Raw genomic sequence first — 72,089 nt, forward strand, 5'->3', positions numbered from 1 at the left:
GCATGCATTAACTGTTGCGTCTCATGGAAAACTAAGGAAGTGATACTCCCACTGTACTCTGTGTTGCTGAGACCACAGCTAGAGTACTGCATCCAGTTCTGGGTGCTACACTTCAACAAGGACGTGAAAAAACTTGAGGGGATCCAGAGACCCCCAGTTGTCTCTTCCTGCCTAGTGCAGGGGGACTGGACCCTGTGATCTACAAGGTCCCTTCCAGCCCCTAACAATCTATGAATCTCTCTCACAAAGCAGAATCCATGATCCTGTGCTAGGCTTCCTATCATGGATTTGGACTAGGATTTACAACATAAATTAGCCAATCCTGAGGAAAAGGATGCATCTTGCATCCAACTCTTCTCCAGGACTTAGATCTTAGTACTATGAAGCAGGCCTAGTTCTCTGTTTGGGATTCACTGTCCTGGGCTTTGTTTTGAAGACAAGTACCAAAGCTCGTCTTTTAAAAAATCATGCATAAGGCACTCACTGGAGAAGAGTATAACCACCCCCAACAGGTTATATCATTCAGATTCAATTCATTCCTTCTGCCTGAGGTGTTTCTACCTCCCATCTCATAGTTCATCAAGACCATGCCAAAAGGGTACAAGTTATTTTGTGGGAACAGAGGGTCACTGTAAAACAATTAGGTGTCTATACATGTGCTCTAGTGTGGGGAGGGAGTCAATTCTTTAATTAGAGTGGCTCCCAGAACTGCTCTAATTAAAGTGCTCACAGCATTGCATGTATTCAGCGTCCCATGCTTCAAAATGGTGATGGGAGCACTTGAACTAAAGCTTGTTCAAAGAGTTTTAGTTCAAGCACCCTGCTGCCATTTAGAAGTGTGGGAACACTAAATAGACATGACACAGAGGCTGCTGGAGTGCATTAATTAGCATGCTCCAGCAGACTTGATTAATCAAATCTGCTCCATGTGCTAATTAGCATGTGCTGGAGCAGACTTCCAGCATGTGTATAGGTGCCCATTGTTTTTTGTTTAAAATAAACCTGAAACTTGGTCCAGAAAAAGTGAGATCATCTATCTTTGGGATTAGAATGCTCAGCTGGGAAGAGGGAGACAGACCATGGGTAATAGACCCTGTTCCCAGGGCATCCTGTATCCTGGTTTAATGTTCTAGCCATGAGCTACTGTATTAAAAGAACATAATAGCACTTCTTCTTCTGCCTGTGGTTTAAAGGAAAGCATTTTGTGCCCTATAGTATTTTGTAGTTTGGGTGGAGCCTTCTCTAGTAGCTGTTGTCTGAACAAACCTACTGGATTAAGCTCCTCAGCAATACAAATGGAGGAAGGCCTAGTTGCAGATCCCAGTTCAGTTTAGGTGTGAACTAAATGCTGAGCTGCTCAGAGACATTTCTGAATATATCCTAAAGCAGAAACCCAAAGGACTTGAATATTGAAGTGAAAGTCTGCATATTTTAGACTCTTCAAAGGCAGAAGCTGAACAAGGATTTTGATGACTAAAACTTTGGATGCTTAAGTCCTAAATACTAAATCTCTTTGGGTACATGCAGATGTTACACATAGATCAACCTAAGTATGTAAAAACTGGCTAGCTTGATCAAACCTAATTCACCTGTGGAGGTATACTAAGCTAGATCAGGCACATTAGTCCAATCTACTGAACATCTGTACCTTTTTGGAGTTCAGCCCCAGGGCTGGAACAATCCAATCTCTTGTCCCATCCCCAGAGATGCACTTTTCCTACCTATCCCCCACCCTGATGAGGCAATTTTTAGCCTCCCAATCTCCCCACCCTTGGATGGATAGCCCTCTCCATGGACCAACCAACCCCCACTTGGAGACCTGCCAGCACCACCCTCCAATCTCACTAACCTTCCCCAGACCTGCTAACCCCCCTCATGGACCCATTAGTCCCTCCACCCCATCCGCCACTCCTCCCCACCCTGACTTAGATTGCATTCCCAGAGCAGTTCCCAGGACTGACAAACATTTATATAAGCAGGACCCAATCTACAATCATGTGCTTTAAAGTCAACTGTGTGGCCACATCCAGAGAAGCGGACATTTGGTTCCCCAAGGGACAAGTAGCAGTGGTGTACCTTGCACCACAGTTACTTGTCCCCAGGGAATGCCTGTGCCACCCATGCTTTGGCATGCAGCAAGTTACCCTGGGGGCAGTAGGAAAGGCTTACCTGGGGTCCCGGGGGCTGCAGTGGTGATCCTGCCAGGTAGAGCCTGGATGGCAGCTGCAGTGTGGCTCCAGGAGACCCAGCTCCAGTTTTCAGTGGTGCACCCTGTCCATGCATGTGCTGTTCCAGGTTTTTGGGGGGTTATTGTTTTTAGCCCTGGAGAACACCTGACTGTACAGTGTGTGGCACTGCAAACATGTTTGCAATGCCACATACCACACAGCTGTGCTCATTTGGATGGGCCCTGTTATAGTAGATACAGTATAAGGAATGTCTACATGAAACAGGGACTTGGACTCCTTAGCTGTTTTTAGGGGGAAAATAAAAACCCTCTGATTTTTAGTGTCTAAAGTAAAATTATTTAAGGAAACTGTAGCACTGGTCTGAAAAGCATTTTCAAAATTCTTTGCCAATTTACAACTTAAATAATACATAAAATATATATTATTTTCTATGATTCCATAGCCTTGAGGTTAAGGACACATGAATGAGAGTTAGTACTCCACAGGCTTGGAGCAAATAGCACCATGACAGCTGTACACAAATGAGCAGGCTGTGCCTCTGAAGTGGGAAAGTGGTGCATTGAAGTTAGTCATTTTACAGCCTGACAAAGTTAGCCCCAACTCATCCAAGCTTAACTATGTCACTGTTATGGCAGGGCTACACAGCCTGTAGAGGTTACGTTTTATATTCAGAACATTTTTAAACTGAGACTGCTTGACTTGCCACATTTAACGTGTTCATATGTCAGTGTCTTTTGTGTTCCAAGGATTAGGTCTGAAAACAACCAATACCTGAACAACAAACTCAGAACTAATAGGGTCAGTTCTGTCCTTTCTCTGTCCATATAGACAAATGAAGTGTACTTCATTAATTCTTCTAGAAATGGCTTTTAAAACTGAATCCTGCTTTCTCTTTATGGGTATTGCATTTCCCATAGTACTCTCAAAAATGGGATGGGTTTGATTCAAAATAGTTGGCCAAATATTTTCCCTGGAACTCATTTACAGTGCTTCTCCATAGAGTTGTCTGTCTCTCTGAAAAGTAATTAAAATTCAATATTTTGTGAAGGAATATATAAGAGCAAATTTTAAGGTGTTTATTTAGGGAAAATTTCCCTTATGAATTCAGAATTTGGCTCATAATTCATGATACCCGTTATGATAAAAAGCACTAATATAATATATTAGCAATTTTATTATTCTATTACAGACCTGAATCATTAAAGATGTTATAATTAACCTTTAGCTTTTCAAGTTCTAGAAGAAAGATAAGAAATACTTTAAAAATAATTCTAATTTTGACTTTTAGAGTGATATATCAGACCTGGGTTGTACCCTTACTCATGTATGTAGTCTAGTTCAAATGAATCACTAAAGACTACTCCTATGTGTAATGTTGCAAATGAAGACTCATGTTCAGGCATATTAGGAGGTCCATGGAAATTTAAATCCACATCCACTTAATTTGTACAATCAAAACAAAAAATACACACACACACACATATATATATACACACATACATATACACAGACAGAGAGCGAGAGATAAAGTCTTTCAAAGTGTTTTGTTCAATTTTGATTCTAAAAATGGGTATCAGTTTAGAGTCAGAGGACACAGGAAGAGCCGTTTCTCCCCAGACAGATTCACCTATTCTTGAATACATTCCCTAAAAGTAGAGCATAAAATAATTAAGACATGATACACTTGAATACTATATTATTTCTTGGACAATTTAGAGCTGATCCAGAAATGTTGAATTCCAGTGTAAGAAGTTGTTCTGGCCCCTTAAGAAAAGGCAGCCAACCCTGTTAAGGACAGTCACCTGTGGGGCCTTCTGCTAATGAGGGGGTGTCCCACTGGAAATTTGAAACCCCAGAAGAGAGTGTTGAAAGGAGGCAAATTGAGGGAAAAATTGCAAAGAGAAAGGAAGCTGCCTATGTGCTGACCAACTAGCTGCTGTGCTAGGGCTAGAACCGAATGGCTCCCTCCTATTGCCCAAGAGGGGACAGAAGTTTTGGGGTTTGTTTGTTTGTTTGCTTGCTTGCTTGGTACCTAAAGACTGCGCTTCATTTGGAAGGACTGTCTGAGGAGCTCCCCAGGGAGCCACAGCAGCCAGCAGGTGAGGCAACCCCCTTATACTTACACCCACACATTTCTAATTCCACTAATTTCAAGGAGATTTCAGTTAAATTAATTTAGCATAACACAGTGATTTCATGTCTCTTGTTTGCTTTAGTAAAAATTTAGACAATCAGGGCTGTGGTTTGAATTTGTAAATATGGATTCAATACATTTCCATCATGTAAATGTATTGGAATTAATGAGAATTTGCCTACAAGAGAATCACCCAACTCTGTAAAATCAATATGTTCATTTACATTTTTGACAGATAAATGAGGCTGGGGAAATTATACATTTATTTTTTCTTCATTAGTATTTTCTGCCTTTGAATAGACCAAATGACACTCTTTTAATTACCCACTGGAAAGCTGTAGTATCTCCATTAGAGTCTATAGGTTTGGTTCTTAAGCACTTTCCACGTTGTGCCCAATGGATGTAAATCACCACCATTTTGCTTTTACTTTGATCAGTGTAAAGGTAAGGGACAAAATAAAATATTTTTAACAGTATGTTCCCATATTATAAACATGCAAATTTGGAGTGTTTAAAAAATGAAGTAATTTATTGTGCAATTTGTGTGTTATTCATGTAAGTTACTATGATTATAATATATAACTGTAGTCCATAGCTTGCATACTTTTGTGACTTCTAATATACAAAAAAATCTCAGGCTATTAATAGGAACCTGCTTAATTAATGGTATCTATGATCACCAGGAAATATTCTACTAGCCACAATTTCCTGTAAAATCAACGCCCCCCACAAAAGCATATTACTCATATAATACAGTTTCAGAATCTCCCAATCCTTACTGCCATATTTAGACAATACAGCAATCCCTGCAGCCACTTTCACATACTTGAGACTTACTGGGTGCGTCTACAGTGTGCCCAACTGCACTGTTGTTACTGCACAGTCATTTGGTACTTGCTGTACCAAACTGCAGTTACTGTGTTGTCCCAGTAACATGAGTCATTTCTGATCCTCCTGTGCAGTAGCAACGAGCTACTATATAGCTCGTTGCTACTGTGCAGTAGTGTTGGCATCATGGTTCATGCCTGCCAATGCTACATTACCATAGCTTGTGACTATGATGATGTAACATCTTGTGTAGGCACACCCATTAACAATCTGCAGTGATGGTGGGGGCAGCAAGGGGTGGGGCTCCTGGGAAATAGTCCCCGGGAGGGAGAAGCACTTTCCATTAGTGGAGGAAGACAGGCCAGGCCTCACCAAGGTGGGAAAGATCAAGATAACCATCACAAAGAAGAAGTGATGGGTGGTGGTGTTTGGAGATTTCCTTCTGCAGGGAATGGAGGGAGCAACCTGCTGACCTGACCTGTTATCCCGAGAGGTGTGCTGCTTGCCTGGAGCCTGGCTATGAGATGGGACTACCGAGGGCTCATCTGGCCAATGGGACCACAGAGGGACTACCGAGGCTCATCTGGCCTTCTGACTACTATCCCATGCTGTTTATCCATGCAGGCACCCATGATACTGCCAGGGGAGACCCTGAGCATATCAAGAGTGATTATAGGGCTCTGGATGCAGGAGTGAGGGGATCTGGGGTTCAGGTTGTGTTTTTGCTGATCCTTCTGGTCAAGGAAAAGGGCCAGGGTAGGAGCAGGGTCATCCTGAAGATCAACACCTGGCTGCGCAGGTAGTGTTACCAGCAGGGTTTGGCTTCTTCAACCATAGGGTGTTGTTCCAAGAAGGATTGCTGGGAAAAGATGGGATCCACCTGATGAAGAGAGAGAAGAGTGTCTTTACAAACAGGCTCACTAACCTAGTGAGGAAGGCTATAAACTAGATTTTCCGGGGCTGGAAGCTTTGAGGTAAGTAGGGAAGTGGGAGATCTGGCGGAAGAGCAAGCAGGAAGTGGAAATAGCGGAGGTGCTCTCATACTTCCTGAGAAATCAGGGCAATCAATTAGTTACCTCAGGTGCCTGTATACAAATGCACAGAGCCTGGGAGACTACCAGTCATAGAACTGCGATGTGATTGGAATAACAGAGACGTGGTGGGAGCTCGCATGACTGGAGCACTGTCATGGATGGGTACAAACTGGTTAGGAAGCATAGGCAGGGGAGACGAGGAGGTGGAGTTGCACTTTACATAAAAGATCCATATGATCACTCAGAACTCTAGTATGAACCTGGAGATAGGCTTGTTGACAGTCTCTGGGTTAAGGTCAGAAGGGAGAGCAACAAGGGTGGGGATGTCATGGTGAGGATCTACTATAGACCATCAGACCAGAAGGAAGTGGTGGATGAGGCTTTCTTCAAACAGCTAGTGGAAGTTTCCCAATCACAAGCCCTGGTTTCCATGCAGGACTTCAATCACCCTGACATCTGCTGGGAGGGCAATACAGCAGTGTGCAGGCAATCCAGGACGTTTTTTGGGGAGTACTGAAGACAACTTCCTGATGCAGGTGATGGATTGGCCAGTTAGGGGCCATGCTCTTCTTGACCTGCTGCTCACAAATGGGTATGAACTGGTAGGAAATGTAGTAGTGGATGGCAATTTGGGCAGCAGTGACCATGAGATGATTGAGTTTAGGATCCTGAGAAAAGGAAGGATGGAGAGCAGCAGAGTAAGGACCCCGGACTTCAGAAAAGCAGACTTTGACTCACTCAGGGAACTCATGGGCAGGATGCCCTGGGAAGCCAGACGGAGGAGGAGAGGAGACCAAGAGAGCTGTCTGTGCTTCAAGGAAGCCTTACTGAGAGTGCAGAAACAAACCATCCCAACGTGCAGGAAGGCTAGCCAGTAAGGCAGAAGACCAGTTTGGCTTAGCAGGGAACATTTTAGTAAACTGAATCACAAAAAGGAAGCTTATAAGAAGTGGAAACCTACAACTAACTAGGGAAGACTATAAGAGCATTGTTTGTGCATGTACAGATGAAGTCAGGAAGACCATAATTCAATTGGAGTAGCAGCTAGCAAGGGATGTGAAGGGGAACAAGGAGGTTTCTACAAGTATGTTGGTAACAAGACAAGGATTAGCGAAAGTGTAGGTCCCTTGCTGAACAGGGGAACCAACCTTGTGACAGAAGATGCAGAAAAGGCTGAAGTGCTCAATGCCTTTTTTGCCCCAGTCTTCACAGGCAGGGTCAGCCCCCAGACTATTGCACCAGGCAGCAGTTTGGGGAGGAGGTGAACAGCCCTCAGTGGTGAAAGAACAGGTTAAGGACTACTTACAAATGTTGGACAAGTGCAAGTCCATGGGGCCAGATAGGATGCATCTGAGAGTGCTCCAGGAGGTGGCTGTGATTGCAGAGCCATTGGCCGTCATCTTTGAAAATCCATGGTGATCAGGAGACACCCCAGATGATTGGAAACTTAGTGCCCATATTTAAAAAGGGGAAGAAGGAGGATCCAGGGAACTACAGACTAGTCAGCCTCACCTTAGTCCCTGGAAAAATCATGGAGCAGATACTCAAGGAATACATTTGTAAGCACTTGGAGGAGAAAAGGGTGATTAGGAACAGTCAGCATGGATTCACCAAGTTGCAGCAAGGGAAGTTTAGGTTACATATTAGGAAGAATTTTCCTACTAGAGAGTAGTAAAATACTGAAACAGGTTACCCAGAGGTCATGCAAACTACATCCTTGGAGGTTTTCAAAGTTTTGGCTGGGGTGATCTGTTTGGGGATGGATGGTCCTGCTTTGAGCAGGGGGTTACACTAGATGACCTTCTCAGGTCCCTTCCAACCCTAACTTTCTATGATTCTATTATTCTATGAAAACTTTCATTCTCTCAGTGTACTGAAAACTTTCTTTCAGACTCCTTTTGAGTCTGTTCAGAAATGAGCATAAGAGTCGAAGTGGGAGCATAACTTTGTAGCCTAGTAGTTGAGGCACTCAGCTAAGGGTTGGGGAGACCTGAATTTTGCACTGTGCTCCAGTTACTGTTTATGTAACTATTTAAATGACTGTTTACTATCAACTATATAACAAGCTTTGGAACAGGAACCTGATGAGGTGACCTAGCCATTACACTGGAGAGTCATGTCCCTCTTGCTTTCACTTTCTGATAAAATAAACCTTGAACTGTTCTCTGCACTGTAGCACAGCTTCAACAAAAGATGAAGTGTGCGCCCCACTCCTCCTCAGCCTAGTCTATAGCCTGGTAGTTAGCATATTCCCTTGGGAGGTGGGAGGTGTGTGCTTCAATCCCTCAGACAGAGGAGAGATTGGAATCCCTGTTTCCCCCATCCTGTGTGAGTGCTCTAAACAGTAGGGTATTGCTTTAAACTGTGTGAGGATGGTGGTGATACTACCATTAGTTATGGTCAACTGTGTAAATGCAAATACTTCCCTGCAATCTTCAGTAAGCACCTAAGCTCTAAGAGAAGTGGAATTAAGCTACATCTCTGTTGTTAGTGCTCCTTATTGTTTGGATCCTATACCTAACTGTCCCTATGAATTATATAGCAATCCACACTATTCTTGATTGCTCTGCAGAAGCCCCAAACTAAAAAGTTAAGCATCCCAGGGTGCATCTACATGTGCAATTAGCACATAGCAATAAACTCTAGTGCTGTTTGCAGGAGCTTATTGTTCCTGGCCACAGCATTTGCACATGTGCCTGGGACTGCAGCATACTGAGCTGCAGTGGAACAGCCCCAACTCGCAGTGGGCTCTGGGGGTCGTTCTGTCAGCCTGGGTCTGCTCCGACCCAGCTCAGCACGCTGCAGAGAGGCTGGCAGGGGCACGAGTGTGCTACAGTTCAAGGCTAACTGGCAGGCAGCTCCTGCACCGTAGCACTATCATGCCCCAGCCAGCCCTGTCACTATCTACACGTGTTTCACTGCATGTAACTACTCAGCTGTACTTGTGTTGGATAGTACTATCCTACAGTGGAATTAATTTGTTTACTGTGGCCTAATAGCACTGCACATGTCGATGGTGACACTTAACATAGAGCTAATTAGTCAGGTCCACAGTAAAGCGTATTGTGTAGATGCACCCACAGTGCTCAGAACTGCAGCATGTAAGTTCCTTTTTGGGCCAGCCCTATGTTGGTATAGAAAGTACGGCAGTGCCATGTAGTGATAACTGGAGTTACTTCTGTGTGCGCAAGCTCCAAATCCAGAAGCAGTATTACTGCATTAGCTCAGGAATCAGATGAATGGGTATATTTTGCATCTGGTTCCACAGTTAGACTGGGGTATTTCTTCACAGCACTGCCTTCCATTATCTAGATATACCTCAGGTTCTTTTGCTTTGGGGCTACCGCTGTACCAGGGTCTGTTTCAAAGTTCATTACCATCAATTAAATAATTTCCATTCACATCAATAAACTTTGGATTAAGCCCTTACAGCATATTTAAGACAGTACTGTAAACCATTCGATTTACCTTTACTTACAAAAAATGTTATATAACACACACATACACACACACACGCGCATGCGCACATACTTAGGCTATTTTTCTGTATTCTTAACAGTTCTGTAAAATACTGTGTTAATCCCTAACAGCTTACAGACTATTGGTAGGTGTCAAAAAATATGACCATAGCATTTTATTAGTGCAAAGGTGCAAAAAGTGCAACAATACTTAAAATAATACAGAAGGCCCATGTCTGTTTTATCAAAAGAATTACTGAACTGCTGTTTGCAATGTTCTGTTTTTGTATGTAACTTTACTTGGCAACGGATGCAATATTTATAGTAAAGTCTATCACCGTTTATTAATGTTATACATTAGAGTATTTTGCTACTCTAAAAATGATATGCTAAAATATGCCGAAACATTTTCAAATAAAACAAGAAAAATGATCTGACAATTTATTAATTGCATTTCATTGTTTAAATAATAGAGCATGATAAACCACTGAATAAAGCAATGTAAATATATTGATTTCATCTAGCATAATTGTGCGAACCATTTATAAAGCTTTAATGAAGCCTCAAAAGAGCACTTTTCCACTTTGTTTTAAAATTACTAAAAATATTTTTTTTTCTAAACTACACTCTTCCAGTAATTTATATAAAAGCAGAGTAGTAGACAAGCAATAATGTGATGTACATATGTCAGTGTTACTGATTATCAGCTATTCCTGTGATGTGGAATTTCTATTTGAAATGTTTTGAAAACCATTGTAGATAGGGTACCACTTTCATTTTAAATCTATTGTAGGAAAATATTTTTCCAATAAGGCTTCCAGTGCACAAGTTGCTAACAGGTTAAATTTCATTTTTTTTTCTAATTTCTTAAAGTTCAAGGTACTATAATTAGAAGAACATAATGTTTACCTAGTAAATCATTCAAGTAGATTTGAAATGGCTGACTATATCTATCCAACATTATCTTCAAGGTTTACAAAGGAAATATAAAACTCGCAGGGAATATACATAACAATAGAGGACACAAGAATGTTTCCTGACGACAGAGAGCTTAGTCCTAGAAAGGTGCATGTGTTACCAGATACCTTTCATATACAGTTTTAAATACATCTATTTTCTCTTTTTACTAAGCTGTTATTTCTATTTTTCACGAAAAGTCAGTTTTAGGTTGTTTTTTTCCTTGCACTGGGCAAAGCTAGTAGCTATAAAATATTTTCACTGGAAAACAACGTTTAAACAGAGCCATGCAAATTCTGCAAAGTTAGTTTTTAATTAATTCTCATGAATTGAACCAGAAGATTGCACTGTATGGACAATAAATAAATCCTATCGTAGTGTCTTAGAGTTTTGAAAATAAAAAACTGCAGCCTTAAAGCTGCATCCCCTATTCCATTAGAAAATGTATCTATCGACAACCAGTGGGTGTTTTCAGAAAATTGTTCCCTAGAGTCCCTCAAGCCTCATTTTTCTCATCAAGTCCCTTAGGTCACTGTAGAAGTTTTACAATTTCTGTTGGAAAATAGAGGAAGGCAGGCTATGGTGGATGAATTTTAGCCAAGGGAATGATGGTCAGATGGCTGACGGAGAGATACTCACATAGAATGCAGGGATTATCACATCTGTGCAAATATCTTTTTCAGTTTTAACAGATATAGACTATGGGTGTCTATACATGGTTATAAAAGCTGTTCAAACATGCTAGAATTCCAGTGTATCAGAGCAGATTCGATTAAGGGAGTCTGGTGGAGCATGCTAATTCCTGTGCTCCAGCAGCCTCCTCACCATCGTGTGTCAGTGTCCCTACATTTAAAAATGGCTGCAGGAGTGCTTTAACTATAGCTCATCAAATAAACTGCTTTAATTAAATTACTCTGCCACCCCCGACACGCATGTAAAAATGCCCCAAGGTTCTACTTTGGAAAGTGACTATGAAAAGTATCATTGTTCCATATCTATTGCTTATTCCTGGACTCAAGATCAAATCAGGCCAGTTGAGAAGGTCCCAAGCACTTCCTAAATACCAACTTCGTAAACTCTACCTTTAGATCTGAAAGTCAGGCAGTGACACATATTCCCAACAATAAAAATAAAGTCCCTGATGTGAAAATCATTTCTTTTTTTCATAACATAACAGCTGTAATATAAAAATGCATAAATTGTACTGGGAACAAGCAAGAGAAAGCCTGCAATTGTAGTCTAGTGGTTATGGCAGTCCCCTGGGTTGGAGGGCATGGTACAGACAGTCAAAAAGCCCAGGGCTGAATCAATTCAGTCTTTGCAGGTTAGTCTAAAATGCACAAATTAAATTGAAACAGAAGTGAACAGACATTTACCTTTGATTCAGAAAATGTAGGAACATGCCTGCAGTGGCTTAGGTCAGAAGTCAGGGGCACTAGAATATGGATGTCTGGCTGTGTATTCACTTCCTCTTCCTTCTGCCCCTGAGGTGTCTGGGATTTGCAGTCCAGACTTACAGCTGCAGGACTCTGTAAGGTTTCTCATCACTTACTTTACCTGCTTCCAGGTGCCTCTGGGGTTTGTAGTCCACAGTTGCAGCCACCAGTAAGTTTGAGCAGAAGAAGGGGTCTTTGTCCCCAGCCAGGGTTGGCCTAGGGGGAGGGGCGGTCTTCCCCACATAGACTGTGCTGCATCCCCAGCTGGGGTTGCCCTCCCCTCCCTTCCTCTCCCCTGCAAGCCCCTTGTCAGCCAGGCTTCACTGCTCCAGCTAGGGAGTAGAGGGATGGGGCCAGCCCTGCTCTGTGAAGCAGACAGCACAGTTCAGCCCAGGGCTGGAAAACATGCTGGGATGCTGGTGGACTATGATTTAACTTGAATCAAAAAGGGGTCAGGGACAGAAGTTTCATAAACTGATTTGACCCAAATTAGTTAAGTTTCGATACTACCATCAACCAGGTTTATCTTAAACCAGTTTCAGCCATTTTGAAGCTGGTTTATGTGCACTAAACTTCTATTCTGTTACAGATTTAAACCGGTTTCTGATCACTTAAACCAGTTTATGTGTACCTTCTATTCCTGGCCAAGGAGTCCTGAATTCCAGTCCCTGCTGTCTGACAAATAATGAGCATATCAGAGGACTTTTAAAAAATAAGAATGAATTTAGGGACTTTGAAAAATGTGAATGCTTTGAAGTCAGAAGAGCCTGATGGAATTCACTCAGAATGTCTATAGATGTGCCACAGGGTGGGAGGGTCTCTTGTGAACCACGCTAATTAAAATGCTTACAGTGTCTTTTGTATTCATCATCCTGTGATTCAAACTGGCATCGGGGGCATTTTAACTAAAGCTTGTTGAATGAGCTTTAACTATGAGCTTTAGTTAAAGTGCCTCTGCACCATTTTGAAATGCAAGGATGCTGAATACATGTGATGGTGAGGCTGCTGGAGCATTTTAATTGAGAAAACTCAATTAATTGAGTCTACTCCAATATGTACTAATTAGAATATATCAGAGCTGGCATCTTGCATGTCTACAGGCACCCTATGTGCTGCCTTTCTCTAGTCTTCTGGGATCTCTTGTTATCCATGCAAACATTATTGTAGAACAGTACCATGGGAAGGAAGTTTGGCACATGGAGCAAAGTCTGCAGTAATAGCCTACCCTCACCCCATGAATAGATTCTGGGGGCAGAGTGCCAACAGGATCTACCCATTTGGGGCAGGGCACGAGGCAGAGCATGGGAATGGGAGGAGGGTGGCTTCCACAGGTGCTTGCCCAGATGTGCATGCAGCAGTGGGAGCCACCCTCCTCCCATCCCCATGCTCCCCCAAATAAGCACCTCATAGCTCTGTCCCGTGCCCTGCCCCAAATGGGCAGCTCCTGTTGGTGCACCTTCACTTAAGCATCTGGGGTGGCTGCCCTGTTCTCCCCTCACTTGCTACTGCACTGTTTCAGAAGCTGAGTTGCTGTTACTACAGGGTAATTTTTGAAACACTTCTTGAAATGTAGATGCCTAAAACACACCTAAGTCCCATTTAGGTGTCTAAAGAAACCAGTCTGAATATGGTCACTGATATGGCTGTCACCTAAAATACCTTTTGTGTCCTTGAACCAGGTAGGTAGTCTCTAGCATGCTATCCTACCCTGCCTTCTGCCTGACTTAAGACTAACATGGCTACCAACCTCTTTCTGATTTTGCCTTGTGCTTTTGGACAAGTTGCTTTGGGATGTAAATTCAAATTCAATTAAAATTCATCTACACTGCATGTGGTGTAGGTTCATAAACTGTGTAAGTGCCAAAAAAGGCAGTCATACAGCCATTGTTTCTGTTTTTCAGAAAATAATGAACTTGCCATGTAGATAAATACAGCAAAATAGGATTCAGCCATAAATCTTTCAAGATTTTAGAAAGAGTAGATCTCAGCTTCTTACAGTTAGGTTTTATTCCTGGATTGAAAAAGAAAAAAAAAATTCCTGCTTTTTCAACTGCCACTAAGATTTTCAGTTTCAAAGGAACTAGTTACAGAACTAACCTGAAAAAATTGAAAGGAATAAAATATTCCTTTTATACCTGCAAAGGAAGCTATAGCTACTGGGCGCATGTACACATATGCTTTATGGCAGAGTAAACTTATTTACTGTGCAGTAAAGTGTCACTGTTTACATATGTGTGGAAATCGGGCTGGTGTAAACTAATTTACAGTGCCATCAGATAGTACCGTGTCTGACAGGACTATCTGACAGTGGAGTCAATTACTGTGCTTAAACACACATTTAGACGATGATGTCAAAATTAGTTTACTTTGGCTCAAATTGCACAGGAGTTTATTTAGTCACATTAATTGAATATGTACATGCACCCACTGAAAACTAGTTTATTACTTCAACAAACTTGTTTCTATATAGGTACATCTATATGAGATGCTGGCTGCACAGTTGCCAAAAAATACTGCGCAGTAGCACATCATGGACAATGCTAACACGCTACTGCAGTCTTAGGCTACTTCATAGTAGCATCACTTAACAGCATCAGTACTACTGCGCAGTAACTCTGGTTACTATGCATTTATTTAGCATTTGCTAATACACAGACTAAATCAGTGCACAGTAAAAACTGCACAGTAGCCTCTTGCATAGATGTGCCATATGCTTATCCAATTATTTCAATAGCTTAGGTTTCTTAAAACTGTGGTAGCAAACATACAGTGTTTGAATCATATTTGTATTTAATTTAGATTAGTCTAACAGTCTCTGTTTTTGTATGATATGCTAGTTCCCCTTTTTAGGTTGTTCTGTTCTCTTACTGAACCTTTTTTTGGAAGGGGTAGCAGATAAATCACATGCATGCATGCATGCATGCATTAATAAACAAAATAATTCTATGCCTTAAAGTTGGTTGTCATAGTTCTGATTTTTTTTAAAGGAAAAAGTATTACGTTTAAATTTTAAAAAATCAATTTCATGTATTTATTTTTATTGTTGTTTTTTTAAATAATTTTTATCCATTTTGGTCAAATATTATTTCTGAGTGCCCCATAGAGCCTCACTAGTGTGGCAATTACATCTGTGACAAAATTCCACAGTGAAGCAGATTCATTTCAAACATGAAACCCAGACTAGGTTCAATGAAAGTTTCATGAAACTGTTAAGTGAATCAGTTCTTCCACTCAAGTGGAAGACTATAGACTGAGATAGTCTATAGTTTTAATCTAAGTAATGTGAAATCTATTATTTCTCCTGTTTTCATTATGAACCTTGAAGGGAGGTAAAAATGAACCAACTTGATTTTTTGTTTAAAAACCTTTCAAACATAAAACTGATATAGGACACAGATCAATAACCAAACCAAATAGTGACAAGAGTCCCTGTGAAAAGAACCATCATATTTTGCATAATTTTGTCATTCAGCACATATTCTTTAACTCTATATTCACTTTAGTTGTTCAATTCACCTTTAACTCTGTATGATAACCAGGGATTCTATAAATCCATTTGCTATAGAAAAATGTGGAAAAACTTGGAATTTGCATTTTTGCAGAGAATCTTCAGAAGCACAAAAAAAAAGCAGAGGGAGCCAGCAGTTCTCACGGCTACTGCAGCAGCCCACCAGGAGGAAGAAGTATCCAAGATGGAGGCTATTCCCTGCTCTATCCACCCCTGATTGGCTCCTGAATCAGCAGGTGTGGGACTGCTGCTAGGGGCTCGTCAGCCAATCAGTGTTGTGAGAAGGCTTCGTAGATTTCATAGATATTAGGGCTGGAAGGAACCTCGGAAGATCATTGAGTCCAGCCCCCTGCCCAAAGGGCAGGAAGTCAGCTGGCGTCAGAGCATCCCAGCAAGATAAGCATCCAATTTGCTCTTGAAGGTGTTCAGTGTAGGTGCTTGAACCCCCTCCGGTGGCAGACTGTTCCAGACCTTGGGGGCTAGGACAGCAAAGAAATTCTTCCTTATATCCAGCCTGAAATGGTCTTGCAGTAGTTTATAACCGTTCAACCTCATCATCCCTTGGGGTGTTCTGGTGAACAACCGTTCCCCCAGGTACTGGTGGTCACCCCTGATAAACCTATAGGTGGCCATCAGATCACCCCTGAGCCTGTGCTTTTCCAGGCTAAAGAGCCCCATAGCTCTCAGCCTGTCATCATAAGGGCTGTTTTTTTGACCTCTCATTATGTGCGTGGCTCTTCTCTGGACTCCTCAAGCTTCTCCACATCCTTCTTGAATTGTGGGGCCCAAAACTGGATGTAGTATTCCAGCTGTGGCCTCACTAAAGCCGAGTACAAGGGGAGAATGACATCCCGGGATTTTTTTGAGAAGCATCTATGAATGCAAGCCAGTGTTTTGGTCACTTTACTAGCTTCAGCATTGCACTGAAGGCTCATGTTCATCTTGTAGTCAATGATGACCCCCAAGTCTCTTTCTTCCATAGTGCTAGCCAGCGTAACACTACTGAGTCTATAAGGGTACTGCAGGTTTTTTGCATTTTTTGGTGTTAAACACCATGAGGTTCTCATCCACCCATTTGCTGAGCCTGTCCAGGTCAGCCTGGATTGCCCTCCTGTCTTCAGGTGTGGATGCTTTGCCCCAAAGTTTGGTGTTGTTGGCAAACTTGGCCAGTCCGCTTCTGACTCCAGTGTCCACATCATTAATGAAGATGTTGAACAATATGGGTCCAAGGACAGAGCCTTGGGGGACCCCACTGGTCACAGGGCACCATGATGATTGGCTTCTGTCAATTACTACCCTCTGGGTCCAACCACAGAGCCAATTTCCCAGCCAGCGGATGGTGATGGTCCCAAGGCCACAATTGGCCAGTTTCACCAAGAGGTGATCATAGGATACTAGACTGAAGGCTTTTTTGAAGTCAAGATCTCTTCTCCCTTGTCTAGGTGATAGGTCACCTGGTCATAAAAGGAAATGAGATTGGTCAAGCAAGACCTACCTGCAACAAACCCATGCTGGCTATCCCTCAGGATGTTGGCGTCAGCCAGTCCGTTAAGGCTTGCTATGGAAATATTGTGAAGCTTATTTTTATGAGGAGCTGTGGAACGATCTCCTTTTGCTTTTTTATTCTCCTTGACACTATATCTAAGACTAGAGCATACTGGATCCCCCTAGAACAGTGTTTTTTAACCTTTGGTCCCTGGAACACTGGGAGTCTAAGGGGTTCATGAAAGATGACTAACTATGATCAACAAAAAGATATGAATACCCACACTAACAATTCAAAGAGGTCTGCATCTCTATTCAAAATGTCCAAAATGGTCCACTGCTCCATTTGAAATATTTTAGGCATCCATAAATGGAAAAAGGTTGAAGATCACTGCACTACACAATCTCTGCTGAGGAATCATGTATATACATACAATGGCTAAATATAGACATTAAAAAAGCCTGAGCCAGAGGCGCTCTAACTATCGCACTTTACTCAAGGCACACTAAGGTAGAGTGGAAGTGATTCTAACAGATGTTCAGCATTTGATGTGGGGGCTTGGAGCCTACCTGCACTGCCCAAGGCCAGCACGAAGGGGGCACTCTTGCACATCTCCCAGCATGGCCCACAGACTCCATAATGGAAGACTCTTGAGTGGAACTGAATGGGCAAGCCACCCCTGATGGGGTGCTGGGCACGGGCCACCATGCCCCCAACCACTTTCCATGTCATCACAGACCCTCCCCTGCCATCATGACTTGCATTTGCCTCTGGGTCCCAGCCTGGTATTCTACTGCCTGTACCCCAGGGCCCTGCTAGTTGTCTTGCTTGATTCTTGCCCAAGGCTGCAAGACATCACCCATGCCCACCTGGCCCTGATGCAGCAGGGGCTCATCATGGCATGCAACCTTATGCTCATGAGCTACCAGCCAGCTGTCCCATGCATGCCCACACACCACACCCTATGCACACCAAGCATCATGGCCAGGGCCACTGACTTTCATGCAGCCAACTAGGAGGAGGCCATCCAGGATAACATGGATGCCAGGGTGCTCTGTCACCCCCTCCAGACCATTGAGCCAGTTTTGGGCCTGTACCTCCAGCACTGACTAGTTGAGAGCAGATTGTCCTGGGCATTTTTATTATGACAGTGGCTCCAGGCCTTCTGCATATGCTGGGCCACCTTCATGGGAATTGTTACCCAGTTGCCCCCTCACTCTCCGCCCCACAGTGCACACCAGGACATTGGTCTGTGGCCACCCCTTAGCAGAATATGGTGGCCATCACCATCATGTGGCATCATTGATGCTGCAGCTAGTAAAGCGACCAAAACGCTGGCTTGCATCCATAGATGGTTCTCAAGCAAATTCCGGGATGTCATTCTCTCCTTGTCCTCAGCCATGGTGAGGCTGCAGCTGGAGTACTGCATAGTTTTGGGCTCCACAATTCAAAAAGGATGTGGAGAAGCTTGAGAGGGTGCAGAGGAGAGTCATGCGCATGATCAGAGGTCAGGAAAACAGACCTTATGATGAGAGGCTGAGAGCCATGAGACTCTTCAGCCTGGAAAAGCGCAGGCTCAGGGTGATCTGGTGGCCACCTATAAGTTTATCAGGGGTGCTCATCAGGATCTGGGGGAACATCTGTTCACCAGAGTGCCCCATGGGATGATGAGGTCAAATGGTCATAAACTACTACAAGACTGTTTCAGGCTGGACATAAGGAAGAATTTCTTTACTGTCCAAGCCCCCAAGGTCTGGAACAGCCTGCCATTGGAGGTGGTTTGAGCACCCACTTTGAATGCCTTCAAGACACATTTGGATGCTTATCTTGCTGGGATCCCTGCTGATTTCCTACACCTGGGGCAGGAGGTTGGGCTTGATGATCCTTCAGGGTCCCTTCCAGCCCAAATGTCTATGAAATCTATGAAGTCTATGAAATCATGAAACTGGCCGCCCCACCCCAACATCACTTAGCTAACCAGTTCAGTGTGGGCAGGACCATGGCTGAAAAGGCCATCTGGGAGGTATGCTTGGACATTCAGGGCATCCTGGACAGCCAGTTCATCTGCCTTGTCAATTTGTGGGTGGTCACTGGCTTCTGCTAGATGAGCCTTCCAATTGCATGGGGTCTATGGATGGCACCCACACTCCACCCTTTGCCTGACCCAGGCTACCCAGCACCCATGATGCCCAAGTCCTTCACTAATCCCTGCTCCCTGAGCTGATGGAGAGAGAGATGTCTGGATCCATATCATACTTATAGGTTCAGCAGTACTATGTTCACTAGTACAATGACCGAAAGAGACTTGGGGGTCATGACTGACCACAGGATGAACATGAGCCACCAATGCAATGCTACAGCTGGCAAAGCAAATCAAATTCTGGCTTCCCTCTACCAATGCATCTCAAGCAAGACCCAAAAAGTCATCCTCCTGCTTTACTCAGCCTTGGTGAGGTCACAGCTGGAGTACTGCATCCAGTTCTGGGCTCCACACTGTAAAAATATGTGGAGAAGCTTGAGAGAATCTAGAGGAGAGCCATGCATATGATTAGAGTTCAAGAGAGCAGGCCTTATGAGGAGAGACTGAGAGGCATGAGACTCTTCAGCCTGGAGAACAGAAGGCTCAGGGTGTACTTGGTGTCAGCCTATAAGTATATAAGGGGTGTGTATCAGGAAGTGGGAGAACATCTGTTCACTAGGGCATTCTAAGGGAAGACGAGGTCCAATGGTCACAAATTTCTGGAAGACTGTTTTAAACTGGACATTAGAAAAAACTTCTTTACCATCTGAGTCTCCAGAGTCTGGAACAGACTCCCCCTAGAAGTAGTTCAAGCACATACCCTGGATACTTTCAAGAAACATTTGCATGCTTATCTTGCTGGGGTCAACTGACCACAGCTGACTTCCTGCCCTTCAGGCAGGGGGCTGGATCTGATGATCTCACGAGGTCCCTTCGAGCTCTAATGTCTACGTAATCTATGAAATCTGCAAAGCTCTGGTCAACTACCTCCTCACCCTTGTGGACTGGTATGAGTAGGGCAGGAGGGCTTTAAGTGCCTGTGCCTTGGCACCAGGCCATGGGTCTCCTGCCCTGGGTTCCTATGGCCATGCAAAACTGTCTGGGCACCCTTCTCCTTCCCCTCTCCCACCCTTCCCAACCCCCCACCCTCCTCCTGGGGCATACATCAGGGTGCAGAGAAATGCAGTGTGAGAAAAAGATGTGCCTCCGTTTCATTAAATGTTACAGCTGATAAACTTTGAGTGTGTTTAATAAAGAAAACCTGTTGAACATTGCCCATGGCAGAACTTGGTCTTTTTTCCCACTTAACACAAACCAGAAAACGTATGGAGAGGATGCAGGGGGGGTTTTGAGAAAGGAATGGAAGAACCAGGATAGAAGGGGAGATTAGGATCCAGGGCTCAGCCTCACCCTTTGAAGACCCTGGACCCACCACCCTTGCCCACAACCTGGGGCTTGTATATGGCAGCTGGCTCAAGACAGTTCATCCTGTGATCTGACCTGGAGAATATTTCCCTAGATCCCAGCTACCTAAACAAAGAGTCCTGCTGTGGGCCACCCTTGGCTTTCCAGAACCTTTCTACTGAGAATACTCTCAGAAGGAGTTAGAAGGATGGAGGGAGGGAGTTACAGAAGAGTCTGGGTTTTTTGCTAGGGGGATTTTTTCTTGTTCCTGCTACACTAAAACTGCACCCTGACCTCAGAGAACTCTGTCAACCAAGCCTGTAGCAATGGCAACTGGGGGCCATGTGTTGCATCTGCAGTTGTTACTGTTTTTTACAATTTACCTTCAGAGCTCAATAAATACTTTCAGTGCCTTTCCTTTCATGCTTGGGGGAGAAGAAGGTGGTTCTGCATGACTGCTCATGGCAGCTATGGTAAGACTTGCTTCTCCGAGGTGGTCATCTTGGCCCTGAAAGATAGGGCAAGGAGGTGTCAATTAGGTAGATTTATGTTCCCATTGAATGGGACATGGGCTGATAAGCAGCTAAGGCTGGGGAGGAAATTTGGTGCCTTGGCCACCATTCCAGGATGGTAAGGTGAGGACAAGAGGATGGGGGTCACTGCTTTCCTGAGGGCTGAAGGGCAGAAACCTTTTAAGCAGTGGGATATCTGGGGTCCCACACTGTGATCAGGCAAGGTTGGATAATCCCTGCCCTGCCTCCCCTGAGCCCCTTTCTGGCCTTCTCTCTCATGGCAGCTCTCTGTGACCAGGGTGACAACCTGTAGCAGCTGCAGATCCCCACCCCCCACCACCACTCCCCTTTACTTTCCCTCCCTTTCTTCCTCCCAGAGGTTCACCATTTCCCTCAGGGCACCAGTCCCCATCATAGCCACATGGATCAGGAGTGAACTGTACCATCTTGGGCTGCACAGCATCCTCAGTCAGGGCATAAGTCATAAGGAGAACTGGGGTGAGGGCTGGCCATACCTTGTGTGGGTTGCGCTGCAGCAGTGACTGCTGTGCTGATGGTGGGGTGGGGGCAGTATGCACTCTGTGCCCATGGGAGGAGAGCAGTGAGGTGTCTGCAGACTGGGCCCAGGACAGCCATGGCCCCTGTGTGGGGAATGGTGTCCATGGGCCCATGACCTCTTCTGCAGTCTGCATGGCCAAGGTCCAGGGTGGGGGGAACTCCCATAAAGTAGATGACACATGCCCAGACTCCAGGTCCTGGGTCCCAATGTCCATAGCTTGGAGCTCTCATCCCCTTCCTGCATCCGATTCTGGGTGCCATGAGTGAGAAGATCTCCTTGAACAGCACTTCCAGCTATAGCTGCACTTTAGCTCCTGAATCCTGTGATGATGCACAGACTCCTTGAGTACCAACTCGAGCAGCTGTGCTCTTACCCTGTGGCCCCTGGTGACCTGCTCCTGTGCATCCAGTTGTCATGCTATGCCAGGGCCTCCCTGTACCTCCTCCATCTTCTATGGAGGGTTCCCTGCTGGTGACTCCTTTAGTCTCCCAGTTATACTGTAGGTATGCAAGCAAGGAAGTGGGATAGCTTCTTGTAAAAGGGCACTGTATGCCTTCAGCCTCATGGACCTCTTATTGATGTCAAGCATGTGGTGCTGCTGATTCCTTATCACTTTGGTCTTGCAGCCTTGCACCTGCCTCTGCTGGGTGATGTTTGAAGACATCTCTGTTATGGTGCTTTTTCTGGAGCTGGAGCTGTATATTTTCCTTGCCTCAGATGGTGATGAGATTTTTATCTCCCCATACTTCCAGTGGTGTGGCCTAGTTTGACTGGTAGAGGATGACCAGGCCATGTCATCCATGGTGCATGACAATGCCTGTGGGGCCTCAGTGTCCACCAGCAGGTGAGGGTCTGGCTGCAAGGAAGTGGATTGAAAGCTGGAAGGGTACTAGGTAGTTTGGAAGGGTGGATGGCTCGAAGAAGCAGAGGATGTGAAAGGGGAGGAACTGAGTGCTTGCTTCTTCCTCACACTTCAGCGGGATGTGACCCCTACTCCAGAGTGACTAGAGCTCCAGTGGTCAGGCCATCCCCGCAACATAGAACTTTCTAGAGGCTTAAAGCAGACACCATGAAATTCTGACAGTGCCATTTCACCCAGGTAGGAAATTTCTATTGTCTTCTAGCTACAACACAGAAAGAAGTGGCCTGAGACTTCCAAGGGTATCTCCCTGCCTGCCTGAGCCTGCATGCTTAGTGACCCTGCTTCCCATCTTATTATTCTGGGACCCTGTAGTTGCAAGCCAAAGAAGCTTTGAAGCATGTCAGATGCCCATATGTCCAAGCCACGGAGGTCACAGGGCTGCTTCAGTGTAGGCCCAGGCCAATTTTCTGCCTCCTGTTACTCTGACCCAGCACAGGTGGGCCACCCACACTGGCTCCTGCTCAGGGAGCAGGGGGCCATGCTGGGATCTGGGTGGCAGGGTGCCTGGCCCTGAGGATGTGTTCTCATCAATCCTTCCAGTCAAGGGAAAGGGCCAGGGCAGAAGCAGGTGCATCCTGAAGATCAACACCTGGCTGCTCAGGTAGTGTCACCAGCAGGGATTTGACTTCTTCGACCATGGGATGTTGTTCCAAGAAGAAGGATTGCTAGGAAGAGATGGGATCCACCTGATGAAGAGAGCAAAGAATGTCTTCATAGATAGGCTCACTAAACTAGTGAGGAGGGCTTTAAACTAGATTCACCGGGTGATGGAGACCAAAGCCTTGAGGTAAGTGGGGAAGTGGGAAACCTGGTGGAAGAGCAAGCAGGAAAGGATTCAGTCCTTGGGCTGGTATTATTTAAAATGTTCATCAGTGATTTGGACAAGGGTGTGTTGAGCACCCTCTCCAAGTTCACAGATGATACCAAATTATGGGGCAAAGTTAATACACCAGAGGGCAGGGAACAGTTACAGACTGACCTGGACAGGTTAGATCAATGGGCAGAATTTAATAAGATGCAGTTCAACAAAGATAAATGTAAGGTATTCCACCTAGGAAGGAGGAGTCCCCAGCACACCTAAAGGTTGGGGGATGTTCTCCTCAGCAGCTCAGAGGCATAGTTGACTCCAAGATGAACATGAGCTTGCAGTGCAACGAGGCCATCAGCAAAACCAATCGCACCTCATGTATTAGCAGATGCAACAGATAGATTAGCAGACCAAAAGATCAAGGGAGGTGATGCTCCCCCACTATGCAGCACTAGTCAGGCCACAGTTGGAGTGCTGTGTCCAGTTTTGGATGCCGCACTTCAAGAGGGACACAGAGGATCTGGAAATGGCTCAGAGGAGGGCCACCTGCATGATTAGTGGTCTCTGTGAAAGACCCTATGAGGAGAGGTTGAGAGATCTAGACCTCTTCAGCTTATACAAAAAATGGCTGAGGGGTGACCTTGTGACCACCTATAAATTTATCAGGGGAGGACAGCAGGGAATTGGGGATGCACTGTTTTCCAGAGCGCCCCAGGGAGTAACTAGGAATAATGGGTGCAAACTAGTGGAGAGTAGATTTACGTTAGACATTAGGAAGAATTTTTTTACAATAAGGGTGGACAGAGTCTGAAGTGGGCTTCCAAGAGAGGTGGTGCTATCACCTAACTTGGAGGTCTTCAAGAGGAGGCTTGACAATCACCTGGCTGGGGTTGTCTGACCTTGGTCCTCTTTCCTGCCAGACACGATGATCCACTGAGTCCCTTCTGACTATAATCTATGAATCTATGAGCCTGGGAAACAAGCAGGAAGAATTGCAAGTCCTTGCACAGTCATGGAACTATAACATGATTTGAATAACAGAGACGTGGTGGGAGCTCACATGACTGGAGCAGGGAGCTCACATGACTGGACCACTGAAGGACAGGCAGGGGAGAGGAGGAGGTGGAGTTCCACTTTACATAAAAGAGCCATATGATCGCTCAGAGCTCCAGTATGGCAGTGCAGCATTAGTGTGCCTGTTCATTAGTGTGCCTGTGCAGCTGTGCACACTACACAGCTTAGAGTGAACACTGCTGTTGAGAGTCTCTGGGTTAAGGTTAGAGGGGAGAGCAATAAGGGTGATGTTGTGGTAGGGGTTTGTTGCAGACCACAAGACCAGGAGGATGAGGTGGATGAGGCTTCCTTCAAACAGGTAGTGGAAGTTTCCTGATCACAAGCCCTGGTTCTCGTGGGGGACTTCAATCACCCTGACATCTTCTGGGAGGGCAATATAGTGGTGCACAGGCAATCTAGGAAGCTTTTGGAGAGTATTGGACAGCAGTGTAAGGAGCCTGGACTTCAGAAAAGCAGACTTTGAGTCGGTCGGGGAACTCATGGGCAAGATCCCCTGGGAAGCCAGACTGAGGGGGAGTCCAGGAGATCTGGATGTGTTTTAAGGAAGCCTTTCTGAGAGTGCAGGAACAAAGCGTTCCAATGCATGGGAAAGCTAGCAAGTATAGCAGAAAACCAGCTTGGCTTAGCAGGGAACTCTTCAGTAAACTAAATTGCAAAAAGGAAACTTATAAGTGGAAATTTGAAAAAATAATGAGGGAAGAATAAAGGAGTAATGCTCAGGCATGCAGGGATGAAGTCAGGAAGAGCAAAGTGCAATTGGAGTTGCAGCTCACAAGGGATATGAAGGGGAACAAGAAGGGCTTCCACGAGTATGTTGTTAGCAAGAGGAGGCTAAGGGAAAGTGTGGGTCCCTTTCTGAATGGGGGAGGCAATGTTGTGACAGAAGATGCTGAAAAGGCTGAAGTGCTCAATGCCTTTTTTGCCTCCGTCTTCACAGGCAAGGGCAGCCTCTAAACTAGTGCACTAGACAGCACAGTTTTGGGAGGAGATGAGCAGCTCTCAGAAGTGAAAGAACAGTTTAGAGACTATTTAGACAAGCTAGATATATACAAGTCCATGGAGATGGATGAGATGCACCTGAGGGGGCTGTGGGAGTTGGCTGATGTGATTACAGAGCCATTGTCCATCATCTTTGAAAACTCATGGCAATAAGGAGAGGTCCTGGATGACTGGAAAAGTGTAAACATAGCACCCATGTTTTAAAAAGGGAAAAAAGAGGATCCAGGGAACTCCAGGGATGGACCAGTCAGCCTCACCTCAGTCCTTGGAAAAATCGTGTAGCAGGTCCTCGAGGAATCCATTTGTAAGCACTTGGAGGAGAAAAGGGTGATTAGGAACAGTCAGCATGGATTCACCAAGGGTAAGTCATGCTTGACCAACCTGATTGCCTTCTATGACAAGGTGATTGGCTTTGTGGATGTGGGGAGGCTGGTGGATGTAGGGTACCTTGATTTTTGCAAGGCTTTTGATATGGTCTCCAACAACATTTTTCCTGGCAAGCTAAGGAAGGATTGGCTAGATGAATGGCCTGTAAGGTTGATAGAAAACTGGTTGGAGCGTTGTGCTCAGAGAGTAGTAATCAATGGCTTGGTGTCTAGCTGGCAGCTGGTATCAAGTGGAGTCCTCCAGGGGTTGGTCCTAGGGCCAGTTTTATTCAATGTCTTCATCAATGACCTGCAAGATGGCATACAGTGCACCCTCAGCAAGTTTGCAGAGGACACCTAGCTGGCGGGGAGTAGTAGATATGCTGCAGGGTAGGGCTAGGATTCAGAGTGATCTAGACAATTTGGAGGATTGGTCCAAAAGGAATCTCATGATGTTCAACAAGGACAAATCTAAAGTCCTGCATGTGGGATGGAACAATCCCATGTATCAGTACAGGCTGGGGGCTTACTGGCTAGGGAACAACTCTGCAGAAAAGGACCGGGGGGTTATAGTAGACAATAAGCTGAACATGAGTCAGCAGTGTGTCCTAGTTGCCAAGAAGGCTAACAGCACACTGGGCTACATTCGTAGGTGTGTTGCCAGTAAGTCAAGGGAAGTGATTATTCTATTCAGCACTAGTGAGGCTGCATCTGAAGTACTGTGTTCAGTCATCAGTAAAGACTGGGAGAACTGGGCTTATAGAGAAGAGGAGGCTGAGAGGAGATTTAACAGCAGTCTTCAACTACGTGAAGGAGGCAGGGGTCGAAAATGGATGGAGCTAGACTGTTCAAAGAGCCTCAAGTTGCAGCAAGGGAAGTTTAGGTTAGATATTTGGAAAAAAATTCCTATTAGAGAGTAGTAAAACACTGGAGCAGGTTATCTATAGAGGTGGTGGAAGCTCCATCCTTGGGGGTTTTCAAAACCCAGCTAGACAAAGCTTTGGCTGGGATGATCTAATTGGGGATGGTCCCGCTCTGAGCAGGGGTTTGAACTAGGTGACCTCCTGAGGTCCCTCCCAACCCTAACTTCCTATGAGTCTATGATTCTGAGCCTGGGAGGGTGTTCCAGTGGGACTGGTGCCCACAGGGCTGTGGCTGCTCACAGTGGGTTCTCCCTGGTTCTTACCCAGGATGCCGGTGCCCCAGGGCTGGATCTGGTGCAGGAAAATAGACCTCTTCCCCACCTCCCAACCAGGCTTCAGGTCACAGCTGGCTGGAGTGAAGAAGGGGATCTGGGAACTCCAGACAACTCAGGGGTAGAGCTGCCTCAGTGCCTGCAGGGCTGTGCCTGTGTGCAGTGGCTTCTCCTGGGCTCTGCATCAGGTCTATGGGGTGATTTCTGATGGGCTAGGGTGGGCACAGCTCAGGAACATGGATGCCCTAGTGCCAGGGCTGGTTTAAGAACACAGACCCCTTCCCTCCTCCAGCCAGGCTGCAGGTCACAACTGGCTGGAGGAAAGATGCTGGGCTGGGGACAGAGGCTTCACTAACCCCTGTCACTGACAGCCTGGGGCAAGGCCAGCCTGGTGCTTGGGTACAGCAATGAGCTCCAGCTGAGACTAGACTACCGCCCTGTGAGCAGGGGTGAGCAGGGGGCTGTGAAGCCCCATGGGATACTGGCGGAATGCAACCTTGACTCACAGTGGGATCTTGCATAGTCATTCGAAAAAGCACAGTAACCTACAGTGTTTAATCTGATACCACATTCAGCCAGGGTTAACTTAGAGCAGGATCTGGCATTTTTAAAATAATCTATGTGCCATGACCATCTATTCGCTTAGGACTGTAAAGCACTTCCTGCTTGCTTATTCTGCAATACGTAGAACATCTATACCTAGCCAACATGTGCATAACATATCTTTGTCTTAGATGAACTATTAATATAAGTGTTTAAATGAAATATACAAGAAATAGGATACAAATGTGGCAGCTGTTTGCAACATTGAGTCCCCCAAAAAGGGTCCACAAGGTTATAAAGTAAACTTAGCTCTTATTTTTAGTTTATTCAGTGGTATAAAATAAAATAGTTTAGGTTCAAAATCTTGGAAGAATCATCTGTGCTGAGCAGCATTCCTTCCTAAAATGCTGAATGTTCCTTTAATGCTGTAATAATATTTAGGAAAGTTGAGATATTTAAACTCTCACAAGGATTAAACTAAATCTTTTGTTTTGGTCAAGTTTCCAAGTGTAGACAGTATGTGCCACTATGGAATGTCATTTCTTTTGCACTTAGCTCTTTTTGACTAATCGTGAAAGCATGCAAATTGATACTTATTTCCAACACTAACTCTATTGGTCTGCTGATCTCATACTTTCAAGGTCATTTCAAGAACTCACTTTTTTTTTGCTAGGTTCTTATGATAAAGTTCTACAGGGATTCTCTGTTAAGATATTCATGGGAGTACAAGAACAGCCTGGAATTACTAAGGCTTATAACTTAATGTTCTGCTATGCACGGGCACTTTTGCTATGCAGGTGCACACTGCATGCACTTCAGCATTTGTTTTCTCTTGAATTATTTTGATCTATCCACAGAACATATAAGTACTCTTTCTTTCCTTCAAAAATTAGTAACAGCTGAATACCCTCAATTGTTTCTCTAAATCAATTTTAAATGCCAAAATTATTCCTACAATATACAAAATTGACTGCTGTATGGAAACTTAATTGCCTGCAAGTGCCTTTTAGAGCCTCCATGAAGCAGAATCTTAGATGCAGGTTTTTGTTTGTTCTTACTATTTTTATGACAAAATGATCAAAGCACCTCTTGATTACTATTGTTGGATTTTTATATATTTACCTCAGTTCTTATTTCAAGGATCTCCACACAAATGGATGTAATATTAATTATATTCATAAAGCTTGCTTATAAGTTATAATACAATTGGCAGACTAACAGCACATGCTCAATTTTGCAAAAACATAGGTTTCTTCTAATGTTACCCTACTATTCAACCCTGGCAACTGTCACAAAAGGTACCTGTTGAGAATGCATCATGCAACCATTGGTTCCCACAAGCTTCTGGGCCATAACTGGTCATAGTCTCTGGTAGGGCTGTGCAAAGCTTCAGTCCCTGATTTGATTCAGTGTAGATTTGGCCTTATTTGGTGGCCAAATCTCCAAATCCAAACTGAATCAGAGGACACTATCTGAATTGAATCAGAACCCTCTGAATCGATTCAGAGAGATTCAGAAAGATTCGGCAATTCGGACATATACACAGCTTTAAATTTTTTTTTCTGTATACCTCTAGGTAGCAGGCAGCTCATGAATGCTGCAATGCTGGGCCACATGGAGTGTCCCACAGAAGCGTGGGAGGCTCCCCAGTGCACTCAGTACCAAACCCGGAAGTGGACCCAAAGCACTTCTGGTCCACTTCTGAGTCTGCCAGAGAGCGCACTGTGGGGGCCTCCTGCAACTTCCTGGCTCAGTAACTAGTGCCTCCTGGGTCTGGGGAGACATTCAGGGTCCCCCCAGCAGCCAACTGCTGAGCCAGGGAGGTGTAGGGTGGTGGCTCAGCCCACTCTCCAGTGGACCCAGAAGTGGACCAGAAGTACTTTCAGTCCACTTCTGGGTTTGCTGCCAAGCATATGGGGGGAGGGGCATACTCCTGTGGGAGCATCGCAGTGTTCATGAGCCATATCTGGTACCTCGAGGTATGTAGAAAACACATTTAAAGCTGTGTCTATGTCCAAATTGCTGATTCTCCAAATCAGCACTGAATTTTCAGATTTGGATTAGGCTGAATCAAATCAGAGACAGTGATCCAAATTAATCAATCGAATCACTATGCCTGATTTGTGCCGAATCCAAATCTGAATCGAATAGGGCCTGTTTCGCACACCCCTAGTCTCTGTCTCTTATCTCAAGCATGCTTGCAAGTGCAGGATGCTCTTCTTAGGCTGTTGGACCCCACAATCCAAGTCTCTTATACCTTTAATCCTGTGTCCCAATCCTTCCAAACTTACAATAACTTATCAAAGAGAAGAGAAGGGGCTGATAACCTTGAAAATATCTATATGGGAAACAGAAACTGGATAAGATAGAACTTTTCAATATGTAAAGGTATAGAAGTAGCTGGAAGCTGAAACTAGACAAATTCAAGACAATAAAAAACCCATTTTTTTCATGAGCAGTGGGAGTTAGCCATTTCAGGATGGTTTTTATTTTTTTTTAAATTGAGTTGAGATGTTTTCCTAAAAAGTTATGCTGCAATTCAAATAGGATATAATTTAGAGAAGCCCTATGACCTCTTTTAGGCAGAAAGTCAGAATAAATGTTTGCAACCATGTTTTCTCACTTTATATTCTATGAATTAAGACTTCCTTGGTTTTATCTTGCTATGGGTACTCTCAGCTCAATTTATCCCTTCAAGGATGATATAGCAGGCTAGGAAGGACTATAGTCTGAGCAAAAAAAGTTTCTTAACAAAGCACACAAGAAATCACAAATCTGCCAAAAACAACAGAACCATGGATCCAGTGCCTCCAATGGGATTTTATCTTGTTTGTGAATCCTAGTCAGTGTCCAGAGTCTAAGCGCCCTTCCAGTCTTCTCTCTCCTAGAGCTCTGTTTTTCTCATAAGTGACAATAGCTTCACTTCTTACTTAAAGAAATATGCCTTCTTTTAAAGCAGCCTGTGTTCCCCTTTTGCTCTCATATTTCTGCTCCTGCTTACTTCCAGGCTCCTGCCCTCCATACTGTTACCTCCTCTCTGTAAGAAGTAATTCAGAAGCAATAGAATTTCCAGTAGAAAAAACAAAATTCTTGTTTGAAAGTGTCTTTCAATATAAATGGCCCTTGATGACTCTGTCATAACTACTCAGACTGAGGTTCCCTATACACATACAATTAAAGGTGTAATGGGACCTAATGTGCAAGCCACAAAATTGTGCCTCCTGTCATACCACATGTGCATGGCAGGAGGTGTTATTTTGGGATTGCACATTAGATCCCATCATATCTTATTGTTGGTGAGGGGGAACCCAATTCTAGGGTTTTACATACCATGAAGGCTTGGAAATCAGCTGCTGGGACCCAGCTGTGTGCATGCATCAGGAGGCACACTGCTGGCACCCAGCATCCATAGCTATGGGACTCAGGGTCCCAGCAGCGTGATTCCCAGTGCTGGGACCCAGAGTCAGCAACTACTGGGCCTGAGAGCCCCCTTACTTGTGAGACTCCAGCCCAAGGTGTGCATGATGCAGCCCTGTGGCTTGAAGCCTCATTAGCTGAGACCCTGCTACATGTGCACATCAAAGCTTGATAGCAACAGGATCTAACTTTAGCTAGTTGGAGCTTTTTATGGCATTATAAATACTTTGCACATGAACCTGGTCTCAAGCTAATTGCACAATTAATCAGCTAGTTGTTCAATAGTTGTAATGTGTAGAGGGGGCCATAGTCTTTCAACAAGGTATAAAGTTGGATGCTAAACGTGGATAGTTTAATTCATGAAAAGGTTGAAATGCAACATGAAGGTCACAATATGAAACACAATAAAGTAGAGCCCCTGAAAGTCAATGACATATAGTAAATAAACAAAAATACTCCCAGTCTCCCACATATTCTTATTCACAGAATTTAAGGTCAGAAAGATTGCCTGGATCATCTAGGATGACCTCCTGTGTATCATGGGCTATTAAATTTCACATGGTTACCTCTGTACTTTCCTGTGTTTGCCTAAAGCATATCTTCTAAAAAGGCAGCCAGTCTCGATCTGAAGATATTTGGACATGGACAGTCAAGCATTATCTTTGGTAGCTTGTTCTAATAGTTAATCACCCTCTATATGAAAAAAATTAACTTAATTTTCCATTAGAATTTGTCTGACTTCCATGTGCAGACATTGATTTTTTGTAATGTCTTTCTTCACAAGAAAAATATTATATTCAGTATTTTTCCCTATAAAGGGCTTATTCCTTGGGACTAATACAGTTCTTGATTTTTTTGCTAAGCTAAGCAGATTTGAGTCTGTTAACATTAAATATTTTCTCTAGTCTTTTAATCATTTTTCTGGGGCTGCCTACAAGTTTTCCTGGGTTTTAAAATATTTTTTATATTTAAAAATATAAATATGGGGCGGGGGGCTGGACTCAATGCTCATCCAAGGTCCCTTCCAGCCCTAATGTCTATGAAATCTATTAAATAAATCCTGTTCAGTATTCTGCATCAGCTTTCCTAGCATCATATACAGAGATGAGGTAGATCTAGATTTACACATTACTATCCTATTTATAGAACTAACAGTCATATTCACCCATTTTGCCATGGGGAACACATGTACAGTTGTTGTTTAGGATATGGCCAAATCCTTTCCATAGTCACTGCTTTCTAGAATGAAGTTCCTTTTCTGTTAGTCTGAATTCCTTGATCCAAGATGTTTTAATATGTCCAAATGCAAGTACCTACATTATGTTTAAAGGGGACCAAAGCTTACCAAGAAGTCAAAATCACTCAGATTGATTGCCTGGTCCTTATCATTATTTACCATTCTACAAAGATGTTCAGCAGTAATCTAATTTTTCCTTCTAGATCTTTGATGAAAATGTTGTGTAGAATATGGCCTGATATGTATCCCCACAGAATCCAAGTAGTTATACTCACATTCATAATTATTTTTAAAATCTGTTTGTTAGCACTTATTAATTCAGTTTACATATGCTCTGCTGCTAGTGTATGGTGTTAATTTTTTCATCAGACCTCCCTGAGGTACTAAGCATATGTCTCCATTCCCTCCCAGGTGACCCCAGAGAGGAGGCTGTACTGCACACTCTGCCCATTCACATGCTGGAAACATGGCAGTGAAGCTTCTCAGAGGATGCTCCCTACCAACCACTCAAGATCTCTTTCACCAGCATCCTTGAAAATGGCCATGAAGGGTGCCCTTGGATTAGTATTAACCCGACATATCTGGGTTTGGCATGTGCAAGTGAGAACAGGTGGGCAGGGCGTGCTAAAAAGCATCGTACCTAGTGGTGCTGGGGGCACGCCTCTGCCCCTTTATAGACTTTCTTAGGATATAGACAGACAATCCATTGTATCAATATCAAAGGATGCCAATATAAGCTGTTCCAATGCAGTTGTTACCTTTACATGATTCTGTAGCAATCCAAGCTCAGCAAAACTGCTTCAGTGTTAACCTTGCTTCATTCCAAGGCACAGTTAGGGTGAGGTAGTTCACTGGTAATGCTGTAGGCTCATACAGATGTAACAGCCAGCTACAGTGAAACACTTAATTCAGACCCCTGAGCAAAGCCCTTTTAAAGCACCTAAAATGTACTTTCTTCCATGCTTTTCACTGATCAAGGAGGGGCATCAGTCAAATGCCCAACAGAACATTAAGGATATGTGAGCAGTTCCCTTTATCAAGCAAACCTGTACTTCTCATCAAAAAAATAAAAACAGATTTGTTTGAAAAGGCTTATTTTTCATAATAGTATGCTGACAGGGATAAATTAGATTCTTCTCATTTAATTTTTCCTATTAGTTTTTCAGGGTTTTTTTGCTTGGAACTGATACGTGGCTAGCTGGCTTTTACTTATTGGAGTCATCCTGTTTACCCTTTCTCAGACATTAGAAATCCTTCAGTCTTCTGGAATTTCCCAGCTGTTAGATCTATTAAAACCTAAAGCTGGCAAATAAAATATGTCCTCAGCATTTTAGGGCCTGTTTTCTTAAAACATTTATTCCTTACATTCACTGTCTTATGTCCCCCTCAGTTACTAATGGGTCATCCTCAAGCTCTTCACCCTGCTTCTTTCCAAATGCAGAGCAAATATATTCATACAACATTTTTGCCTTTTCTGCCTCATTATGAGTAATTTTACCATCTCAAATTATCTTGTTGTTAGGCTTTCTTTTGTTCTTCATATACATAAACTACTAATTTATATAATGGCATCTATATCTCCCCTTTATAATTCATTATATAGTTCTTTATTTCTAATTGCTGAATCAAGTTGGAGTAGCCACTTGAACCAAAATAAACTTTTAGCTATCGTTGATCCCATTCTGGATTGTAGAATCACTGCATTTTGGTCATCCAATACATAAATTCATAAAGACAATCATAAGTCAATTTTGCTCTTAAATTGCATAGTTTGGGGAAATTATCCCCTTCAAGGAATCAATAAATAATTAATAGTTATGACAATCTTCTTTCTGACAATATTTTTATTCCATTTGTTAGCTAACATTAATTCAAATGCATTAACTACATTTCTGAGTTCTTAATAACTCTAAAACAAGCAGGGGAGTGTAAAGTACAATGTCATCCTTACACATCTATCTTTTACCTATTTTATCCTTTTTGAACAAGTTATATCCTACCGCTGGGGCGGAGGCGGAGGCTGGGATGGAGGCCGGGGTGGAGGCAGAGGATGTGATGGAGGCCGGGACGGAGGCCAGGATGGAGCCCAAGGGCAGGGCAGCCATATATCTCTGGCTCCTTTTATAGTTTCGTAGTTTCATAGTTTGTAGGGTCGGAAGGGACCTGAGCAGATCATCTAGTCCGACCCCCTGCTATGGCAGGAAAGAGTACTGGGGTCAAATGACCCCAGCAAGATGTTCATCTAACCTCCTCTTAAACACCCCCAGGGTAGGAGCCTGTACCACTTCTCTTGGAAGCTGGTTCCAGACCCTAGCCGCCCTGATTGTGAAGTAGCGCCTCCTGATATCTAACCTAAACCTACCCTCTGCCAGCTTGTGACCGTTATTCCTGGTCACTCCTGGTGGTGCTCGGGGAAACAGTGACTTACCCAATGCCTGCTGATCCCCCCTGACTAGTTTATAACAGGCCACTAGATCCCCTCTCAGCCTTCTCTTTTGGAGGCTGAACAGGTTCAGGTCCCTGCAGCCTGTCCTCATAGGGCCTGCCCTGTTGCCCCCTGATCATACGAGTGGCCCTCCTCTGGACCCTCTCCATGCTGTCAACATCCCTCCTGAAGTGCGGCGCCCAGAACTGGACGCAGTACTCCAGCTGCGGCCTGACCAGTGCCGCATAGAGGGGGAGGATCACCTCCTTGGACCTGCTTGAGATGCATCTGTGGATGCATGACAAGGTGCAGTTGGCCTTCCTGACTGTATCCCCACACTGCTGGCCCATGTTCATCTTGGAGTCAATGATGACCCTCAGATCCCTTTCCGCCTCCGTGCTGACAAGAGGGGAGTTCCCCAACCTGTAGGTATAGTGCCGGTTGTTCCTCCCGAGGTGCATCACCTTGCACTTGTCTGTGTTGAAACCCATCCTATTCTCGTCCTCCCACCCTTGTAACCTGTCTAGGTCTGATTGTAGCCTGTTGCATCCTTCCAATGTTCCCACATCCCCCCACATCTTAGTGTCATCAGCAAATTATCTCTGGCTCCATTTGTATCTGGCTCCATATAATGATCCTACCTTCCTTCAAGGTGATATTCCACTTATGTGAATTTCCCAGTAGGGTTCAATGATAGAAATTGTATCAGATTTCTTCTCCTTAATGAGAAATCCCATTTTCTCTTTCTTTGGGTGTGTACAGACATTAAGACAGCCTGTCAGGGAGGCATTCTACCTCATGGTGCTTTACACAAAGTGCCATGAGTTAGGATGCCATTGAACCCAACAGGTGTTCAAGAGCCCCAGACAGGAGAAAGAATGGAGCCCCCCACCATGTGGGCCCAGCTGGCTACCTCTGCTGGCATCTTGGAGAAAGACAGGCCAGGACTTTGAGGCAGAGAGGGTTCAGTTCCCTGCCCCCCATCCCAGTTCTAGGCATGGCAGCCACTGCTACTGTCAAGATGCTTGCACACCGGCAAGGGGGAATGGATCCCCCATACCTTGTGACCTATATTCTTAGTCCTGCCTCTATAAGCTTTGCATTGTGTAAAAGGGGCACCTGCAGATTCCTACCTGTATATACCATGCTTTGATTAATACCTTGCTAATGCAGCACTTGCCTGTGGTTCACTGCAGATGCTGCTTTTTAAAGGGTCTGCTTTAAATCATTTGGGGGTATATTTCAACCTCCCCATTGAACTAAATACAGGGAATGGACAAGGAGCTTAGTGCCCACATTTGTTGCCATGCTTCTTGGTGCATCAGGTATAAACAGAGTGCAATTGACTTTCTAGCTCTATGTCTCTGAAAAAAGGATTCCACCTACATCACCCACAATCTTCTTGTCCTTACGTTCAAAAATCTTCACAGTTTAACCTAAACCTATCCATCTGACTTATTAATTTATCCCATTAACTTGCCTTCATTCTGTCAGCCTCAATAGTTTATTTAATTGCTTCTCTCAGCAGCACCTGTATAATTCCTTCCCATAGTGTACCATAATCATCAGAAAATTTCAAAAAGTCACCCCTTGAAACTTGCATCTTTTGTAATGTATAGGGGAAAAAATTGCAGTCTGGTTATGTTTAGATACCTAGCAAGTTGCAATTATGTCACCTGGTATGCCCTATTATTTTAGGCAATGATGTCATGTACCATGTGCAATGCATAGCATAATCAGACCCAGATCTGGTTGCCTTGAGCTGCTCCTGGAATACAAATATTTTGTAATATTTAATTTAAAGACTGCTAGCCTAGCAAAAGCCTGGCCCCCAGCTGTTTACTCAGTTGGCCGAACAGGTTATTCTTATACCTTTAGCTACTCACAGATCTTCAAGTACTATAGCAGCAATACAAACTATGTCTTCTTCCAGGAAAGTTCATAGAACTATTCTTTATAGTCTAGACCTCCCTAAGCATAGCCATGTCTTCATTATCTCTTTATTGGCTTACTCAAGGTACTTAACATGCAGACTACTTCTGAAATGCAGCTATGGAGAATGAAAAGGCCTGCCAAACTGGCATGTATATAGCCTATAGCTAAGCAGCAACACCTCCTTCCTTATTTGCTTTTTAAAAGGAAATAGCAAATCTTGCTCAGTTTTTTGAAAGGTATCTGTTTTCAGGAACGACTCCCAGCCTGCATCCTTGATTCATGTGCTTACTCTTGGGTAGCAGTTAAGATGTGTTAGCACCTATTGGCTGGCACTGAGCAGCTCCCCGGTCAACCCACAGCATTTTTGAATTACCTTCATGAAGCACCTAACTCTTCACATAAATTGTTTCGGGCATTTAGATGTCTACCTAAGCCCTGGATTTTACTCTGGGTATTAAAAAACCTAAAAATTAGTTCTTGTAGCACCTTAACTGTAGGGATCTAGTCTTTTTTTGATCTAGCAATCTTTTTTTTTTTTTTACTGTTGCAAGTATCACTGATACTTCTAGTAGACTCATTTAAATACAACAATGGGTCCACACAAGTATGTAAGCCACTAAATAAGATAGAACAATAGGGGGTAATCAACATATACTGCAGATGTTTTTCCAAATATCCCCTATCAATAGAAAGCTTTTCAACTAACACTGTTTCTATAGATGTTATGAGCCAAATCCAGCTCTGCTGTAAAGAAATCACATTAAACCTGGAATTTATTTGGTTCTTTAGTTTCCAATTAATATATTTTTTCATTTTCAAATATAACTCCTTTATTATTTTAGTTACCTGTGATTCATACACTTTAAATAGACTTTGTACTATTCTTTCAAGAGAAAGACTGGGTCTATTCTTTACTAACATGCTTTGCTAAGAATTGATTGGGTTTAGTCAATGTTATTGAAAATGCTCAACTAGATAAAGGTTACCACTTCAGTTTAAAAAGCCCAATCATTCATCCAGCACTTTTAACTGTTAGCATCAATAAGTTTTATTTATTTGACATTTATCATGTGAAATTTCTTCCATTGAAAATGGAGGTAAGGGACTTGTCATTTGATGCATATAATGGTGAGATGAAAGCAGTTGATAATTCCCCTCCCTCCCACTCGCATATGCTATACTAGAATGTTGTTATAAGTAGGGACCTATTGAATTCATGGTGGAAGTGGGCTGCATGGCAGCTCCTTTAAACTTGCAGGTTCCCCTGCGTTACCTTCCTGTCAATTGGTGGAGGGTCCCTGCCTCTCACCCATAAATTCATAGATTCATAGATGTTAGGATCAGAAGGGACCTCAACAGATCATCAAGTCTGACCCTCTGCTTAGGCAGGAAAGAGTGCTAGGGTCAGATGACCACAGCCAGATGCCTATCCAGCCTTCTCTTAAAGACCCCCAAGATAGGGGAGAGTACCACCTCCCTTAAAAGCCCATTCCAAATTTTGGCTACCCTCATCGTGTAGAAGGTTTTCCTGATATTTAGCCTAAATCTGCTTTCAGTCAGTTTGTGACCATTGTTCCTTGTTACCCCAAGAGGCGCCCTGGTGAACAGAGTATCTCTGATCCCTTGCTGTGTCCCCCTAAAGAATTTGCAGGCTGCCACAAGATCGCCTCTCAGCCTTCTCTTGTGGTGGCTGAAGAGGTCTAGGTCCCTCAGTCTCTCCTCATAGGGCTTGTCTTGTAAGCCCCAAACCATATGAGTGGCCCTCCTCTGGACCTTCTCAAGTTTATCAACATCCTTCTTGAAGTACGGTGCCCAAAACTGGACGCAGTACTCCAACTGTGGTCTGACCAATGCCGCAGAGAGGGGAAGTATCACCTCCTTGATTCTAGTTGTCATTCATTTGCTGATGCATGATAAAGCGCGCTTAGCTTTCCTGATGATTTTGTCACACTGACGACTCATGTTCATCTTGGAGTCCACTATGACTCCAAGATCCCTTTCCGCTTCTGTGCTGCTGAGAGTGTTGCTTCCCAGCCAGTAGGTGTCCTGGATATTTTTGTGTCCTAGGTGCAGCACTCTGCACTTGTCCTTGTTGTACTGCATCCTACTGTGTTCTGCCCAATTATTTAACCTGTCCAGGTCTGATTGGCAGGGAGGATGTCTCAGGCCACTAAGGTACCTGCTCCTCTTAGAGCAGAGATTGCCCAGGGAGAGAACACAAAGAGCCAGATAAGAGCCCAGGTGCAGGTTGCCATGACAACTGGCTAATGAGGGAATTGGCTGCATCTGCACCTGGTTAGCTGGCTGGAAGAGGCAGAGCGCCAGGCCCATACAAACCCTAGGGCTGGGTCCAGGCAGTTCAGTTCTCTGCCAGCAGCCGAAGGAGAAGGAGCCTCAGGGAAGGAAGGGCTCAGAGATGCTATAGCCATCAGATATACCACCCTTAGGGCTAATGGGGCACCAGGAGCCCATAAGGTACCCTCACCTACAGGCACCCAGTATTAGAGAAGAGGTTTTACTCTTTTAAAGGGGTAGAGCACACCCCAAACTTTGTGTTAGGTTATAGCCCCAGGGCTCAGGTTTGATTGTTGTTTGTTTGCTGTCTGATAACACCAGTGGTTTGGGTGAGGCTATTTGGGGAAGGAGGAGGCCTCATTGGGGGTCAACTACAGTGCGGGGACCCCGGCATCAGTGAGGGTGTGGCATTTGGGGTGCGGGGAGCCCAGCGCCGAGGGGTGCAGTGACAAGGGCTGTGGAGAGCCCAGCACCGAAGGGCGCAGCGACAGGGGTGCAGACAGCCCAGTGAGGATAAGGGACCGAATTATACCGAGGCCTAGGCAAGATAATGCCAGTACCATCTGTGAGGCTTGGGGCATGGTAAAGGGGCGTTTGGAGCCACGTATATAGCCCATAAGGCTGAGAGACTCAGGAACCATCCATGGTAGTGTGGGACCCCAAGGGGTCTAGGAACCATGGGGTTCCATAAGATCTAGCCAGACCATGTCTAAACCCAAAGATCAAGGGCAGCCTCCCTATATCAATTATTCCAACAGGATGTGGCAAGCAACATAGAGGGTGCCTGTAGGGCAAGACTGGCATGGTTAAGGAGCCTAGGGGTAACATGACCACCCCTAGGGACCCTACCTTGCTACAGAGGTGAAAACCATGGTTTTAAAAATGGTGCCATCTTTGCCTCCTGGCCAGTCAACAGTAAACAGCGGAGCCAATCAACATCCTTCCAGTAAACAGCAGACCCAATCAGCAATTGGGGGGGGTACATGGGTGAACATGCAAGATTAAAGGAGCTACTATGCAGCCCACTTCCACTGTGAATTTAGTAGGCCCCTAGTTATAAGGATTGAAACCATTGCATTAAAATGTAATTACTCAGATTTAGAAATTTCTTCTCTGAAATGAACCTTGGTAACATTATGTTTGCACTTACTGGTGTTGGAAAATACTTCATTTGGTCCATCTAAGGCACTGGTTCTCAACTTTTTTGTTAGATTCAAGGCACCCCTAGTAAAATGCCAGCTCTTAATTTTCACTTATTTTGTGACTATAGAGAATAATAAAACAATTCTTACATTTCAAAGAACCCAAAAAGACTGTAACAGGTCAAAATGTTTTTGACATTGTGGATTCCTCTTTGAAATCTTGTAAATCACGCATAGGTATTTACACACCTAACAGTGCTAATATTGTGCATCATCGCACAGTACAGCAAGTGCCATGGCATCTTGGTTAAGAATCACTTATTTAAGGTACCCTTTATTTTGCTGTTAGTAAAGCTATATGTGCATCTCCATTATGGTTTAGCAAATATTTGCCCTAAAATAAATGTAATCTTTATTCAAGAAGATAGTACGTCTGATTCTCCATGCCTTCCACTTTAGACAGCCCTTCAAAAGATTTGAAATCACTTTCTAACTTATCACAATTTTTAGCACATATATGAATAAGCTGATTGGACAAGAAGGGCCAAAGATGAATCCTTGAAGGCAAGCCAGTGTTACAAAATCCCCCTTTAAAAAGTATCCAGAATTGCATGGATGACGTTCAGTGTCACATAATAATGTGCTGTATTTAAATATTTATTTTCATCCATCACTATTAAATTAGAATTTTTAACTTGGAATGCTGAGGCACAGAAAAGTTAAATGATTTGCTCAAGATCATACAATAAGCTGGTAGTGGAGGAAAGAATGCCCAAGTCTCTGTATATTCAGCACACAACACAAGCACTGCAGATAGCAAAGTGATGAGATGCGCCCACATTATGCCTGATCTGTCAAATGCAGTGACTGATTTAAGAACAACCAACCAGGCAGATTTTGACATAAGTTCATACATTTTTAATTTACTGTGACACAATGGTGAAAAATCATATAGTCTGGGAGTTTTTCTGCCTGTCAATGTAAAAAAGTCCTGCAAAAGCTGACTGGATAAGTACAACATCCTATAGCAAGGTAGTGTCTAGAAATTCCACAACACTAAGTAAAAGTAGGGACTGAGTGATAAGTTTAATTTTCCAGTGCCATTTTTTAACTGACAGTCAATATCAACTTTTTGTAAATTGTTTTATAGCTTCATTAATAAAAGAGCAAAATCCTTGATATTATGGCAACTGCAGAAAATAATCTGGCAAATATACTGTCTTAAAGTCCTAAGATTCTACTTTCCTTGCAAGAAATAAATAATCTTCTAACAATAACCTGATATTTATCACTGGGATTAACCCTATGGAGCAGGAAATAGCCTGTAAAACAGACAAAATGAAGGTTTTGGCATAGTGGGTTGATAAACTCAAAATTCTGTATAATCTAATTGATAAAGTCACATCACTATTTTCCCATGACTGTAGATAAGATGTTGTTCTGTACATGGAAAAAAATAATCAATTGAAAGCTCCATTTACCACTTTATTCAAAAGGAATTTTTACTGTAATCAAATTTAATTACAATAATAGATTAACAATTAATGTAGCATATTAAATACAAAGAAAACTAGAGGATTCAGACAGAATTTATATCTGGATCTACATCATTAAGAAAGTCTTATTTTTAATATCGGTATACCTTTAAATGATAAATGTAATTAATATATCTTTCTTGTGACAAATAGGGTAAAGTTAAGGCATGGCGTCACTTATTCATTGGGGTTCTTTTTCATCTGGCCTATTTATATAAATGCAAGAATAGATGAGAAATGTAGTTTATCCATCCAGGTCCAACTGTTCTTATATACAACTTTTAGTGAAAACATGTTATTTGTCTATATCAGTAACAACAAAGTTATACTATCCAGTTTTGTTAAAGGTTTTTCTGGTATGGATACTTTGGCTCTCTTTTGTCATCTTCTCACTTAAATGTTGTAAATTCAGAAAGTGCTAAACTTAGATTCTTTATGTAGTGTTACACATGCCATAAGACAATATTATTTTACCATGTCAAAGATGTTTGCACCATTTGGAGCACATCTATCATCAAAACTCAATTAAATAGAGCTTTTCTATCTTCAACTAAAACAAACTGTTTACTTACATTTGCTCAGTGTTTACTTCACGAGAGGTAGAAGACCCAAATATAACAGTAACATAGGTGTCTTGGGATATAGCACGGGTCAAAAAATTTAACCCAAGGAAGAAGGCCTAATCTTTTGGTTGCAATAGGAGACTTCTTTTTTCTTTCACCAAGTAAATGGCAGCATTATAATGTTATTCATACCTCACGTGGTGTCCTAACAATTCTTCTATTCAAGCTGAAAGGGATATATTCCCTTTGTTGCAAAGTATTAAATTTGTCCCTTGAGATTAGTGTGTAGGCAGTTTTAAAGGATGAAACAGGATTAGATAAGGTTTCTTACTGAGAATGAGTTCTGAAACTGTGCTGCAGAAAACCTCCTGTGTTACATGTACTGAAAAAAAAAACCTTTGTTTTAACACTTCAAGTCACAAGTCAAATTTATTCAATTATTAGTTGACAAAATGTTTCTTTGTAGGGTTTTGTGAAAGGCAGACAAGTTCAAATACGGGGAAATGACATTTGCTTTAATTGTATTTGAAATTTTGAAACTGAAATTCCTCTATGCCATTTATAATTTTAAATATGTTCTAACAGGTTGATATAAAAAAGATTACAGTAATTCTACTTATCTTCTAAAATATTCAGAATGTTTCTGCCTTTCTTGCTGTGATGTAGAGAAAAAAATATTATCCCCGTATAACTTGTGAGCTAAGCCAAGCATTTAAGTCGAAAAAGTGTCAAAAATCCACGTCAAGGAGAGTCCTAGAAAATGTCAGTAGTTCAGCTGCGCTCCACTCACTTGCATATAATTAATAGTGTTGTGTACCACACAAAGACTTAAATGAATCTGATTATCAGGCTTTCAATGAACACACTTTGAAGTTTTCAATTTTTCTTCTTTAAATAAAAATCTACAGTATTTCCTTACTTTTCAGGATGCAAGTCTTTTGTGATTAGTAACATGGGGGTTGTTTGCCTGATGTACATCATAAAATGAGAACAGCCTCTTTTTCTGACAGATGGGTTCATAAGCAAGGGCAATCCCTCACTTCATTTTTTATCCTGCTCTTGGACTTTGACCCAGTCCTTCCTCAGAGCCCTCTGACGGGTTATCGTCCCTGCGGAGGAAGGCAAGATGGAATTCCCTTCAGGATCTGTCATCAGGATTCCTTGACTGGTCACAGAAGCCACTGCAGAGTGATGTAAGAGACTCCCTTTTCAGTGCTGCCTGTCTAGAAAAAGCAGCTTCTGCTACCTTCTGGAGTAAATCAAATTAAATGCCTTCACAAAGAACATAGAATCACCATCCAGGGCGTTTCTATCCTTCAGTACAATCCATCCTTTTTTCCATCCATATAGTTGACCATGATCACCCTCAGGAGCTGACTTGTTTCATTTGGGGTAGAGGCAAGCTGCACAGACATTTCCAAGACTACTCACACCATCACACTATAATCCACCCTGTGGATTACAAGAACTGATAGAAATCCTACTCTCTCCATACCAAAGCATGCCCTACCATATGTTAAACTATGGACTAAGGTTTTAACTCCTAAGTTTGTATGCCCAACATAACTGTTATATCCCTTACTACTGCTGCTCAAGAAATATAACCTTCTAGGGAGTCTCAGTGAAATATGTTGACATTGTAGTAAAATCATTTCATCTGTCTTCCTCCCCCATTTCCTTTTAAAAAATTGAAAATATTACAAAAACGATTCAGCAGATTGACATAAAAAGAACAAAAAAATATCACCTGCAATTAGACATTTTTCCGCACCTACATGAGAGAAGATGGTGCATTGCAGCCAACTCCAAGCCTGGTGTTAAAATACATTTTTCACAATATGTACCAAATAAAAGTTAAACTATAAATATTAATGAAGACTGAAGAGAGAGAAAGAAAAAGATGTGCTGCTGCTCAGTGTTCCATGCATTCAACAAAATCAGCATACTTTAAAATGAGTTTGATGACTTGCCCCTTTTTCCTTTATATTAGACACAGCAAAAAGTGATTCCTTCCCACACAAGGCTACTGGCTCATGAAAATGTACATCATTAACCAAGTTAAATGGCACTAGGTTTGCAATTTTCAAGGCACAGATACAAATGGTATGCTGGTATAATTCATGGGCCATTATAACAGATATATTACCTTAATGTAATGCTCTGAAATGACTATCTTCATTTTCTATAGTTGGAAGAAAGCTCACTTACTTAAAAGAAAAAAAAATCCCTTAGAGTCACGTAATAATGTTTTCAGGCATATAACTCAGTAACTTTACTTTCTGTGTCTATCACTGAGGCTACATAATGCCATTTTACAGAAACTCCTGCTGTGCCTAACAGCCTAATATGGCCACACACTGAAGTAGAAAGGAATGGGATTGTGGGAATTTGTCCCATATTTTTCAGCATCGTGAGATTGGCGTATTAAAATCATGTTTAGGTCCTGATTCCTACAATTGAACCTTGACTAGCTAACCTTTGTGCCCTTGGGGAACCCTGGGGGCTCAGGAAAGCAGAGAACTCTTCCACCACCTTACTTTAAGACTGAGGTAATAGCATTTATAGAGGAATACATGTCTAAATATAATGCAAAACTATTACACATTGTATGGAAACTTGGAGAGTCAGAGGCATAAGGGATAAGCCAGCAATTTGGTTGAACTTTCATAGCCAAATTAGCTTTTAATTAGACGATTAATTATGGAACAGAGCGAGGAGTAGTGTGCACCTCCCAACAATACTGGTGACTGCACTGTCAGGGTCAGGGTCTAGCCACTCTCGCCAACAAACAAATTCCCTCCCCATCCCCTAGGAACTGTAAATGTGCCCAAAGTCACTGGTCACCTTTCCCAGGTCCCTAGCAGAAAAAGGTGCATGGCTGGGAAAAGGTGTCAGTGCCGTTTTTTCCCTATAGCTATCTATTTCTTGCAAAATAGAAAAAGATCAGCTGATATTCTTGGTATAATGTCTCTGCTACTGTCACACAGTGCAGCATGTGAACAAAATAATAAAATCTGATCTGTCAAGAAGCTACACACTTAAGTTGGTAATTATTTTGAATGACGTAGTATCACTATCTAAAATAAATTTAAACAATACCAGTGAAGTATAAATACAACAGTTTTACATAGCTAAGATTAACAACTATAACTCTCACTCTAGTCAATACTTTTTGTAACATTCAACTATTGCCTACAAAAAGCAGCAAGCAGGTTTTTGTATTATATATACCCTATAGTTTTATTTAAGCATATGATATCCCATATTATTCTATCATCTTACACAGGAAGTTATATTTATACATTTAGGCATTTAATTTCTTGAATTAGAGGACACAATGAAAGTAAAGATATTCCTATATTTTCAAGTTCTCTTTTGATTGGTAAGGGACAGTGGAGGCCCATCTGTTTTGCAGCAAAGAAAGCCCCAAACCATCTGTGTAGAACCACATGCCAGCTAAAACACAGAGATATGCACAGTTTTTTGTTATGAAAAATTTTGCAGTATTTTTTTCCTGTATTAGTGTGAATAAATTAGCAACAACTAAATTAAAGAAATCTTCTGAGAACATATTAACTTTCTAGTGCACATTGGAAAATGTATCCATTTAGAAATCATGAAACATTCATTGGTTATATATGTCCATCTGATTATTTTCTTATTATTTTCAGTCATTTGTTAGTGAACCCTTTATCTGTAAAAGAAAAGTACCTTTTGTTAGTTTGATAATGGAATTTGTACTGAGTTTATTCTCTATTCTTTCAAACCCATAATTATATACAGTTATATATTGGCCTAGGAATAGAATTAAACACTTGGATCCATATGTTCTCCCTGCCTCATGTAAAAAAGCCAAGAGAGAGAAACTTACCCAAAATCTCTGTGGCTTTGGCGAGTCTACAGGTCTGTCACATCTTTCCCTTAAACAGATAGGAAAATAAGAATTGTAAATGAGGAGTGGCCATGAAACCATCAAAACCAATATAAATCAAAATACATAGTGAGGTTCTTACCTATTTCTACCCTTTTTCTTCCCTCATGCACAGGTTATGCTCCGGATCATTGCAATAGCACCATTATAGGCATAAGTGTTGAGCTGCCATTGATGGCAGCACTTTCATTATTGACTGAAATTCCTCTTAATGAGATGGTTCTGATCCACATCAATTTATGTAAGGATTTCATATTCATGAGCAAATTTCCAAGTAGGGCATATCAAGTAGCCAATGGAGAGAAATAGGGAACACATATAATTTCAGTCATTCTTAGGAATAGAATCTAGAACTGTTAACACCAAGAGCAATAATCCTACCACTTGATATAAAGAAGCTATAAATGTCAACTTCCCATCCTTCCTGAGACTAGCCATTAGATAGGGTCATCTCTCATATATTCCAAGCCAGCTTTATTATATAATAGTTATTATTTTTTTCAAAGCATAATAGAAGCACTGCAGGTAAAATGATAATGAACTCGATTTTCCAGACCAAATGTTTAGCAACTGAATAGCTATTTATATAGAGATGGAATTAGATAATTCACGTAGTCTTCCTAATAACTTTGGCCTATATTCTAGTAGTATGTAGACTGAGAAAAAGATACAAGGGTTAATATTTTCCATAATGTTGGCAATCTTGTTAGAGTCTACATCCTTGACTGGGTAGGTGAGGATCAGTGTCAGTTTTTGCTTTAGACAGTCATAAAGATAAATACCAGTAATGAAAACTGAACTTTGGATTTGTGTTTGAATACTGAAAATTTCCCAAAGTTAATGGAATATTTGAATCTTCACTTTTGGGTTAGCCCAAGTCTTATAAGTTGGTAATCAAGACTTTGTTTCCAATGACACAATGATACTATAGTATTAAAATATTATATATCAACTGTGATTGTTATTTATGGTTTATAAGACAGTAATTCCTTCTGGCACACTAACTACAAGTTTATTTTAATATCCCATCTTTGCTTCTTTCCCACTTCGGGTGCTGAAATAGCAGGCACCACCAATTCCCTAATTTTACCTCAAATTCAAACCCAACCTTTAACCCTACCCTACCCTACTCTACCCTAATTCTATGAATAAAGACAATGATTAGATGTTCCTAGTGTAGGATCAACCTATTGAGGTTGGAGAGCTTTAAAATCATTTAAAAAGTATATGTTTGGAGGAACATAAATGTAAGTGTGTTTGAGTATCTGCTGCCATGCAGGCAAACTTTGCCCCCTTAGAGGTCCTTCAGACAGTCCAAACCAGGGTTGCTCAAGCCGCAGCCCATGGGCTAGATATAGCCCATGGCGACATGTCATATGGCCCACAGGGCTTCTTACATGTCTGGAAATTTGGTGGCAGATTTCCCTGGCCCTATGTGCTTGTTCACATGCCCAATCCCAGTGTTCAGGACCAGGTAAGGGTAGCACCAGGCCCTAGCAGCCAATTCCAGTGGGAGAGGATGGAGCCAGGCCCCAAGGCCTAATCCTGGCATGCAGAGCTTGATCTGGTCTACAGATTGGCCCTACTTATCTGGCCTGCAGGGCCAAAAGTTTGAGTACCACTGGTCCAAACAGTAGTCCATAAGTGGATTGTGTGCTTGCAGCCTTCCTGTCTGATTTTATTCCCTTGGGAGCCCCTTGGCCAATCCTCACAACCCAAAACAATAATCTTTGAACCAAGCAAATAAATGAATAAATGAGCAAACCTTTGACTTTTTTCCACGCAGCTGGAGAGAGCCCTTCCTAGAGGCAAACTCCTCTGGGTTCAGTCTGCTCCCTGCCTGCAAAGTGCTCCTTCTCCCAGCCCAAGCTCCTTACTCTCTCACTGCTTGGGCTTTTAGCTACCAACTAATCATTCATAGCTGGGCTCCCACCCCACAGCTGCCTGCCCCACTTAAAGGGCTAAACCACCCTGCTACAATAAGTTTATTGAAATAAGGAAGCAGAGAACAGTGGCAAGGCATTTTCTAAAAGAAGGTTGTGATGATATTTGTGTTTACTCTGATATATTTAGGGCTACATCCTGGTAAGCAACATACATCCTGAACAACTGGGTCATTCCCTGAGTTGAGAATTCTTATAGATTCATAGATTGTAAGGATGGAAGGGACCTTGCAAGATCATCTGGTCCAGCTCCCCTGCACTAGACAGGAAAGACAACTGGGGTCCAGTGACCCCAGCAAGGTGCCCGTCTGGTCTCCTCTTGAAGATTTCCAGGGTAGGTGATTGCACTACCTCTGGAGGGAGCTTATTCCACAGTTTGGACACCCTAACTATAAAGAAGTTTTTCCTAGTGTTAAGCCTGAAATGGTTTTCCAGGAGTTTGTGGTCATTACTCCTGGTTCTCCACAAGGGTACCCTGGTGAACAGTTGTTCACCAAGCCCTTGATGTATTCCCCTGATGTAGCAGTAAGCTGCTACCAAGTCCCCTCTCAGCCTTCTCTTTTTTAGGCTGAAGAGACCCAAGTCTCTCAGCCTTTCCTCATATGGCTTGTTGTGCAAGTCTCTGAATGGGTGGCTCTTCTCTGGACTCTCTCAAGCTTTCCCATGTCCTTGTTGAAGTGCGGCACCCAGAACTGGATGCAGTATTCCAGCTGCAGTCTCACTAATGCTGAGTTAAGTGGAAGAATCATTTCCTTGCTTTGCTTGAGATGCATTAGTTGATGCATGCCAGAGTATTATTTGCCTTGATGGCTACAGCATCACACTGACGGCTCATGTTCATTCTATGGTTCTATTATTATCCCTAGGTCCCTTTCGGTCATGGCGCTAGTCAATTTGGTGCCACTGATCCTATAAATACGTTGGGGATTGTTTGTCCCCAGATGGAGTATTTTACATTTCTAAATGTTGAACTTCATCTGGTTCCAATCCTCCCAACTTGCCAGCCTGTCTAGGGTCACCTGTACCTACAACCTATCTTCAAGCATGGCCACGCTCCCCCATAACTTAGTGCTGTCCACCAACTTGGCCAGTGAGCTCTTTACCTCCACATCCAAATCATTGATGCTGAAAAGCACTGGACCAAGCACTGACCCCTGAGGGACACCGCTGGCCACTTCCTGCCAGGACAACACAATTCCATTTATTAGAACTGTCTGGGTCCTACCCTGCAGCCAGCTTCCTACCCACATAACTGTTGAGCAGTTAGGCCCATGATCCTCCAATTTTCCCATGAAAACATCATGGGATACCAGATCAAAGGACTTTTGGAAGTCTAGGTATACAATGGCAACCTCCTCCCTCTTATCCAGGTAGCAAGTTACCTGGTTGTAGAAGGAGATGAGACTGGTAGGACAAGACCTAACCACAAAGAAGCCATGCTGTCTGTTGTTCAGAATCCTACATTCTGCTAGCATATTGCACATAGACTCCTTGATGAATTTTTCCAGGACTTTCCCTGGGATAGAAGTTAAGCTAATTGGCCTATAGTTGCCTGGGTCCTCTCTCCTCCCCTTCTTGATGGTGGACACAACACTGGCCCTCTTCCAGTCTTCAGGGACCTCATCCAAGCACCATGAGTTTTGGAGAAGTTTTGCCAGAGGTTCCCTGATGACTTCAGCCAGCTCCTTCAGCACTCTCAGATGAAGTTCATCCAGCCCTGCTGACTTATAAATGTCTTACTTTTCTAACTGATCATACACTAGCTCAACCTCAACAGTAGGAAGGTGGTCATTCCAACCATTCCCATTCTGAACCTTACCTAGTATGATTTTTCCCAGTGAACTACAGAAGCAAAGTAGTCATTCAGGAGCTCAGTTTTCTCCTGAGTGTCAGCAAACAGCTGTCCTGAGTTGTTCAGCATTGGCTCCACACTCCTATTTGTTTTCCTCCTGTTTCCTACATACCTAAAGAAGGACCTCTTATTGTCCTTGATTTCTGTTGCTAATTTAAATTCAGTCACCACCTTAGCCTTTTTAATCTGCTCCCTACAAGTGCAGGTCATTGTTGTATAGTCCTCCTTCAGGACTGTCCCAAGCTTCCATTTTTTGCATGCCTATTTCTTCTTTTTCAAGAGGACCATGATATCCCTATTAAGCCAAGAGGGCTTACCAGCCTTTCTGCTACCTTTTTGGACTTTTTTTGTACTTCAAGGACCGCATCCTTGAGGAACAACCAAGGCAGGATGGAAAGGATCATGCATATATAGACTATACAGTAGTTGAAGTCATCCTGAGATCATAAAGATAAAGACCAGTTATAGTCTTACAGCTCTGGCCAGCTATGATCTTACAGCTATTAAACTGCAGAAGTTTCTAAAGCTCTACCAAGCCTTTCTGTGAATAGGCAACAATTGATGCAGCCCTACAACTGTAGATATATTAATTCAAGTCCATCTCTTCAGATAATCTGTCCCTGACCTGCCATTAAGTAAATACAAAGTACAACACTGCTTGTGGGGAATGCTTAATTTAGCCTTTCATCCCAAATCATGTACACTGGTACACAGGTAACATACTACTACTTCTACATTCAGGTACCACCTCACCCAACTGGAAGAGTATTTTTTCCCCATAATATGTGTCTTATATTTTAATAGAAGCTGACATCCATTTCCTAAAATTGCAGATCATACTGCACTAACCCTGATGTAGTATTTCTATAGTCTGGGATGGCCAACATGCCACCCATGGCACATCAGGGAGAGTGCAGACAGCCCAATAGCAGATAGAGCAGGAAGCAAAAATCAGAGCATCAAATCAGGAAAGGGAAGTGGATCAGAGTGGCACCCAGGGAAGGTATGGGGCTAATTTGTGGCACTACTCTACTACTCTAGTCCACTACAGTCAAGAAACTAACATTAATACTTTCTGCTTAGCTTACATCATCATAAAGTTTCATGCCCAATAATAATAGCAATATACACATTCTGTTTACTGAACATTTCAAAGAGTTTCTTGACTAACGAGTCTCATCAAAAATAATGAAATAGTAATTTTAAAATTCTGCATGTATAACTTAGACTCCAGAAAATCATGAGAGAAATATGTTTTGGGACATTTTTAGGGTTTATATATAAAGGTTCTTCAACAGTTGAATATAAGGTGATTGACAAATCTTAAAATCCTTAAATTAGAATATTATCTTGAAAACAATTGCTACCTGACATAGTGCTAGATCCTAATTGATCTCTAAGGTAGCTCCTCCACTTAGGCCATCATAACACCTAAAGGGTAGTTACCTTACCCCAGGAGCACAATTCAAATTGAAAGGTTAGGCAAATCAGCTGTCTGTACAGTGAATGGGAAGACTTAAGTGTCTCCAGAGGCAATCCAAATCATTTCAACCCTCAGCTAGAAGGTACCTACCAGTAAGTAATAGGTACATGACATACAAGGGTGCTTAGCTTCAGACCACCTAGAAGAGAAGACATCTACCTAAACTGAAAATGACAATGGCACTGAATTCAGTATGAAGCACAGCACTCCACATTCACTCTTCAGCTTCTTGGAGTGCCCACCTTTTGCCCAACAGGCAAATGCAAGGTGGTGGCAGGGAGAATGTCCCAGAAATTCGGAGACCTGGAGTCCAGGCCTAAGACCCAAAAGTCCAGCTGTAAGACCCAAAGTGATTCAAACCTACATCTCCCACTTCCTTGGAGGGGAAGTATGTTGGCCATTCTGAATAAGGAGACCTTTCACAAAGTAAGGATTGCCCACTGAGGCCACATCCAGATGAACATTGACCTTATGCTGCCACTATGGGGAGTCTATGGGGAATGCCCATGCCACGTGTGTTCTGGTGCATGGCAGGTTACCTGGGCTGGGGTAGGGGAGGCTGGGGCCAGTACTGGGATGGCCCCAGAAGCCTTACTTGGAGGCCTCCTGGGGCTGCAGCAGTGGTGAGCTTGCTGCTCAGAGCCTGGTTGGCAGCCACAGCACAGCTCTGGCCAGCCAGGCTCTGGTTTTGGTGGTGCACACTACCCCGAAGTGCACTGCTCCACTTGTTTTTTGTGCTGGTTTCTTTGACGCCTGGACATCCAGTGGTCCAAAAAAACCCCTTGTGCTGCTCCCTTGCAGCATGGAGAATATCTGAACATGCAGTATGTGGCACCACAGATGTGTCTGTGACACCATATATAACGCAACCATGCTCATCCAGATGTGGCTTGACAGTAGAATAAGAAAAAGAAGCATGACTTTGTAGCCTAGTGGTTATGGAACGCCCCTCAAAATGAGGAGTCTGGGGTTCTGTCTCCTGCTGCCACATTTACTTCTGATTTTGATCACTAACCATCTAATATAAATTGCATAAATTGACCTGGTAGCAGAGATCAGAACTCAAAGGCCACAGTCTGGGCATATCTACATGTGTTCATTTACTGCACGGTAACTAAAATTAGTGCCCAGTATGAGCACATGTCTACATGTGCATGCCCTTACTGCATAGTAAATATAGTGACTTACACTGACTGGAGCATAAATTTGATACCTGTATCATGCAGGTATCAAAATTATGCCCGATTAGTTACTGCAGAATAACACATGTGTAGACACTTTACTTCACAGTAACACTGTGTGTCAGCCAGTCAGTGTACATACAGCATAAAAATGTTTTAATGCTTGCATGTGTAGATGCCAGCCTATTCCTGCTTACTGCGCAGTAATTTACTGCTCAGTAAGTTTAAGCTGCTGTAGACATGCGCAATTAGTAGGTGTGCTCTGCCCTTGCTTAAAGATTTGGTGACTCAGGTAAAGTTAAGTGAGTGGGTGATGAGTATGAAAATATATTGAGCATTCCTAAGTAGAGGTACCTAGGTAAAGGAGAAACAATGAATCAAGGTGTTTAAACAGTTTTGTTGTCCGAATGGTAAGAGTTGGAATAATTCTGTGACACAGCCACTTAAATTCCAACTAAATCCTGATTTGGTAACTTATGAGAAGTCAGTTAGGTTCTAGTCCAATGAATGGTGCTACCTCAAGTCATTGTTAACACCAATGAAAAGTGAACGCAATACCTGCATAAAGTGCAATATCTGCAGTAGACTCCTATACCCATCTTCTTTGGATGGAAATGTTTACATACAAAGCAAAATGTGATAAGTCAATTGGCCCAGATAGCCAATAACAAGTGCCTGCAGAACTAAGTCAATCAACAAACCCAAATTATGATTGAGTGCTGCAACTAATAAACTCTTGCTACTTCATTATATATGACTTAAGAGTAGATTAAAAGACTAGGTAATGAAACTCCACATTTACACATTTTATGAGTATAAATAAACAAAATCAATTTCAAGTTGTTAGTCTAAACTGAATTCATTTCAGGAAGTAATTTCCCTGATATGAAAGATACAGCTTTGTATGACTTGCTCCTTGTCTAACACTTTTTGTTACACTATGCAAGATAACTTTCTGATCTTATAATTATCTTTTACATTCATTATTTTAAAATATGTAGGTTTTCCCTCTGCTGTTAAATAATGAATGACCTGTTTTGAACTACACCAGAGTTTTGAAAGGAGAAACTATTCACACATGAAAGAGTTTGGTAAAGTTGTGATTTTCTGCTCGACTTGAAATCAGTTTATGATTCAGTTATAAAAAGGTTAATCAATCTAAACTAAAATGAAAAAGAATATACATGAAATATATAAAGCGATAATTCTTGTTTCAGAGTAATATATCTAAATGCATACAAAGTGGTGACACAATTTCATTATGTCCCTATCATAGGATCTTTAATAAGTTTGTTCATACCATCTCAAGTTGCCATGGCTGTGAACCATTAGCTTTCAAGAAGGTACTACTTTTGCTATATGGCAACCCATATCATATTCCTCAGGGGAAGTATATACAATGTCATTAGGAAGGAAATAATATATTTTACCACAAAATACTTATTAAATAATCATATAGAAAAGATTTTTAAAATCAATATAAATGAATATGTTTGTTATACTAGATTTATAAAAATCAAAACTGATTAAAAGACTTTTCCCCCTTTAAAAAGAAAAAAAAGCTTTTACATATTCTTACAGAGTTAAATCTGTTCAGAAAGGGGATATAATTAATTTGGTTTTTTTCAAAAAACAATATTCGCCTCCTCCCCTGCTTCCTGCCTCCCAGCTTTAAGAGACTTGGGGGTGGGGGGATCATTAAAAACTTATAGAACAAAAATCTTTAATAAAACATATACCTGCATAAGTCAAGACTATATGTACAAATTACAGTGCATGTGCTTGTTAAAGTCTTCCAGTCATTCTAGACTTAGGGAAATAGTGTCCAAATGTACCATATTTAGCTTCTATCTCAAATTCTCCCGAGCTGTCAATTTAGGTGTTAAAGAGACCATTTGTAAAGCTTGGCTGGGAATTGCCATTATTGACTGGAATGTGTGTTTATCATTACATTCAATGATGAAAGTGGAACATGTAGCATATGAATAAATGTCAGCAGATGTTTCTTTTAAATGGCCTGATTTCAACCTCCTGTTGTTTGTCTTGAATACAAATATTAAAAAAGGGAGAAAAGGCAGAATTTTTTATGACATAAGTGCAAGGGTAGTTATATTAAAAACAACAAAAATAATTATTAGAGTCAGAACAGAGTGAGGAAAGTAGAATTAATAAGAATTAGTTTGATGCTGTTAGGCTTAATGTTTTGTTCAAAAATTAGAGAGCTGAGAAAGAAAACATTTTAGTATGGGCTAAATCCTGCAGGCTTCATTCCATAAGAATTAAGTATGGGTTGCAGAAGCTGTTTCCATAAGACTATTTCTTAAATTTATATGATTATAGAATATTTTACATTTTTTATTATTATTAGATAAATTCCAAAATAAATGCAAAAAAGAGGTAGCGAGAGACGAGTGGCCCATATTTAGAATAGTCCCAGTCATGGGACAGAATATTCTTTGAAAAAATGGTGTCATGGTTTCTGGAAACCTTGAGAAATAGTCAATAGTGCAAACAGCAGATACTCACCTTGGCATGAACCTCTCAGCAGTGAACAGTAATTCTAATAGACTTTGCACTGGCTTTTTCTTTCTGCTGTTGTTTTTTGCCCATAATCTTTTTTAGGCATAACAGAAAAATGTTAGCATAGCTGTGTACCAGCTAAGAGATGGATTCTGCCACCCTAGCTCACATGGCAAAGTCCCACTGAGCTCCATGGAACTTCTCATAGAGTAAAATACTACTCCTGTGAGCAGGGGGAACAATCTGGCAAAAACAAGGATGCAGCAGTGTAAACTCAGCAGTATTCCATCCAAGTCAATATAGTGAACAAAGACAAAATTCAATCCATCCTGTGTTTATTGGAATGTGCTACATTTTTGTATGTTTCTAAATGACAACATGCTATTGGCCTGATTTTTTAGAGGTATTGAGCATCTACAGCTCTTCATGAATTCAACAGATGTAGGTACTCACTATCCTGAAAATCAGACCGCGTATTCAGTCAATGCATAACTTACCACGATTACAATAAATATTTAGATGCTATACCAGTAAATATTTGGGCCTATTGAGCAGAAATATATTTTCAGCAGGGAAAGCTCCCATTAATTTTACATGTACACTGGATTAGGCCCTTGGAGAATAATTTATCTATTATATTGTACATAGTCTATTTTATTGTACATTCCCAATGTGTCAGCAATGGAATGTCTATATTTTCTTAAATATGTGTTCTGTAATTAAATGATAGGCAAATGGTTCTATACACTTTGTAGGATATATTATTAATACATGTTATTAAAAGTTATGCAACTTAACAGAAGTCATGCTCACAACAGATTATTGATTACCAAAAAACAGTATGGAATCTCCATCACTGGAAGTGTGGGATGAATTGATTTAGGCAGGGGTGGTCTTGTCTTGAGCCTGGGATTGGATTAGGTCTCCTGAATTCAATGAAGTAGAGTTTGAGAGAAGCTGAAAAGTTCTGATGTTAATAGAGACTGAGCCTGGCTTGTACTCCAAACTGGTTAAATTAGAACCTATGAAAAGAAAATAAGGCACTGAGCACTCAGAGGCCACATCTACACAAGCGGCAGACTGTACAGTTGTTACTGCTCAGTCATTTAGTACTTGCATAACCAATGCAGTAGCATCCCCACGTTTTTTTTCTAATGCTACTGTGCAATAGCAATGAGCAGTACCTCATTACTGCTACACAGTAGTGCCTGCCAATGCTACTGCATAGAAGTGTCTCGTGTAGAAGCAGCCAGATACACGGTTACTATGTGGCCTATGATCTGCACCCTAACTAGTAAATAATGTAGGATTTGGATGTAAATGTCCAAAGGAAAAGGGTGTTCATGTTTGTTTACAGTCTCACCAGTAATAGCTGATATAGGCCAGTTGTCAATTTGGGAGCAGTGAGGAAATCAAACTATATTTATCCACCCTTTCTCTATAGGCATTTAAAAAGGATGCGAGATTACACTTGGAAAAAGGAGAGCACCTTTAACAGGAAAAAGTCACTGCTTATGAGACTAATTTTATGGGCCTGTATCATGTTGCAGTAAGAAAGAAAGAATTAACTGGTTGATGTCTGTAGCAACATAAATAGATTAGAGTCTCATCTAGCTGTTGAAAACAAACTACCCTATTTCTATCTTATACTAAGAAAATGAATTGAACAAGCCACAGACAATGTGATGTAAAACTCAGCTTAGGATAGTTTATTCTTGTGACTGAAATGCTAACTGGAACCAGAAAAACTAAAAATGTACCAACCCCTGCAAATTGAACCCTCTACTCCTTGCTGTGGTGCTGGCTGCATCTCAAGAGAGAGCAGATAGAATCTGTCCAAAACCCTTTACAATAAAGCAGGCTAGATGCTAGAGCTTTGCAGGAGATATCACCACCTTTTAAACTGTAGGATGTGCTAGGCAATCACAAGACTTAGTGACAAATACCAAGGTGGATGTATATAAGTGCAAAATCATACATTATAAACATCACAGGAATTGAGTCTTATTTAAGGATTTCCGTGTGGTAGGTAAATATTGTTATTCTCCTTTGACAAAAGGGGGAACTGAAGTAAACAACAGTTTAGTAAGTTCACACAGTGAATGGAGTCAGGCATGAAACTTAATTCTCTTATCTCTCCTTTTGTAATTTAACTGTGAGATTATTATATTATCAAGCTAAGGACATATAGTCTAGACAAAAATACCATAAGGTGGATATAATATTATTTGGATCATCATACCCAATAGGTAGTGATCAATGGTGCAATGTCTAGTTGGGAGATGGTATCAAGTGGCGTTCCCCAGGGGGCTGTCCTGGATCTGGTTTTGTTTAATGTCTTCATTAAAGATTTGGAGGATGACATCAAGTGAATAGTTAGCAAATTCACAGATGACACCTAGTTGGGGGGATTTGCAAACACTCTGCAAGGTAGAGCTAGGATCCAGAATAACTCAGACTGGAAAAATGGTCCATAATCAATCAGACAAGATTCAACAAGGACAAGTGCAAAGTCGTGCACCAGGGATGGAATAATTGTATGTACAAACATAGGCTTGGCAGTGGCTAGAGTACTGCAAAGAAGGACCTAGCGCAGTGGCTCCTTTTTTTGCTGCAACCCGAAATCTGGGTCGTGCCAGACTCACTCATGCCCAGCAACACCAGCAGAGCTCAGGCTGGGCTGGGATCGTGGGGGGCAGCAGCCGTGAGAGCCACATGAACTGTGTGCCTGGAGAGCCCAGCAGGCAAGAGGGCTGGAGTGAGGGGCGGATTCCTCACAACTCTGATTTGGGCCATGCCCCGAGGCTGGGAGCCACTGACCTAGTGCTTACAATAGAGATAAGATGAATATAAACCAGTGATATGCTCTTCTTGCAAGAAAAGTCAACAGGATGCTGAATCGTATTAACAGGAAAGTCACTTGCAAATGAAGGGAAATGATTCTTCTACTCTATTCAGGACTAGTAAGGCCTCATCTGGAGGACTTTGTCCAGTTTTGAGCCACACAACTCATAAAGGGTGTAAACAGTTTAAAGAGAGTCCAGAACAGAACCAGAAAAAATATTAGGGGCCCAGGAGGAAAAACTGAAAGAATTAGGATTATTTAGTCTGGAGAAGAGAAGATGGTAACAGTTCTCAAATACCTGAAGGGTAATTACAGAGGATTAAGACAAGCTTTTCTCTGTGGTGTAGGGGACAGGACTAGGACAAACTGCAGCAGAGGAAATTTAAATTGGAGATTAGGAGGAACTTTCTGACTAGGAAGGAGGTCAAGCACTAGAACAGGGGACACGGAGAGAAATTGTAGAATCTCCATTCTTGGAAGTTTTCAAGATAGATGCTTGGCTGGGATGGATTAGGGGTGATCCTGCCCTGAGCAGAGGGTTGGACTACATGGCTGGCAAGGTCCATTCCAGACCCCTTTTTCTATGATCCCATAATCTTTATTTCAAAGGTGGCAGGCTATGAATATCTACTTATTCTTGTACCTTATCCACCACATGTTGCATGTTTCCAAGTGTTTTCAGATTTTGTATAATGTTCTCTGAATCTTGAGCCATGATTCAGTAAAGTACTCAGCACATACTTAACTTTCTGTTTATGGCATATAATGTCCATTGAATAACACAGAACTTACACATATACATATGTGTTTTGCTGAATATGGAACCATATAAAGTAGTTTGATAAACAGGGAGATGCTAAATAACACTTCTTGGGTTTCCAAAAACAAGGAGATTCCATCACAATTAGAAGCTCATCAGTTAAGAATATGTGGATTCAGATGCCTGATGTGGGTGTATGTAATATACTTGATGTAATAATCTCTTCAAAATTCAAGATGAATTTATTTTTCACTTCATCTTCCAGGGGGGCCATGGGTACTATCACCCTCATTACTTAGAAATCAAAGATGAAAACTAACAAGAAGGGGGCTTACGGCTTAATACAACTTCACTTGCTCTGTACCCACCAGATAACCGTGCACGCTCCATACATTCCTTCACTTTAGAATTAAACTCTTACCTTCTTCAAACAAATCAAATTGAAAAATGTAAAACAGAATGGGAAGGAAGAAAAAGTAAAGACAGAAAAACCATTTCCTCTTCTAAAGGTCATTTTAAATGATTTGTTTTTAATGAAGCTTTGTTTTCCCTTTCCTGTGAATCTTTCCATTTCTGTTTTTCCACTCCAAAAAAACACAGATTTCCAAAATTATGTAATATATCAGTCTGATCTATTTGTTCCAGACAAAATTTGGTGTGTTTATTACGTTTCTGTATTATATTGGAAGTGGCAAGGAGTGTCTTGTGGAGTTGCAGAGTCTGTCAAGCAGTTGATATGACATGTGGGTGTGATAGTACAAGAAATAAGATTGCTTTAACTGGAGAGTTGTGTTTCAGTGATTGCGTTAGTTTTTGCACTTAAGCAGTCCTAGCTGTAAGCCAACAAAGTTTTTGGATGATGGGCTGAATATTAATTAAACAGCTTGTTGTTTGGCATAGCTCCAGGAAATTTCCTTCCTCTCTTACCCTGCCTCTGCTTTATTGAAAGGGCACTATGAGTAGATTGTTACTTCCCATTAAATCTGTTTCTCTTTCCACTTCTCCTTGATAAACCCCTCCTAGATAATGCCCTACATATCATCTCTTGGATTTCAATCTATTAAAAATAAGTCTTCATATTCTATGTTGCAGAAGTCATTGTATATAGCCTTTACACCTGAATGACTCTATTTATAAAAGATTACTGGTCTTTTGTTTACTCCCCTTGTCTACATCATGTTGTAGTTCATACTTTCACAAAGATCATTTTTTCATACAGGTCCACTCCTTTGAACGTACAAAGGTGGCTTCTTAATATCAACTCTTTTTTCACATTTTTTAGAATAATAAAAATGATTCATTATTTCTTTCATCCAGACAGAGAATGATGTTGTGAAGTATGGAAATTCTAGTGCTAACACAAATAAAATAAAAGTATGAGGCTCTAATCCTTCTTTCTTTTTCCTTTCTTCCCTTTGGTTGCATTGTGATGTCATAAATTTTTCCACTGAATCTTATAAGCTACATTGTATGCTGACCAGGGTGCTTGAACAAGCTATAAAATTCTAGTGCACAGTGAGCAACTGATACAGACAGTGCAATCAGAGAAACACTAATAGGGTAAGAACATGTATTCAGTCCGTCCCCATCTAGCTAAGGTACACAGTTTCTCCTGCATTACCCTATGGCTAGGTACAGACATTCAAAAACATTTTTTCAAAGGAATTTTTCGTGTTCCAAGCCAAATCAAGTCCAAATCCAAGAGCCAGTCCAGAACCATAAATGACTCAACAACTGGCAAATATCCTCCACCCCCACCAGGGGCTTCTGATATTTCTGAAGTTTTTTGGCAGGTATCCTACATGCAGGCCCAAACCCAGAGGCTTGGGGTTTGGATGCCCCCAAGTTTGGCCTGCCCTCAGCCATATGGCCACAGGAGCAAGCTAGGGAGGAGCCTCTCATTTCCATAAAATGGGCTTTAAGCCCCAACACTTCAGCAGGTACTAAACCACACCAGAAGAACAGTTATCCCTGCGAGCACTTAAGGAAAACTGCCTCCATGGACCCAGATACATGGTGTTTCACCTGCATTCAAGAACCCAAGGTGGAATCAATTCAAGTAACATGGTTTTCTGTAAGTGGCATAGTTTAAATCGGTAGTGAACAGAACATACATTCGCCCTTTGGTGAGCCGAGCTTCTGTTCTGTTACGGCTTCCAGTCACTTATACTGGCAAAAGTGTAATGTCTGTACCTAGCCTGTGGGTACTTAGATATGCACAGTGAGGAATTAAAGAATGGACTTATACTGAAATAAAATGCCTGTGTTCACAAATACAATCACCTTGTTTTCCACTCTAATGGTCTATATGCAACAATCTGAACACACAGATATCTCACTCACAATACATCTCGAAGCGCTAACACCTGATTTCCTTTCTCTATTTTTATTTTATCCGGATGCAGGCAAATCTCTCACTAACTCGTATGAGACTTTTCTCGAGCTAAGGGCTTACAGCTTTATTCTTAAGTAATAGCAGTGCTTTTTCTTTCACTTGCTGGTCTTAATCTTTTCAGAGATCTCCCCACTTATGTTTGAATTCTCTTGTCTCTCTTGCAAGGTATCTGACACATTGCAAGATCCTGTTGCACACTTAGGGGTCTATTCTTCTTTTAATATGCATGCATAACTCCCCTCCATGCTAAGGGCAGTTATGTATGCATACCTAAGGAAGAATAGACACCTTAATCCTGCTTGGCAGGATTTCCCTTTTAAGCTTTGGTCACAAGCAGGCATGTATAGTATTTGGTGACCTTTTGCACCAGGCCAATCAGTCCATTGTGGACTAAAGTCAGACTTCCTTTGCTTGGCATGCAATAAGGCAGAGTTTGATCCTAAAGTCTTTGAAGTGTAGCATCTGAAGCCTGTAACATAAAAGCTCCTTGAGCAGCAGTAACATCAGCATCACTACAAGAGCTTTCTTCAGTGTAGTTTCAAACGTGTCAAAGAGTTCTGTTCATTTGAAAATGCTGCTTCAGGAGAGGGGTTATGAATTTGTCTGCAATTAATTCCTAAACAAGGATATGTATTTTCATTTAACTAAATACACTTACTGGGCCTGCTTCTCTGCGTGTTGAAACCAGTGGAAAAAGACAGGTGACTTCAATGGGAGCAGCATAAAATTTTCTGTCCCCTTTATGTTGTTATCAAATTTGTGCACCTCAACTTTCATAAGAAACAGGGCAGGGGGAAGATAACCTAAGAGGTTCTTAGTGGAAGGGATTTGTGTGCTTAAATGCTATTAATGTTAATGGGGTTTTCTTATTCTTGTCATCCCCATGCCCTAATTGGAGAATAGACCTCTTAATATTTTGGGAGACAAAAAGGTATTTGTCTTCTCTTTGTACTGCAGTGAAATTGTGCAAATTAATTACATTTTTTTCAGTTTAACTAAATAAAACATTCAAGCTTGCATTATTTTGCAGAGTGGAAAGGGGAGATTGAAATCATATTGAATTCAGTCTTAAAGATTAACCAAACATATAAAAAATGTTTCCAAAAAATTCATGATCAATTTACATACAATAATCCAACAGAAAACAGGAAAAGATTAATTTAGATCATAACACAGCCCAAAAGGTGATAATGGTTCTCAAGTTTGCTTATGCTGTAGTTAAGGCATTGGCATACCTATAGCATCAGAAAAAAATTCTAGAGCAAAGAATTGCTGCTTTGTGGTATCTTTAAAAAGATGGCTTGTTACGACCTTTAAAAAGAAAAGGATTTCATTAGCCAGGGATGTAGTCAACCAGGCTGAAAAATGTAAAGCTAACTAAGGAACCTTGCGCTGAGTTCAGTATGGATGTAGTTTGTGTACAAAATCTTTCAACATCTATTTTGTCAAGGATACATGATCTGGTCTAAATGGACAGCTTGGAATGTAAGAAGGAGGATGAACCAGCTGTGTTTTTTGGTTTACTCTAATTTACAGCTTTTTAACGTTGACTATTGCACATTCTATAGGAAGCCACAATATAATTCTAATCTATTTTACTGGTGGTATTCTATAACTTTTATTGGAATTTCCCTCAATTCAGTCCCAAACCTCTATACTGAGTGTACAATCATGGACTTCATGACACCCAAGTAAGTATTATTCTTGTTTAGTTTTAGAGCTTGGAGACAGAAAGTAGTTAAGTGATTTATCCAAGGAGATTTTAAAGTTAACTAGGAATGGAACTGAGAAGTCACAGTTCTCCATCTTGTGCTCTCCCACTAGGAGCTGCAACCAGACCTTTCCTGCTTCGCCTCAAAAGGAACCCTTACCAATAGAATCATAGTACTACTTCGTGAAGAGCAGTCCACATGTAGATGAGGGAAAGAGGATGAAAGAGGCCAGCATGAATCCCTTTTCTGAGGGGGGCTTATATGTCAGCATACCAGTAATGCATAGAACTAGAATGGGAAAATACACCACTACCTGGCACCTCAGATTCCTGCCCTTCTTTGAAGTGTTACAGATACATAGAGTTGAAACCATCATACTGAATTATCCTCCCAGAGCAGCTCAGAAGCTGATCCTTGAATTTTTAATAAGATCATAGGAAAGTAGGGATGGAAAGGACATCATAAGGTTACCTAATCCAGCTCCCTGCTAAAGGCAAGAGCAGTTTAACTAAACCCTCTGAGCCATCTGGATCTAAGCTGCTCTTGAAAAAATTGTAAACTCTTTACAAATCAGACCCACCAAACAGAAATTCAATTCTGGGCAGAAAGCCCAGAGAGAACCACCCTGAGTTCTTCATCTCACTTGGGTGAGATCTGAGAATGGCTCAAGGCAGCCAGCGCCAAACCATAGCTTGCAGGTAACAGGTTGCCTGTGAGACAGATGTCTAACATGGCACATGGCCACTGGGAAATGAGATTGACATAAAGAATAGAACATGATATTGCCCTGCTCACTGCTGTTTTTTTCTGAGGCCCATGGAAGAGTCGGGGCATCACAGGCTGCAGGCATAAAGAATAGGAGTGACCTTCAGGGAAACCAGAGAGAGCCCAAGGGAGGGAGGTTCCTTGGGAGGTAGTTATCATCTCAGATGACAGCTGGACCTGAGTGAAACAGGCTGGGAAACTGATGGGTAAGCTACTGATCACTTCACATGCTCTTGGCTTGGAGTCTTATTGGGAGCTAGTATCTCCCATGTTCTCTTTGTTCCCCATGTGCTTGTCCAAGCACATATCTGATACCCCAACTAGAGTCAAAGATCATGGAATGACTGATCTCCCTGGTAACTGAGTAGTTTTATACAAAAACCACTCCAAACCACTTACACAGCTAGCAAAGTTCAAAAGTCTGCAGAAAAAAGCTTGACAGAAGTCCTAGGCTGTTGTCTAAAGTGATGGGATTCAATGGACATTAATTCATGCTATCCTGTGATCTCCAACTCTGGACATTCAATTCTATTCTGCTTTCCATATGCATAAGTCAAGCCACTAGAATAAGCACTTACTTGAATAAAGAGGGAAATAGCATATATTTAATTTTTGATCCACAAGCACCATTTAGAATGTGTTTGTTATCTGATCTCTAGTTGCATGTTCAGATTAATAGTTTTGTGATCTGAATGGGTTGTGCAGCATTTTTTTCCACTCATACCCTTTGACCTGTGCTTTAAAGTATAAATCCATGGATGAGCTCCCAAGTTCGAAATGTGTTTGCCTACAAGGGTTTCCTGCACCTCAGTGATGCTTATATTGGATGATACAGTAGGAAACTGCCAACTACATAAATCCAGCAAAATTCTCATCCAGTGACCATGGAGCAGCTTTGCTGCCACTTGGTGGCTTTCAAGAAAATCATTCCTTCCTCTATCCCACACCAATCCCAATTGCTTTGGCTCAATACTCAACACAAGATTTGTCCATTATCCTTTTTATGATATTGCTTTTCCAAATTTCAATCTATTTATATACAGGAGGAACTGAATAAAATTGGCTACTCACCTTTGCTGCACAGATACTATAGGAAGTACATTTTAAAAGCCATACATAGAGCTCCATCCATATAGCTCCCATTCACTTTAAAAAGGACTGCCAAGGTAACCCTGCATGCAAAGCTCTAAAAAAGGTCAGAAATTGTAGTTTCTATAAGTCTCTACTCTGCTGCTTTTTTCCAGGCCCTTTCTTACTCAGCTACTATACTTTTCTTTCTAACTCCATATATTGTTCAGTTACCTTATCCCCTTTTTTGGCACTTGTCATTCCATGCTTTCCTATTTCTAGGCAATGTGGTCACTTTTCCTCTTGCTACTTTCTCAAAATGACTTTCCAAATAATTTTTGTTTTATTTACATCTGTGACCAACACTGCCCAGCCACATCACTTTCACAGTGTCCTGTTTCTACCCCTCTACTTAGTAACATCAATGAGGTCGGTGCGGATGTATCTAACACAAGCTAGCAGCACACGTTCTTGGTAAAATATGAAGATAGCTAGGATCTAATCCAAAAATAAATGCATTTTCATGTGATGGGGAAGATTCTCTCCAAGTTTGTACTTCTGTGTGCTACACTGAAATCATACTGCATGTGATACAATGCAGCATGAAAGATTTTGATATAACAGTCAGCAGTGTGGCATACATGGGCTTGTCAAATTAAAGAGTAGGCTACAAGTAAATGGGCCACTACCATAAAATAAAATGTTACACTAGCTAAGTTATTGAGCTAAATTCATCCCTGGGACAAATCTATTTAAAGGAATGGTGTTATGCCAGAGATGATTTTGGCCCATTATGTCTATGAACTATTATGGAAAGTGTGCCATATTACACCAGATGCATAGAATAATAAGTTGCAGTCTTTCTGACAGCTAGTGGGATTGGGGGAAGGGGGGAGGAATGCACACACATTCCCCCGGTCTCATATAGCATACCATTTTTACGTATTTCCCCACATATTGAAAACTGATTTTTTTCTATAACTTTTCCTGTGTCTCATAATAAAAGATAAGGTTTCATACAATAACATATTTTGAAATAACAATGGGAACCTCAAATCATTTTTCTTCCCATTACAGTATAGCAGTTTCAGCACTACGCAAGCACAGTTGGCTATCCAAGGACCCTGATGCCAAGTTGCGAGGATATTCTTGTAGCAGTGACAAATAGCTTGCTGATAAGCTGTGCAGTGTTGTTCTGGCAGCAATGAAGTTGTCTGTGTGTCTGTCACTTGGTGAAGCTACAGAAAGTCTAGGAGATTTGATTGTTCTCCTTTTAAGAACTTTGTTTTAAACTTATACAGGCTTATGATGAATGGGTTCAGTTGATAAGGCTCTCAGCAAACCCTTCACAAGTGTTTCATGTGAGTACCTATATGATGAGGAAAAAAATGTTCACAGTGCCATACTTGTTTTCCATACAAACCTACATGCTGCCATTACAGCCACCCACATACCGTTTGACAACTCACATATGCATCAAGAATCTTAATGAATCAGGACTAAGCAACACTGCATCCCTGACACACAGTAAATCCTTGTATTTTAATGTACTTCTGCCTTATAATTTATTTCTCTCCTATGCGCTTTTCAGATGGACAGTGTCATTTGAACACAAGAAATCCTAGAAAGGTTCAATTTTAGCACTAACTTTTTTCAAATGTACGTATTTCATCTATTGATTTTAAACAGTTAAATAATTAGTAATGTCTGCTAATTATAAAACAAAAATATAAAAAGTAGACAAATCATAGTAAACAAATTAGTTGTAGGCATAGTGCAAGCAATCCCTACAGAGTCTGTTGACTACCTATGAAGGTATATAATTTAATGCTTCTAGATAATTTATGGGTAAAATACAAACCAGCTGACATTGCTGGATAAAAAATAAATAATCCTCCTATTTCACTTCTGAGTTTATAATTAAGTGGAAATCTGAAATTTAAATAAAACACAAAACAACAAGTATAGATATAGGAGTTATTGCATTTTAAAATTAGGAAACTGAAAAAGGCATCAATATATACAATGACGCAGGATGTATTTTAAGTCTCAAGGACTCAATAGACATACCATACAAAACAATTCTGTTGCATAGATGAATGATTTAAGACTCTGGCCCATCTGAAAGGAAGTTAATGCTATTTTCATGAAGGACAATATACAATGGCCAAGTTTTAAAAGGGTCTAACAGGCTTTTAATCTTATGAAGGCAAAAATGTTTATTTTTGTTCCTTCTCTATAAAAGTGTATTTGCTGATTTGATTATTAACATTGGCATACTGGGTTAAATGGACTTCAATGCAGTCCTGCATTCTTTAATAGAATAAGGCAGTGTATTGATTTTGGATTCACAGAAACATTTGTAATATTTTTTTCCAAGTAAAAAAATCCCATTGCTGTTAATTAGAAAAAATAATCACAAAAAATTAAGTTTAGGAACTTGGAGAGATGTTGAAAGGTATTTCAACATTGTAGATTAAGGGTATGAAGAGGCAATTTTCAGCTTGAAGTGATGTTTGAATTAGTTTGTTTTCATTGTGACCAGTGATAGCACTTAAGTCAGCCTTCTGGACTACATGGGTATTACTAAACTAAACTTACCAAATTTGCAACTATAGCTTTGCCAGAAACATTTTTAAAAAGAGCCGACAGCAGAGATTTTCTAGCTTTCATCACTTAGGAGCACAGAGTGAGGCTATTGATCCTAAAATTGCTAGGATTTTCCAACGAGACTGCTTGTTTGTTCTGCACTGTTGTCACTGAAGTGGTTAAAGCTTTGTTTGTTTGTTTTGGTTCTGAATGGCTCTTAATGGATTAAGCTTTAGAGCTTTCACCAAAGCTGTAACTGTCTATTAAAATATCAAGAAATAAACTAACCACATAGAATTTTAACAAACTATATGAATCCATGCTGCTGTAATGATCTGCCCATGTGGATCCTTTTGCAGGACTCAGGGTATTTGTTTTTGCAACTCAGAGCATACTGAATTACTGTTTTAGGTCTGGGGAAAACAAGTTTATGTGAAGATGAGCAATATCAGTAAATAACATTACTTTTACCTCAGACTTTTCATGAGTACATTTGATGCTTGTGCCTACTCTATATATAACATTGGTAAAACAGATTAGCATCCATATGTACAGAGAAATTAGAACTAATGATTTATACCAATTTTAAAGGTATTAAAACTGTTTTTATTAGCCCTCAACACATTGTATTTGTTAAGTATGTTATAGGAATATTAATACTGATAGACACTGTGCAAACACAGTAGGCAGCCTATGTCCCAAAGCACTTACTGTCTAAACAGCCATGCAGGGGACCAGGAATAGTAGAACAACTACTAGTAGAGTAAGTAGAGTAGGAGCGTATAAATGTATGTTAGTAAGCCATTTATTCTGGTTCTTTTTTTGTTTGGATTTGAGGGTGAGTTTATGTTAACAACGACTATAGATGTGCATGTAGATTTTAATTTAACCTTGACTAACATTGGTTAAATATTTAATTATTTGGAGGATTCCTCTCTTGTGATATTTTCCTTACCATAAAATCCTCCTAACAAGAGTTACATGAGAAATGCATTTAGAAAACAGTTTAAACATGATGCTTTGTTTATACAATCAGATTTAAATATAGATGCAAGCGCAAAAAGGAGGTCTAATAATCTGCCTACTGAAACAAAACAATAACATGTGGGAGATGTGGCTGGTGGAGTGTAGAATTAGCTAGGGAATAGATTGCAGGAGATCCAACAGAACCCTCCCACTTCAAAACTTTTATCAGCTCCTTATGTTCACTGTGACCTCATCACAATTCTAGTTTCAATAGTAAAAATATATCACATTACTGTTCTGTAAAGACCAAAAGTTTATGCAAGTGGTCAACTACCTTTATGGAATACAACACTTCAGATTAGCACACTTCTAGGTTTTGACTGCCATCAAGGCAATATCCTATGCACTGGGTTCAAATCATCCGCTGATTACTGGGAAGTGATACAGGCAGCATTTACCTCCCCCACAGGGTATTAGAAGACAGTGTTTCAGTTGTAGAGAATATCTTTAGACCTTTTGACTACAGAGCTTTTCTGGAATACACCTCATATGGAATCTAAGGGCCCTGCTATGCATTCAAATGAAAGCTGGCTAGAAACTAGCTGTGGAGCTGCTACACATCTTCAAGCACTAACTTTATAGCTGGTTGATTATTTTTATAGCTGGATAGTCATTTTTATTGTATGATGATTACTTTGCATGGGTGGCTGGTCTAAATTTAATGAGCAATTAACCAGACAATTGTGCAATATATGTAATGTGTAGTGGGGGCCTAAAACAAAAAGAAAAATAGAAGTCTATAATAGGAAAAATGAATTAACTCCCGCTATTATTATTTCAAATTTAGATTACCATAGTCAATATTTGTAACTGTACAAGGGCCTACTCACAATAGTAACCTATTTCACTGGGCAATGTCCAAACATATATGAAGATAATCCCTGCCCAAAGGAATTTAAAGCTTAAGAAGTCATGGTTTTGGTAACAAATAGTAGAAATAAAAAAATAGAACGGGTGCCATTCATTTGATAGGAGTTGTTATAATTGAGAACAGAATCCCAGTATGCACAGTGTATATATCACCAGCATCTATAGTACAGTTTAAATATGCATACACACAATGATAAACACATGTACATGCTGAGTTCTGGTCCTGCTGAACTGTTTGTTTTGTCCTATAACAACTTGTGCTCTAAAGCATAAATCATGGATCTGAAAGTTTGGAAACTGTGGGTCTAATACAGTGTGCAAAACCTTTGAAACCCTAGTAAAAGCTTCTAACTTTCCTTTGTTTTCTAAAAAGTATCTATAAAGTTCATAGAAAAAATGGTAATTTAAAATATATGTTAGAATGAGAACATATCTGAAGAGGAGAGAATGATCAGTTTCAGTATATGCTTATGCTGTCTCAATGATGACTTCATAAATTTAAATATTTTGTTGAAAGCCCTATTGTATTGATGAGAGAAAAGTTATTGTCACTGCAGCATTTCAAATCCTAGAACATTCAGAGAAGTTTTTTCAATCAGTACAATACATTGATATTATACATTATTTTGTACATGTAGTATAATGCAAGAAATATATATTCAAAAGTATTCCTTAATATTTGTATTGAGGTGACTCTATAGAAAGAATTATCCCAAAGCCAATGTAATATAATCCTGATGTAGCAAAAATAGGGAGTGCAAGAATTGAGGGAACAGGGGAAGGAGAGTAACGATAGCAGTAAAGGGAGTTTGTGGTTATGAGGACCAACTATGTTCCCAATATCTGGTTTTGAGTTATCCAAAGGCTGTTTTTCTTCATAGTGTCAAGATATAAACAAACAAGTAATATTAGTAATATCATGAATTTCTGTTGGCCATATGCCCATCCATTATCAGCTAGCAATTTATTATAAACATCGTATTATAAATCTGCTGAAAAGAGTAGTTGGAAACAGGAGTGGTATACTAGCTTTACAGTCTACTCCTAAGAAGACTAGGTTAAACCAGAGACGTCCAGAGCTGAAAGGATATGTCCAAATTGTATGAGCTGCAGAGATGGGCCCTGTAGGCAAGGCAATTCAGAACATAAATGAAATGGGTACAGTAAGGCTGCATCTACATGAGAAGGTGACTGCACAGTTTTTACTAAACAAGTACTAAATGACTGTGCAGTAACCCATGTTCCTGTGCCAACAAATGGCTTTTTTGTGAGACTGACTGTGCAGTAGCCCAAAAGTACTGTACAGTAGGGGTGTGTGAAATGGGCCGTATTTGATTTGGATTTGGATTCAGCCCAGATCAGGGACAGTGATTCAATTCCTTGATTTCGATTACTGTCCCCGACTTGATTTGGCTGAATCTGAAGATTTGATGCTGATTCGGAGAATCAGCGATTCGGCCATAGACACAGCTTTAAATATTTTTTTCTACATACCTCAAGGTACCAGGTACAGCTCATGAATGCTACAATGCTGGGGTAGATGGAGCATCCCACAGGAGTGCAGTGGGGTAGGCCTTGCGTGCTCGGTGGCAAACCCAGAAGTGGACCAGAAGTACTTCCAGTCCACTTGCAGGTCCACCGCCAAGCGCACTGGGTGGCCCCCTCATGCCCCCATGGCTCAGCGTTGGCTGTGGGGGGACCCCCAGGTGCCCCCCCAGACCCAGAAAGCCCCTGTACTGAAAGTGCTTCTGGTCCACATCTGGGTCTGCTGCCAAGCATGCTGGGGACCTTGCCGTGCTTCTGTGGGATGTTCCACCTGCCCCAGCATCTCAGCATTCATGAGCCACTGGTACCTTGAGGTATATAGAAAAAACATTTAAAGCTGTGTCTATGTCTGAATTCTCAAATTTTTCCAGATCTCTCTGAATCAATTTGGAGGGTTCCAATTCAGTTCAGAGAGATTAAATGGTTTCCTGATTCAATTTGGATTCAGAGATTTGGCCACCGAATCTCCATCAAATCAAATCAGTGACCAAAGCTTCACACAGCCCTACTGCACAGTAGTATCATATTACAGTTTCTGTCATGCAACACTACTGTGTAGTATTCTTGGGCTACTGCACAGTCAGTATCTTATGTAGATGGAGCCAAGGAGCCACATAACATACATGGCTGACCAGTGGAAAGCAAAGAAAATTCAGGCCAATTAAAGCACTCCAAAGTAAATTTTGTGTGTGTGCCCCTGTCAGGAGTAAATTTGCTCCCAAGGGGAATAGTTCAACCCAGGACTGCTCTTTCTCTCTATGAGAGGAAAGAAATGCTGGGACCAGGAAGGAGCACCAGTCTCTGGTGCTGCTTCCCCCTCATGTTTCCCCCTCCTAGTCCCTGGTGCTGCTTCCCCCGCCACATCTCCTGCTAGTCTTGGAGTGGCTTTCCCCCATGTCTCTCCCAAGTCCTGGCTTTGCTACTCCACCTTGTCCACCTAGTCCCAGCACTGCTTAGCTCCAAGCTCTTCCCAAGCATGGGTAGGGAGTGGAAGCCAACTGGGGCATGCACTAAATGGGCAGTATTTGGTTGAGGGGATGGGGGAGCTCTCTGTCCCTTCAGCCCTGCCACTGCTTGTGCAATGTGCATCCCAGTCAGCTCCTGCTCCCTGCCCATACCTGGGGGGACGCAGGAGCAGAGCAATACTAGAGCCATGGACAGCTCTCTCTCTCCACCCCCTATAGCCCCCTGCTGCCTAGACTAATTGGCAGTAAATTGCTCCTGGTCAGCATGTACATGTGCACTACTGAGCAGTAGCTAATGTGTCACTAATCTAGTACAGGGGTGTGCAAAATATGGCCTTCAGGCCAGATTTGATCCACCAGGCACTTTCATCCTGCCTGTGGTGCCCCACAATGAATTCTACCCTACATGCCCAGCCCTTCTGCCCAGGAGGATGGGAGTGAGGCACCCACCCCCACCCCCAACATACCTTATTATGCCTTGCTTCCACCCTGGTGGGCAGAAGGTCTGGCCCTGCTAGCATAGGGTGGGGCTGCTGCCACAAGCTTCCCTGGTGTCCCACTCTCTCTGGGCAGCAGGTAGAGAATCTGGGGCATAGGTGGGGCTGCAGCTGGGAGGGAGTGCAGAGCTTGGGGCTGGGTCTGGCTGGAGCACAGAGCCC

The sequence above is a fragment of the Crocodylus siamensis genome, chromosome 2, assembly GCF_052110815.1.
Source record: "Crocodylus siamensis isolate JL-2025a chromosome 2, ASM5211081v1, whole genome shotgun sequence".
NCBI lineage: Eukaryota > Metazoa > Chordata > Crocodylia > Crocodylidae > Crocodylus > Crocodylus siamensis.